The sequence below is a fragment of the Diadema setosum genome, chromosome 18, assembly GCF_964275005.1.
Source record: "Diadema setosum chromosome 18, eeDiaSeto1, whole genome shotgun sequence".
NCBI classification, from domain to species: domain Eukaryota; kingdom Metazoa; phylum Echinodermata; class Echinoidea; order Diadematoida; family Diadematidae; genus Diadema; species Diadema setosum.
Window position 1 is genome coordinate 20,183,395 of NC_092702.1, and position 67,905 is coordinate 20,251,299.

A 67,905-nucleotide genomic window follows, 5' to 3' on the forward strand; every position below is an offset into this window, starting at 1 on the left:
ACTTAAAATGGAAACAAAGTTCTGGTAAGGGCCTGAGAACCCGTCTGGCACCATTTCATATTTGCTTGCAATATATCGAAAGAGTCTACAAAGAAACTTTCCTGGCTGACGCGGTTTGCCGGAATGATGAGTCGTTTTGGAGTATTTTGAAAAAAATAATAAAAGTCGGTAGACCGACTTTTATTCCAGAAGGCTCCAGACTAACTCGGTCTCAGGGAAAACTCGACCCTATTTCAGACAATTTACACACAGTTCGTGATCGCCATATTCATCAGTACTCTATACTACGGGTACCAAACTAGGCCTTGATGAGCAGACAGGAAAGTGCGTGCTGATCCTGTACAAAACAAATGGACAGCACGCGGTCCTCAAGCCTACTAGTATACGCACATCACCTCAGTTTGAAGTTTTTGTTGTTGTTTATCAAGCGTCTTTGATTGTTTTTAGAGGTGCTTGAGAGGCGCACACTAATTTTGCATGCGCGCTAAAGAGGTTTTTGATGCGCGCGTTGTAACAACTCGGACCATTACTGCGAGTAGCCAGAACGCTACAATAGCCATGTCTACACCTATCCAAAAACTTGTAGTTATACTAACTACGAGCGCAAAAATGCGTTCCCCTAACCACGACAAAACTTCGATGCCGTTCACACCTACATGCAGTTAGCAAAACCTCGAGGTAAAGATAACTACGAGAGAAAATAAAGGGCGCCTAGTTTGCACATAGGGTTGCACACTATTGTGGAAAAAACTGAGCGTCGTGGTTAACAAAACTCCGTTCACATCTGTCATAAGTGAGGTTCACACCTAGGTCCCTTTACCTTAAGGTTTTCTAAACCTCGAGGTTTTGTAAACTACGAGGCACTAAACTCCAAGTTAGCGTAGGTGTAGACGCATGTAGTTTAGAAAACCACGACAAAACCTTAAGGCGAAGACACCACGACAACACCACAAGATTTCTTAGGGTGTTGTCGTGGTTTAAGCGCGTAGTTTAAGCGCGCTGTGGCAGCGCACTTAAACTATGACAGATGTGAACGGAGTTTTGTTAACCACGACGCTCAGTTTTTTCCACAATAGTGCGCAACCCTATGGGCAAACTAGGCGCCCTTTATTTTCTATCGTAGTTATGTTTACCTCGAGGTTTTGCTAACTGCATGTAGGTGTGAACGGCATCGAAGTTTTGTCGTGGTTAGGGGAACGCATTTTTGCGCTCGTAGTTAGTATAACTACAAGTTTTTGGATAGGTGTAGACATGGCTATAGTTTAAGCGCGCTGCCACAGCGCGCTTAAACTACGCGCTTAAACCACGACAACACCCTAAGATATCTTGTGGTGTTGTCGTGGTGTCTTCGCCTTAAGGTTTTGTCGTGGTTTTCTAAACTACATGCGTCTACATCTACACTAACTTGGAGTTTAGTGCCTCGTAGTTAACAAAACCTCGAGGTTTAGAAAACCTTAAGGTAAAGGGACCTAGGTGTGAACCTCACTAATGTCGTTTATACAGGCCGCTCCCATATGCATAGTACAACGCCGTACAATCCAGAGGGACAACCAATACAACTCATCCCGCCGTCAAGCAAAGCGAGGCCGAGTTATCCCCGAGTCCGAGTCTAGCCTGACCCCGTTCGGGTAAGTTCTGAGACTGAACGTTTTTGGTTAATATTTCGTCGCTGAATCCACGAACCGGCACACGCGCACCGCCGGTGCGCGAAGTACATTTCGAGTAAATCGCATTTAAAGATTTCTGTTTTTTCAAACTATTAGTAAGATATGTTAATGGAATTGATTTTCAATAAATTTCATTGTGACGTATTAGAAGAATCTGCTCTTTCTTGCTATACATAAAAATCCTCCCAGTGATGTAAAATATGCACACAGTAAGGCTATAAAGTTGTGTGTCGTTTTGTGAAAACTCCAGACTAGGTCCAAAAAAATCCACGAACCGGCACACAGCGCTTAGTGTCGCACATCGCGTTCAGGATTCTCCGCAAAATAAATCCACGAACCGGCACACAGCGCTTAGTGTCGCACATGGCGTTCAGGATTCTCCGCAAAATAAATCCACGAACCGGCACACTGCTCTTGTGTCGCACATAGCGTTCAGGATTCTCCGCAAAATAAATTAGTTACAGCTCGTTATTCCGAAGGTTCGTTATTCCGAAGGTTCATTAATTCGAAAATGAAATAAGGTTTGTTATTCCGAAGGTTCGTTATTCCGAAAATGAAACAAAACTCGTTATTCCGAAGGTTCGTTACCGACCCTATACCCTATCATTTCGGATTAAAACCTTCGGAATAACGAACCCTATTTCATTTTCCGATAAACGAGCCTTCGGAATATCGAACCCTATTTCATTTTCGGATTAACGAACCTTCGGAATAATGCCCCAAATGTTCGGATTATCGAACCCTATTTCATTTTCGGATTAACAAACGTCTAGGTATACTGTGTGTTTCGGGTTAACGAAATCGGTTAATTCGAAAATGAAATAAGGTTCGTTATTCCGAAGGTTCGTTATTCCGAAAATGAAACAAAACTCGTTATTCCGAAGGTTGATTACCGACCCTATACCCTATCATTTCGGATTAAAACCTTCGGAATGACGAACCCTATTTCATGTTCGGATAAACGAGCCTTCGGAATAGCGAACCATATTTCATTTTCGGATTAACGAACCTTCGGAATAATGCCCCAAATGTTCGGATTATCGAACCCTATTTCATTTTCGGATTAATAAACGTCTAGGTATACTGTGTGTTTCGGGTTAACGAACCTTCGGAATAACGAACCTTCGGAATAACGAACAGCACCCAATAAATTCACGAAACGGCACATGGCTTTCAAATTTATTTCTGCTTAAGGTTATTTCACTAAGAAGAGTTCAAATTACAGTTAGCTCTTCTAGTAATCGTATAGCACTGCGCTCTTGGCATTGTAAATCTAACATCCGTGGATAAAAGTATTGTAGATTAGTTGTTCTTATTTAGATCATGGAGCTTCATGTTTAGATCTTTACTTCTTTTTTTGTATTTTTCATTACGTATTCTCAATATTCATTTAAACAGGAAGGCAGCCTTTTATATTTTGTTTTTCATGCACTTCATTGTTTACGAAAATGAACAAATTCCCGACTCATTTTAAATAGGTATGCAGACGTACATTAATACCAAATAAGAATTCACACAAATTCCTCGTACTCCCCTCCTCTCTCCATCACTCCTTCTCTTTCAATCTTCATCATCTTCATCATCATCATCATCCTCTACACTTGTCTTCTTCGAGAAATAATGACATTTTCAAACACTCTCAAGTCCTGTATTATATACAATCATTCATTAAAGGAAGAAATACACATTCCTTTTTGACAAATGAAATTTATTTTTATTAGATTATATTCAACATTTAATTCGGGCAGAACTGAAAAAAAAAAGAAATCTAGGAAAAATAATTGTTTGAATATATATTCATTACTATAATTATATTGTATTGTTTCCAAGTATCATAAGTTGTACATTTCATTAAACGGATTTCCACATTTCATTTTCAGCCAAATTCAAAATGCATTACTATATATGGTATTTCGTAACAACAAATATAATAAGCAAAACTGCTGTTAAATAAGAAGCTGTTAAAATGAGATTTTATATTACCTCCAGGATAGACAGTAGTTCATTCAATCATAATTTAAAGTAACTATATTTCCCGTAATGAAAGAAATCTTAACGTTATTGACATATATGTTCTAATGAACAAGACAATTTCGAGGAACCCATATCACAATGAAATAGAAATACATTACATTGTACCTTTACACAATATTCCTTTACCTTCATAGAATAAAATATTGCTTAGTATTTCTTATATCCATTTCTGACCAAAAAATGAAGGAATCTTTTTTTCTTATCATCAAACTAAATACAAGTCATCTCTACTTCTTCGGAACCGATTATAAAATGTATTGTTCTCGCAGCTTTCAGCTCTCTGGCAGAAAGAAATTTCATGTTCATTCCAAATCGGCATAATATCAATCTCGTTTCTTACTCCAAAATCAGTTACTGGATATTCCCTATACACGAATTAATGATAAGTTTTACTTCTTAAACTTTACTGTTGTTTAAGTATGATTTATTTTAAGTGGAGAAATAAAGTCCAACCTCTTCAAAGCAAACATTTCTTCAAACAGTACAAAGATATTGTTAAACACTTTACAGAGTTATCTACACAAGTAATGTAAAGATTTCATAGAGATGAATTTCTACCTGATATTTTTACTATAGATTTACGTGGAAATTATCAGTTTTGATATCTCTTCGAGTATCACACTTTCCACATTCAGATTCGTTAACGCAATCAAATTTTTCATGTTTTTATATTTCTGTGGTTCTTTACGTCACAAATATTTCTGTATATAATTTTCTGCACATATTTCTGTAAATAATATTGACACCATGAAACATGGTGACTGTTTTTTTTTTTTTCTGGCACTGTACCTGTTTACAAGTAGACTGTTAACATATCAGACCTACATTTCTTCATTTTTTCTTTGAAAAATGAAATCTACAACAATATTCAATATAAAAAGACATAGATAATGATGGCCATGCTATAAGTCCTCATGTGGACACAGACTGCAAGAATATGGCTGTGTACTGCAGTACACGTATCATCCAATAAAACATTTTCTGTCAGAGTTTATTATTCATTCTCGAGTTGCAGAGAGAGAGAGAGCGAGCAGAGGAAATATAAGCATCCAATTGCTTATAACCCTCTTGCAGTCTCCTAATACCTTTCTAACTCGCACAACTTGACTTGAAGCTTGGTCCTGACTTTAGTTTATGTCTGCTGTGGGTGTCCCAGGTGCTGGGGAAGGCATGATTAAAAAATACTGGGAATCGTTAACGGGGTTGGCCTAATGGCGGCCTGGCTAAAGGAGACAAAATGAATAGTATGGTAGGTGAGCCGCTTCATAAACAAAGTAAAAGAAAATACATTTTATATGGATTTTGATACTTATATAGTTTTTGCTTTGAAAAGCACTGTTACGCCAAGGAGAATGGAAGCATATTACAGTGGAAATTAAGGATGGCATCATTGTGACAAAGGTGTATGGAGAGACCCATGGATTGATGGTTATCACGAGTAATGCCAGTGAATAAAGTGACAGTGTAAGATACAGTACATAGGATTAATGTCCCATAATGTCCCCTTGATTCTTTCACATACAATATTTGGAAAATTTGAGACTCCATTGATAAACACATAGCAGTACGTTCAGTTCGTGGTTTCTTCATTTGACATGATGATTTCATCACTAATTAGTTTGTGGATTGTCAGTCAAACAGATACAGAGATAACAAGCTATCCCAAACTCTGCTGCAAAAGTAGTGTTCAAATTTAAAACGAAATATATATATACATTAACACAAATTTCACTGGTTCTAAGAAGCTTGCACTGGCTTCATGTCAAAATTCATATTCAGTACAAAATGTTGATGTTAACTTTTGAATACACACTATTTGAGAGAACTACTTTGAATAGGAGACACACCAGAGAGAACCCTTTGTTCAAAAGGCAGGGACTTATTTGTTATGCTGAATAAAAAAGCAACAATATACATATTTGCTTGTCATGTCTCTACCATATGGAAGAATCTGCCCCAGAATTTAAAATAATTTACAAATGTTAATCTAAGTCTGCCTTGGGAATGCCTTCATTACAGTCTAAACATGAAACAAGGTATTATTGTTATTGCAATTGTATGTTTTTGTGTAGCCATTTTTATCCTTGAGCACATATGGACATAATACAGAATGTTCTTTGTGCTATATAAAAGTACTGTTGATTATTATTATTACTTTTATTATCATTTATATTATTATTATTCATGTCATCATTATTATCATCACTATTATTATCATCATTATTATTATTAGAAGTAGTAGTATAGTAGTATCATTATTACTATTATTATCATTATTATTAAAATGATGTCATATTTTATAATCTCACTACCCCCCCCCCCCATTTCTGCACACACACAACCCAAAGTCATTAAATAGGACATTAAGCAGAACATCGAGATAATGTTCTGCCAGAACCTGACTGCCCATTCATCACGCACACACATTTGTGAAAAGTTCGCTGAGTGCTGTCTGGAGCAACTCTGTGATTGTAGTGAAATATTGCTATGCTCTCCTCCATAACGATCCCTGGCTTGGACTTTGGTGCAGATGTTCAGCTCAGCCACCCTAGTCATTTGAAGCTGTTCCGGGTTTCTCTTTGCTTTCACCACTTCGACATATCCAGTAGACAGTTGTCATCAGCTTCTCTCCCTATATGCAAAGATGAACAATTGTTTTTCACGACAATGTTACTTCTATATTGCAGAGGGGAATGATGACATTTGAGACAACAGTCATAACATACTACTTAATCAATTTTCCACATCTGTAAAACTATATTGATTTGCCTGAGAAAATAATCATATAATGTTCCTTTCATATCAACACTTTGGTAATGTTTTGCTCAAAAGTGCTAATGCAATTCTGTTGAATTATAAGTTTTAATCAATGTGATAACGTTCATAACAAGACTATACTAGGATAACTCCTAATTGTCCATTGACACTTGATTTTCTGAGTAATATCTATGACAAAATAAAACCCAATACTACATGAATAGGTGTTGCACTGATTGCTGTTTATATCTTGCTCACCTTTAGCTCAGTGCACAATGTAACCTTTGAGTGCAGTAAGGAGAGGATGCTAAGCCAGACGAAGTGGTGAATGAACACATTGTTGACTAGAATCAGGAGCAGAACTGAAGTAAAGAATAAGACAAAGAATAAAGAAAGCAGAACATCACAAGTGAAAATCGGTGATATAGTTAACCCCATGTAAAAGTCTCATACTCTTACAACATTTGACTTCTGAGTGTACAAAGCAAAAAAAAAAACAACAACAACATTAATATTAGTGAAGCTTTAAATGTATATTGAGACCTTTCATTTTCATTGTCTTTGCCAAGTATTTGTCATACTGTATGTGCCATTGACTTTTGCAAAGCTGATGGTATCTCATATCAGTACAGAGAGCTGCTCATTCCCCATCTCCATTGTCCCTCCCCCCCCCCTCCCCCCCCCCCCCAAAAAAAAAAAAAACAAACAAACCACAGCAAACATAAAAAAAAACACACACACACAACTACAGTTATAACAGTAATGAAAGATACATGACACTGAGGAAATGCATACCGGTACCATATCAAGATCAGATTGAGAGACAGCATTGCCTTTATACCAAAATGCAGCATGACTGCAGGTAATCAGATGTCAAAATGTCGGATTCCATGTTATGTCAGTGCTTCACGTCCATCAAAACTACAAATACAGTTGTAATTTAAAAAAAAAAAGAGTAAGATACACAATCATTTCAGTACGGTATGTGGAAAGTCAAATTATTAGTCGTATGCCTGCACTGTGTACTAGTATTACACACTGGTCTGTCTAAATCCTTGTCAGATAGTAATGTAACTTACTGTTCTTGTTCAAGCTTGTGATGATGGTAGAAATCTACAGGAATGCGGTTTGGAGTACAATTGTGTAAAGTAGCCCATCATCGAAGAACATCACTCATTTCAGTCCAGTCTGCAAGTTGTTGCGTTGTCCACACAAATGCCTCAATATCTGTTTGGAATGGAAGATGAATGCAAGATGTCAGTTACATGAAAATCCATCACTACTTACAATTCTGTAAGATCATCAATATGAGCCACAAATTTCCAAAACATCACACTGCCCCCTTCCCCACCTCCTTTTCAGGTCTACATTATATGGCGTATTAGAATCTGAAGTTTGAGAACATCACTCTGGTCTAATTGTACAATTCATGCCTCCCCCCCCCCAAAAAAAAAAAAAAAAAAAAAACACACAAAAAAAACACTGTGTTTCAAAGAGCCATAGATTGTAGAAAATCATAACAAGCAAATATCACAAACTAAGGCAAAATTACTTGCCAGGTACCGGTACATGTTTATAATGTTAACATTTAGGCCTATAGCATGATATAACAATTTATGAATTCAGGTGCTGAGCATTAACGTTGCATAACAAATATGTTTTTGCTTGTTGTCTATCCAAATCAAAATTGCTGGTATGATATTCACGACAACATTATCAAACCTTATTGTTGTTCGTAACGCCTCGCCCTCAATTTAGACAACTGTTATGTGGGAGGAGGACCTTCCTCATTTAGATTTTAGCATAAGTACCTTTAAATCATTTTTTCCCATTGAGACTTCAAGGGTAGTCAGCGAAATAACATCACAGTAACCTGGACAGGTAAAGGTATTCAAGATCACTATCAATAATTTAACACTGTAACACAGTTAACTATCTACATGAGATCTAGAAGAACTGTAGATAATTCCTGGAAGATTCAGAGTGGATAAGAGAGCTAATTTACCTGGGAAGAAGTAGGCAGTAGCATTACATACTTTAGCTCGTATTACAGGCAACAATAAAATTGTACAATATATTACCGTTTAGTGCAATACAGATTCGATGCAAATGTGAGACGAGTTCATTTGACTCTAGTTCGAACCGCTTTCCCTATTCTTCACTTACACCGAATAATAGCTGTGGGACTGCAAACGTAACGCACGAAGCTAGGACAGAGCCAAACTAAGTCATTGTGACCTGTTAGAGTACATATTTACACTCTTTGGATATTCTAATTCCTTATTCACAAATCTACATTCAATAAGGTGAAAAATTCGAATAATTTAACTGTCAATACAGAGCGATATGTAACTTTACCGATTTCATCTGTCTGGTTTCCGCTGCTCTGGGCGCAGCCATTTTGGACGAGCGCGTACGAGGACGTTTGACAGATAAGTGATTTTTGATGACATCCGGCGTGTACGCACGCAATAGTGCCACTTCGTAAAAATCCAGACCGACCAGTCAGAGTTTTCACGAAGTGGCACAGTCGTTATTATTACGTAATTACTCGAGATTGAGGTTCAAAAATTTGTCAGGTTGTAGAACTCGGTATATACTATCATAATATGCAAAAATCTCAAAATCGAAAATTTACTCGATTTTGGCCGGTTGTGCCGGTTCGTGGATTCAGCGACGATTTCCCATTTTCGTCGTTACCCATCGAATATCTTGTTATTACAGCGTTATTCCGCACATTTCCTAGGCATACGTTCACATTTTGGAGCAAAATTTGAATACCGATTTGTGAATAACTCTGTGATTAAGTCCTTTCAGAAGTGTACGCGCATTGATACGCGCAAGCGCGTAAGACTTTCCCGCCAAAACGCTTGTTGTCATGGTAGTTAATAAACCCCCTATTTAACTAACCTCTCAGAATACCGATTCGCTGATCAAGTGCTAATCAGACACTTAATAAGCCCTCAGAATACGACCCAAGCTCATTTCCACCACTGATCTTGTTCTTCCATACATGTATCAGTGATTTCCACCCATACGTACTTCTAGCATTGTGTCCTGAAAGTCGCCCGATTTCCCAATATAGAAGCCTTTGTTACGTCATAAACCCTCAGCTGCACGGCGCGCCTCGCCCTAGCAGAAACTAGAGCACGCACTTTAGTGCGCGCATGCAAACCTCGATACGCGCAGCCTGAACTCTCAAGTTCATTGACCCTACCTGCCAAAATATCAAAAATCATTCATAAATTCGCTCAAAATTCTCAGATCACTACCAAAATTCAATCATCTGTTGTATCATTTTATACCTTTCCTGCAAGTTTCATCCAAATCCGTTAACTACTTTTTGAGTTATTTTGCACACGGAAAAACTAACAAACGAACACACCAAACCAACGGTAACGAAAACATAACCTCCTCCCTTGGCATGGCGGAGGTAACAAACTAGAAAAGCACTCTGAGAGCGCAGACCTTGATCCGCCAAGCATGCAGCTCATTTCCACCACTGATCTTGTTCTTCCATTAGAGATTTCAGTGATTTCCACCCGGCGCCCATACGTACTTGTAAAGTGGGGTAACTGGAACACTGGGGTAAGTGGAACACTTGAAGGATTATGGGTACGTACCACCGAACTAAAAGATAGTGGAATGCGCGTTCACCCAGGAAATACGCAGCCAGCAAAACTTGTTTAACTCACGTGACCACCACCATTTTGCTAGGGCAATGTGCACGCTCAAGCAGGTCAGTCGGTCCGTTTGCAAAATCATGTGAATCCAACCATATATGTACAAACGTGCATTGTTAGGTCATAATCACTAGCCACCGGACGGCGCACTCTTGCTTGCGCGCGCGCGTACCAATGACCCAGTCTGACCTGCTTGAGCGTGCACTCCATTATTTATAAGGAAAAAAAATTGCCCTAGCAAGATGGCGACGCAACACGGTAATTTGGCTGCACGGTCTCGTGTATGTTGGGAATAGGGACACGCATTCCACTATCTTTTAGGTCGGTGGTACCTTGTACGTACAGGGCCGGCGGAGCGTTTGTAAAAGCGTGGGGGCCCACTTCTGGATTTCATGAGCTAACAAGCAAAAAAAAAAAAAAAAAAAAAAAAAAAAAAAAAAAAAGATCCTCAGCTCCTCTCTCTCCCCTTCCATTTCCGGGTTTCTTCAGCTGACGAGCAAGAAAATAAAAGGTCCTCAGCTCGGATCTCCCCCTCCATTTCCGTGTTTTTTTCAGCTGACAAGCAAAAAAAAAAAAAAAGCCAAAAAAAAAAAAAGGTCTCCACTCGATAAAACATAACCTCTCACACTAATACGCCTATTTCTATTGAGTGCCGCTTACGTCCTTCCGGGTTAAAAAAAGTGTGGGGGCCCAAAGTGATGACACCATATGTATTTCTTTGTATGGTGCACAAAAAGTGTGGGGGCCCAAACCCCCACGGCTCCGCCGCCCATGCGTACACGTATGGTAGCCCTACTACATATCGACCACCCTTTTTTAAACCGACCGCGTATACATTGGCGCACAGAACGCTTGGTACGCACTGCACTGCGCGCAGACCACATAAAAATGGATTGGCTTTGGCCGTTGCTGAGGATGGTGTGGGAAAACGCGAAAGTTCGCTGTTCATTAATGGTTTTAATCAAGGACAAAATTTCGAATGAATATTTTCACCGAATCGTAATGTAATGTCTATGGAAGTTTCTAAAAAGCTTCGTACAACACGGTGTTCAATACAACTCGGTTTACGTGCATTGTCAATGCAAAAACAGCGGTCGATCTCAGTAAGGAGCTTTAGCGCGGGGAGCTGAAACGAGGCCACGCAAGTTCGACGGCAGTATTTTTGCACTGAAACTTCGAATCGAAAAGGGAACAACGGCATTTGATAGTGCTGGATTTTCTCAATTACGTAGGTCAAGTTTTTTACGTGAATTTCAGTGTTAAATATTCTTATTAAGCAAATAAATATTAGGCGGTCGATGAGTAGTAGGTCCAACCATACATTGTTAAGGAGAAGGCATTAGTGGAGTAAAAGTTTTTTTTTACGAACAAACAATTACGTAGAAACAAAATGGATGCCTTCATTGTGACAAAAATTAGAATTATCAGAGCTAAAATCATCAAAAATCGTGAACATCCCACAGCTTCACTCCAAGATGTTGTGTCGTAACTATTTTATAAACAATATGTTCAGCGGATAAGACGTGGTGGTTTTTGGTGTCCTAATAGTACGGTCTGCTATGTCGAAATATTGGATCCCGTGAGATTTTCGTGCCAAAATTGATTTTTTTTTTTGTTGCTAACTTGGTCAATTTGGGGGTGATGAATCCAAAAAACTTTGGTTCCATTTTTTTCGACCACGTCTTCAGCCGCCATTTTGAATTTCAAAATGGCCGCCAGAGCAAACTGTATTTTGACCCAGTTCTCATAATGTGGGCATCATAGAAGGTTCAAATTTGATGCATAAAAGCATATTTATGACGTCAGACATTCTGATACACCATTTCCTGATATTTTAGATTGTTTTAATACAATTTGAGGGCTGCCATCTTGAAATTCAAAATGGCTGCGATAGCTAAATGTATTTTTACCTGTATCTCAAGTTGTAAGCATTATGGAAAGTATAAATTTGGGGCAAAAAGCATGCTTATGATGTCAGACATGCTAATACATACATTTTTGTTTTAAATGATGGATCATTTTGGTTGGCGGCCATCTTGAAATTCAAAATGGCCACCATAGCAAATGTAATTGGGCCTGTATCTCATATCGTGTGCATTGTGTAAGGTTCTAACTTGGCCCGGGGCGAAGAGCATGCGTATGCTATCAGACTTTCTGAAACATCTTTCTCTGAAATGATGACCAGTCCATTTTGATATTATAGGTGGCCATCTTGAAATTCAAAATGGCCGCCATGCCAGAATGTATATTTTGACCCATATTTCATGTTGTAAACAATACAGAAAGTTCACATTTCGGACATAAACCGGGCTCATGGTGTTGAACATTCAGATGCACTTTGATCTCCTCCCTAAAATTGCAGATCATTTTTTAGGCTGCCATTTTATCATTCAAAATGGCTGCTTTTCAGCTAATATCTGTGGTTACAAGCAACTTTTAGGCATATCAATGTTTATGGTGGTGTACATTGTACATTCTTTTACAAACACACACACACACACACACACACACACACATAATTATATACATTCTGTAATTCTGTAATAATTCAAGATGGATTTCGACCCATATTTGGTGCTGTAAGATCTTTACCCTGCAAACTCAAGCATACTGGAGCACTTTCATGTCGGACCTATATGTGTAAGTCAATCACTTCAACAAATAGTATTATTATTGCATAGGCGGGACTGCTTCCTGTAGTTACACTGCCATGTTGAAATGCAAAATGGCTGCCATGGGAAACATTTCTTTAAGAGCATTGCATTTTGGTAAAACTTGAGAATGTGAAGTCATGTGATTCGTGTGTCAAAGCAAATGACTTTCAAAAGTGCCCAAATAACTGTGTCTGAGTGACTAAATGCCCCCATCTAGACGATTTTGTTGTAGAATTTAAATAAACGGTATTAGCCGTGTACTAAAAAATTCATGGGATATTTACTTAGTTAATGTCTTCTCGTTATTTGATTAAAAAAGCGTACTTTTGTGTCGTGATTGAAAGTTCTTGTACACCTACAACAGGTAACTAGACGTTCAACAAAACGTAAGTAGATTTTTTCTTTCTTTATCTTTTAGTTCAATATCGGTATTTTCTCCTCAGATTAAATATTGATCGACGGCGTGTTGAGAGCGACGTCATCATCGAGGTGATAGAGCTTCCTGTCAGTGCTTTGTTTTATTCAGACTCATTTTAGGCTTATTTTTTCTTCAAAATATTTCATTGACAAGTTTACAGGTCCGAAAACTCCTGAAGAGAATTGTTTTAGTCTTTAGAAGATTATTTCTTAAGTAAAAAATTATAATTTTGTGGACCAAATTACTCATGGAAATTGCATCTTGTGCCCTGTATAAGACCATGAAGTCAGGGCGGTAAATTTGAAAATCGAAATGATGCACACGCTACTGAAAATTGGTTTTAAAATTATTTATCGTGTTTATGGTGCTACTTTTTTTCACCAAAACTTCTTGCAGGGAACTATTCATTTAATTAACTGTCAAAATTAGGGGAGAAAAATGTTAAATTCCATCAATTGCAGCATTAAAGCATTTCCTGTTCCACTAACCCCATGGAGTTGGGGTAAGTGGAACGCATGTATTAATGAATGGACGGCTTGGTGACTTTGTCAGTTCTGCATGCTTACTTTCACCTTTCTCATTTTGTGTAGACATCCTATGCGTACACTGCTGTTCCATTTACCCAAGTACGTCGGGGTATATAAGTGGAACAATGGAGTGGTCGTGACTGAAGTGTAATCTTAAACTTAATTATGAATAATATTGACCCAAAACAATATCACATAATGTGTTAATGGTCAAACTGTGATGGTTGAATATTTCTTGGCGCGTTTTATTTTTTTTTTTTTTGTGATTTACGAATAAAGGCTAAGTGTTCCACTTACCCCACTTTACCCTAATGATAAAATGAAAAAAAAATATTAGTTGCGTCCCCCTTAGAGAATTCCTGGATCCACCCCTGCTTCTCGTTTCCTTTTGTTGTTGTTGTTGGTGTTTCTGTTTGAGGGAGAGAGGTTTGAGGTGACACCATTATGCATGTAGGGGAGAGCGGGGAGAAGTGCGACATTATTTCAAGTTCGCCGATTTTCTTCTTATATCTTTTTATAGAAGAGATGATTACATTTCCTTTCGGGCTTGCATGAAGGTTCATATGGTAGGTTACATAAAGAGCCATAAGCTGGGGGTGATGGCACTGTTCTCAATTTTCTGCAGTTAATGAAAAGAAAAAAACCTTATTTGGGGGGAGAAGTTGACCCACCCGTGGGTAAACGTGGGACAACGGCAAGGGAGAAATGGGACGGTTGGGGTAAAGTGGGACATCCTATAGAAATGTCAACGTAAAAGGCGTAATGAAACATTGCTAATGAAAACAGTCAAACATGCTTTGAAATGATCTTTATTTCAAGAAAACAAGTTTGAACAACATGTTTGAAAATCTGAACTGCTTTTGTATCCTGAACAAATTATGCCCAGTAGTTAATAAATATAAACTATAGGCCTGCTGTATCTCCATTATCTTTATTGGTCTTTGCATTTCTTTTCAGAGTATATCAACTGTGAATTTGGGTTATAAATATTGTTTGATTCAACTTTCTATGTCTGTTTGTTTTGTATGACTTCCAAATACATGTAATGGTATTATGAGGGACAAATGGGACACGTTGTCCCAACTTTCCCTCACATGACAAATGCATAAATATTTAGGACTACTCAGTAACCATGCAGGTATTTGTCAAATATTATATTAGTTGCATATTAATAAGGCTCACCACCAGCATTGTGCCCTTGAAATCATGAATACAAAGACAACAGGTTAATTAACCTGATTTCAAAAAAATATATATTCTAGGGAAAATGTTCAATAGCAATTTATACTTACTTAGAATTTGCCGAACTGCATGGCTTTCTTAGTGTGATGTGTGGTTGCTAGGGGCTGATTGTAGATATTAGCCAATCGAAGATTGGTTGAACAGTTTTTGATTCAGAAAACGTGTCCCGCTTGACCCGCGTCCCAACTCACCCCGCTCTCCCCTATAGTCCTTAAGTGAATAGTTCTGGTAAGGGCATGAGAACCCATCTTGCACCATTTCATATTTTGCTTGCAATATATCGAAGGAAGCTACCAAGAAACTTACCTGGATGACGCGATTTGCCGGGATGATGGGTTGTTTCGGAGTATTTTGAGATTAAAAATAAAAGTCGGTATGTATTGGTATGGTATTACCGGACAACATGGTAATTCCGGACACGCACATTTTGGCGTACTAATTACATTCAGTACGCGCGAGACTTCATAGATTAGCCTCACAAAACAATGTGTGGACCGAAATCGCAAAAAATGCGACATAAAAATGTAAAAACGCGCGAAGAAATTCACATTTTCCCTCAGATTTATAGAGTGACCCGAACCTCGTCATAATGTGCACAGTTTAAGTCACATTTCGTCACTGATATTCTATGAAATTCCACTCACTGAAATTCTATGAAAACCCCCTCACATACAGGAAAAAATGCTGAAGATTCCAATAGAAACACAAGTTCACTGATCGATACCGCAAATTAATTTTGCAGTTATCGTCCTAAACGCGCGAACGATGCGGAATAGTAATTGTGCGCCAAGGAAGGGGCCCGCAAGGCTCGCAACTTAATGTCACCCGCGCTCCCATAGACAAAACACGTAAAATTCGATTGTCGATTCTTCAACAAGATTTTATCGCGTGAACTGTTCGAAATGTTCAAGATAGACTTTTTACCGTAAAATACGAAATTTGAGCCTCATTTGCCGATTTTTTTTTCTTTGTCGTCCGCTCGGTAAGGATGTGTACGGTGATTCGTAGGATGAATTGTGATTCTGGTGCAAGGACAAGGTGCGAAAGACGTCGATTATTCGATTGCAAAAATCGTGTCCGGAATTATAATGCGATTTTACACCGCGCAAAAAGACAGCTTTTTGGAGAGGGATATTTTTAAGTCTATTTTCCAAAAATCGGAGTGAATAATTTTCATAATTTTGCCGCATTTGTAATTTTCAGGACTTTGGGAATAACTCGTGCTATTTTTGGCCGAAATGTCGTCCTCTGAGTACGGAATTCAGAGCCACGAAAAAATAAAAAGCGTCCGGTGATACGATCAACTCTCCTAACGACTTTTATCCAAGAAGGATCCGGGTTAACTCGGTCAAAGAGACAACGCGGCCCTATTTCAGGCAATTTATACGCAGTTCGTGATCGCCATATTCTATACCAAAAGCAAGGCTGGTACTTGCACGATTCTGTGGCACGCATTGGCACGACTCGAGTCGTGCCAGTGCGCAAACTAGTCGTAAACTGGCGTTTCATCTTAGTGTGCGTAAACCCGTTGTGACTGCGTGCCATGTCGGGACGAGAATTTTGAAATGTTCAAAATTTTGGTCACGACAAATTTTCGCAACCGGGTCGTGAACTATACGCAAACTGTTTGTGAACTCGTCGTGAACTCGTCGGGACGATGCGGAAGGATGCGTGCCAGTGCGTGGCAGTGCGCGCCATGCCACGACTGTCACGAACTGCCACGAATAGTTCACGAACCGCTCACGTCGAGTTCATGAGTAGTCACATGTTCACGAATTGGTGCGCGTCGCAGCGTGGCCGTGCCTTCCCACTGACACGGTCACGTGTACTTCACGCATTGATGGCACGAGCAGTTCACGACTAGTTTACGCACTTCACGAACAGTTTGCGCATGGCAGTTTACGAGTTCACGAGCAGTTCACGAACAGTTCACGAGCAGTTCACAACTACTGCGCGACAGTGGCGCTCGCATCGGTGCGGTGGTATATACAGGGCATAGGGCTTCCTGGACACTGCTCGCCATTCCAGAGATCGCCAGCGAAGAGACAACTTATATCACAGAGACAACATGCCTAAAACAAAGCGGACACGAGGAAGAGCAAAGCAGAGGAGGCCCCCTTTTTAAATCCTGGCGTGCCCAAGTCGACACGACACCGTCCGAATTGCGCAAACTCGTCGTGCCAATGCGGGAAGTGCGTAAATTATGCGCGAACTATGCGCAAACTATGCGTGAACTCGTCGTGCCAGTTCATGTCAATGTGGACACTGATGGGCACGCATTCGTGAACTATTCGTGAACTCGTCGTGAACTCGTCGTGAACTATGGAATGCGGAATCAATGGAGAAAGGATGAATAATCCCGTGGAGTAAAGGTAAGTCGAGTATAGATGATGGTATATTGAGAGAAAGGAGAGAGAGAGAGAGAGAGAGAGAGGGGGGGGGGGGGGGGAAGAAAACAAAGAGAAGAAAAAAATGCTACTTCTCTATCACTCCTATACTTCTTATCTCTTCCTCCTCAACCTCCTGTTTTTCTTGTTCGTGTGGTATTTTTTTAATTCTTGTTCTTCTTCTCCCCTAAAACATAAAAGGGGAATGAAACCAAAATATATATGTGGATCGAGTAAATGTAGCAATATTTATTTAGTATAGAACATATCGGTGGAAATTTGAGGAAAATCGAACAATGCCTTGATTTTTTTTTTTTGCTCTATTTTTGAATAAGTTTCGGGGCCATTATCACTGGATGAGAGGTCTACGTACAACACTGTGACGTCATGCACGCAGAATGCAATACATGTATAAAGGAAATTAAAAAAAAAAAAGTTCCACAAAATTTTATTCCAATGAAAAATACACATTCCGTCGACTTGTCAATGAATACCCCCTGCTTTCTGAAGGAGGCAAGGCAAATGCTCTCTTATCATGCTAGAAAAGTGAAAATACGCTGAATTTGCCATACACTGTATATCATTTTCCATACATGACGTCATCTCATCCAGCGATGGTGGCACCGAAATCTTAAGAATAAGCCAGTTCGGGGTTAGACAATCTTCTTCTATTGATATTGCCAAATACTGCTTTTGCTGCCAGGTGGATGTGATGGCAAGCACCACTGTAATACAAGGATTACTTGAATAATCATTGCATCACAGATGCTTATCTCAGTGAATTTAAAAACCAACATGCTCTGCAGGTACAAATGACCTTTTCTGCTCATGCTCAAAGTGGAACCCCGAACTGGCTTATTCAAAACTTTTCAACGGACTGTATTATTTTTCCTCAAACTTTCACTGTCGTGTTCCACTGACATTGTTACATTCACTATATCCACATGTAGACTTGGGTTTCATTTTCCTTTAATTCCCGATGGCACGTGTCTTGTAAACGTCACCTTATCTGCTGAGCACCAAACTGCTCACTCAATGTACTGATGTTGCGTGCCAGCGAAAAGGTCTCTGGTCACGAATTTCTAGTCTATAGTCCCATATGTTGTCTGTTGATTTTTGTACATGTACATTGTACCTTGAATGCTAATAGTATCATCATCATCATCGTCCTCATTACCATCATCATCATAACAGTTTTTATCCGGTCTGTCCGCGATAACAGGGGTGGCTGGAACTACCTCACAGCTCTCACAGCAACAGCTCTCACACCTTCTCACCACCTCTCCCGATATGGGGCATCTTCCTTTTTTTAATCCAACTCTCTCGAGCTCTTCCTCCATTTGTCTCTTCCACGTTTACTTTGGGCGCCCTCACTTTCTTTGCTCATTGACTTTAAACTTTAACACCGTTCAGGACACCATCCTCATCCTTACGCAACACATGCGCCCATACCACCACACTGAGCACTCCATTCGCCCTTGCTAGCTGTTCCATATTGATTCCTTTGGTGATCTATCACTTGGTCTACTCCCACTTTGTCTACTAGCCAGTTAGTCTCAACCCACATGGTCTAATCCCGTTTTGCCTGTACAACCAGTTCGTCTAATGACCATTTCTTTTAGTCCAATTTTCCACTTTGCCTCATGACTAGTTGTTCTACTTCCAGATGGGCCGTACCCATTTCGTCTAATACCCACAATTCATTGGACAACAATAGGAAACAATCCAAGGAGAAAATTGGAATTTGGTCATTAGACGAAAGGATGAATAGCCAAACTGGACATTTGACCGTGCAAGTGAGGATTAGACCAAACGGGCATCAGACGAAGTTGATAGTAGATCAAATGAGTTTAGCCGTAGTGGTGTTAGGCTGAATCGAGTTTTAACTTGAGAGAGAGAATCACGTTTCAAAACGCGTTTGGAACGGTGTTTGCAAACGTGGTTTGAAACGCGATTCTCAGGGTGCCGCGTTACCATCATACAATCGCGATTCGAGTGGTGTCACTGCGCAGCTGCTTTGCGCCGTTTGACCCGGGAAGTAGAGGTCAACTGCATACCACCAAACATGCCTCATCAGTCACACACGAATAATAGGGAGCTTTAGATTTTAGACGCGCGGACGTTCAAAGGAAAAACAAAAAACAAAACATGTTCTGAGCGTGCGCAGAAGTGCGCGTCAAGTCGATCTATTTTTAGCTTGTGTCAATCTCTTTGGCGTCGCCCGAGTTTTTCACTGCGCGTACCGGGCTATTTTTACGTCCGCACAGTTTGCGACGTAGAGAGCGACTTCATGCACTGTATTATGGGGGCGCGATTTTATTTTTTATACGTTGCGTCCCAGCGTAATCTAAAGCTACTTTTCTACACGACGCAGGGGAGAGGAGAACGTCCAGCGCACTCGTCGTCTCAAACGTCCGGGCGTCAAAATCTAAAGCTCCCTAGTAGGCCTCATGGCAGAGAACACAACAGGAAACAGCTGGGATTTGACCTTGAGATACAAACGCGTTTCAAAACGGCATTACTCACAGAACGGCGATCGTGGTCTCAAACGTGTTTCAAAACGCCCTTTGAAAGGCGTTTCAAAACGGCGTTTCTAAACGCGTTTGAAAACACGGTTGCGTTTAATATCTTACCCCTGAAAATGCCTCAAACGCGTTCAGGACCGTGATTCTGCCTCAGAAATTTTTTAGATAAACGCAGCCATTTATTAGATGAACCGGGAAGTAAACCATCTGATATTAGACCAAGTGGCAATAAACCATTCCTTCAATCCATGCATCTCCATCATATCCCCAGTCTTCTTTTCATCCATTGATTTCACACCACACATTGCTCCGACCATAGCTCTCTCTCTCTCTCTCTCTCTGTTTATCCTTCTCTAATTGCCATGTATAGCAATACACATTTGGGGAAATGAAATGAAAAGAAATGAAGAAACCTGTTGCACACATGTGTATTCTGAGGTATGTATTTTACATTTTCACACAACACTGATAAAAAATATGTCTTTCTGAAATGAGTTGTATGTACAAGCACTCGCGACAGACAAATCTGATCTATATATTAGAGAGAGAGAAAAAGTGCCAAGACATTATTGTAGGGGTGAAACTGATTCATAGTTAAAGTTCAGAGTAGAGGCAAGAGGCAACCCCCATGAGATATTCAGAGCCAGGAAAGCCTGCAAAATATGTGTTTTACAACTTTTCAAAGCGTCACAGTAGAATATGGAACCTTGAAGTATGATTGAATTTCTGAAGTACGCAGAATCCCTTGTAATTGTATGTCTTCATCCAGTCACCATATGTTGTCTCGCCAAACATAGAATTGTATCTATGTACACACACATGTATTACATCACAGAACTGTAGCAGTATTAAAAAAAAAAAAAAAGGAAAAAAAATTGAATACGAGGTACATTCTCATACATAAACGCCGTCATTTTTGCATGAATGAACGGCAATCTGCAACTGGATTTGCAAGCACAGAAAATGAAACTGAGAAACAATATATGCGTTTGCAATATCTGATCAGACAAATATGATCACATAAATCTGATTAATGTCAGAAAATAAAGCGACACTCATGGGAGATATTTTCTGCTGAACACATGCAGCGAGACTCATAAATTTGTGTTTGGGTTGAACACAAACAAATAACTGGGGAAGAAAATTATCACAATATACACTGATGTCCTTTCTGACACACATAAAAACTAAAATATTACTGCTCAGGAGTTGTAGTGCTTGCCCAGAATTTATAAAACAGAAAAAGATTAACCACCCTCTTCTGCAAAATTATGTCACCGTTGAACCAATTCACTCAAAATTTGCCATCGCAAAGCACAAGACAGACTTTGGAAAGGCAACTAAATTGGCATTTGAGACATTTAAGTGGCGGGCCAAACTTTGAATGCAATGAAACAAGCACGCAGCAATTTTTGGGAAAATTCATTCATATTCCACAAATATAACAAAAAGAGGACAGTACGAGAATTCATATTCCACCTGCTATGCACTCTGGTCTTCTTTGCTACTAGTACACTTGATACAAATGTATCTTGCTGTACAAAATTGTTGTTTGACGTATCATAGTTTATCTATTCATTATACTTTCAAAGAATATATGATACATAGTACACATTCTCTTATGTACAAAAATGAAAATATTGCAATTTAAACGATACCCACAAAATAAGGAGATAAAGAAAGGGAAAAAAAAACTTTGCTATAACACAAGTGCATATTATCACAATTCATAATTACAGTAATTACATGTCTGGCAAACATTATTATACTGAGGAATACAAAACATTAAAAGAAAAAAAAATCTCAAACAGCTTTATCAGAAAATACAAAAAGCACAGAAAAAATAAGAATATAAATAACTGTACGATACATACCATGATTTAAACTATGAAATTCAAAACTCACACTAATACGCACTGCAATTTTTTTTTTTTTTTCATGGGAAATTCTCAAAATTAAGTAAATGATAATTCATATGGGGACAGGCATTTGATAACTCTAACGCACTAATTCAAATTGAAGATTTTATTCTTTTTCAAGTTGTCAGCCATCCTGATTTTCTTACATCTAACTTCGTCTACAATGTATAAACTACTCAGACCATTTTTCATCTATGATTTTTCTTCTTACATTTCACATAGCTGCAAGATTCCAGAGTTTCTCTTTTATCATATGCATGAACCCAATCTGGTAGTTAGTGAATGAGTGCTTTATCAAAAGAAGTCCACTGATATCAAGATTAGTGAAGACTTAATTTGTATTGTCGGACTCAATCAACAAATTGACAAGTCCATATATGGCACTTAATAAAGACCCATTACATTGCTATCACAAAAAAAAAAAACCAAAACAAAACAAAACAAAAAAAACCCCCAACAACTCCACAACAAAAACAACACATGGCACTGGAGGCATGTCTTTGCAGTTAACTGATTGATGAATAGTACATGTATTTGATTGGCCGGTGCAAAACCTGGATTAAAGTCGCACACCATGTCGGGGATCTAAGATGGCTAATGTGCTTATCACGATACTTTCTTAGCCCCGACAGAAATCTACTAGATCTAAAACCAATTACAAGACATGGCTATGGGCAGTGTCCATTACTTACCATCGGTCAAACTTGTCCTCACTATCACAAGTCCACATGTGGGGTAGCACCAGTGGACATGTGAAGAAGACATTGCTAATCATATCACATCATTTGATCTTAAACATGCATGAGCATCCCATTCATGATTACATCAACATTTCATTACTGCCAAAATCACAGTTTCCTTTTTGGCTTTTTTTCATAAATTTTCTGCATCCACGGTTATATTTCATCATTACTATGAGCTATCTGTACAAGATCAACAAAATTTAAAAAAAAAGTCTTATCATATATTGCATAATGCATTGAATTTAGACATGCATACACATCTGCACAAACACACACAGATACATCCAGACACACAGAAAAACCTTTCATGTGGCTGGAGGATTGAGTGAAAAAGACGAATCCCGGTGAAGATTAACAGTTTCGACAACAGATGAAGTGAACTACACAAGTGAAATGATATCTTGAAATCCATGCTGCTTCGCAATTCATGAACCCTACAGATCCTAGTGGGATGCTTTCTTTAGATTTTTAATTTAGGACAATATCGACAACTAAAAAGATAAATTAAAACACACCACATCACACCCTACACACACACACATACGAAACATAACTCTGATACCATTCTCAGGGGGCGGAGCATTGGTAAAGACATCTTTTGTCAAAAACTGACCAATGATTTAAGATTCCACTGCTATATATTGCCAAATACATTATCCAACACTGTTTGATGCATAGCTGAATGGTCAAAACATGGGCGGACAGAAGAGTGTTTTTTTTTTTTTTTTTTTTTTTGAAGATGGACTCAAATTTGAACCAGCCCTACTTCAAATTCATGATAATCTGTAAAAGAAAAACGACAGTCATCTGTGAAATCTGGTGAGGGGATACTTCTTCCTTTCGTCCTCAAGAGTCTGAAGATTGCCCTCAAAGTCTCAATCACATTTGGGGTTCAATAGGACTTGTCCCTGAGGTTGCCTCGACAGCAAAAACCAAAAAAATTGGAGCGTTCTGGCCGTTTACCATCTCCTGCATGCGCTGGACATGGTCATGCATACATCACACCATCATATTATGTCTATAATACTTAAAACTCACACACTGGCAGCATTCGTTCTATACTGGCCTCACACAGAACGCAGAGGGATGAGAGTTTAGAAAGATGACTCTGGAGGTGATAAGACTGAGTCAAACTTTTTGGCATCGTCAAATTGCAGTCCCGGCGAATGCCCATCCAGGTGAATGCGCACACCTTAAACATGAACATTCCATGCATGCGAGGTGATGCACTATCAAAGTATGGACTGAGACCGCTTTAGTCGGCTCTTCTCTCCGCCCGACTTCGATTTCGCCCTGAAGGAGCGCAGCTCAGAAGTGTGCGCCTCATGGTCCATTGGTATGTAGCTCTTTGGTTCACAAAACTCCTGCAATGTATATCAATGGAGAGTTACAGTGCATAAAACATCAATGCTACATGTACGTCTAAGGCATAAGCTAAGGTTTGTGCTTTGAGAATTACGATCACAACTTTGATCATCAACAGTTTAACTGGCTGCTATATTATAAGATGCATTACTAATAACATGTCCCTTGATAATACACATTTTTTAATTGATTTTACAAATCTAATGGATAAAAAGTGAGTAGTACAGGCATTCCAACCTTACATGTGAAATTACCATTACTTTGCCAAATAAGGCCTTTCACAGTTTATTAGAAAAGAAGAAAATGCCATGTAGCCTTGATTCAATACAATGTTATGCAAGCAAAATACAAGCAAAAATTAAGAAAAACTACTTGAGCCAGAAAAACAAAATGGATTTAAATGAAACTATCAAAAACACTTTAAATACATTGTACTTGATACCAGTATTTTGTTTCTAAACTTCCACTTCCAATTTATATAGAAAAGAAGTAACTCTGTGAGCAAACACCCCATACACCAAAAAATATCTATCTAGTTGACCTGGATGCACATTTTCATGCCGACTGGAAATCAAGCCATGCAACTATTTGTGGGTTTTGTGATGCGCTGTCACTGGTTGCTATAATTAGTTGGTAGGTTCATTGCCATTTGGTGTAAAATCAGATGGTCTACTTCCCAGATCGTCTAACATCACTAGGGATACACTCATTTGGTCTACTATCAATATTATCCAATGCCTGTTTGGTCCAATCCTCACTCGTTCTAATGCCCAGTTTGGCTAATCATTTTCTTGCCTAATGACCAACGGGTCTAATTGCAATTTTGCCTATTTGGATTTTTTTCAGACTTCCTCTGACTACTGTACCATGGGTGTTAGTGTAGCCCATCTGGAAGTAGATAAACTAGTAATGAGGCTAAGTGGCAATTGGACTAAATGGTCATTAGACGAACTGGTTGTAGACAAAACAGGATCAGATCATGTGGGTTGAGACTGAACTGCTATTAGCAGAAGTGGAGTTGACTAAGTGATAGATCACCATTTGGCTTAAAAGTATTGTTTACATTTTGGGAGCAGTGATTTAAAAAATGTTCGAAATATCACATTTGATACATGATATGTGTAGGTCAGTTGTATCACAAATCATCCTACCATATAAAAATTTGTAGTAGAGTCTAAAATATAAGGAGATATTACCATTTTCCCCTCTAAACCATAACTGTAGACGGTTTTGTCTAGAAACATTTTTTATCATAACTATTGTTCACATTTTGTTTATCCAAAATACTTAAAGGGACTGTACAGTACTGGTTGAGGTGAGGATTCAAGTTTATAACAGTTTTGGTGAGATAATGAAAAATCTCTTATGAAATATGAAAGAGCATGTAATTTCAAGAAGGATTCAACGTTTATTGATGAAAATTGGCCTTGAAATGGTTGAGATATACAAAAAAGCGATCATAACAAAATTGACAGGCCAAGATCTCTTTGTTTTACCTAACTGTTTTTAGATACTGTATCTCAGTCATTTCAAAACTGATTTTCATCAAATAAACTTTTCATTCCCTTAGAATTGTATGCTCTTAACATTTCATAGAGTGGTTTCCCATCATCTCGCAAAACGGTCTTACAAACTAAATCCTCACCCTCAACCAGGACTGTACAGTCCCTTTAACATTGATTACACCGATTCAAATCTTCACATTTGGTTGTTTCTATCCCTAACTCACATTTTAGAACTATATTGAAGCACTAAAGCTGGGTTTTTGTTTCATCTGCAAATGGTAAATAAAGCCTTTAAAGACAAAGTCTCACCGTGCTGTGATGGTAAAAGGCCTTGTAGCCTTCGTTCAAGAGGTAGAGTTCTGGGTAGAAGAGGGCGGGGTAGTTCTCCAGGTTGGCCGATCTGTCGTGCTTTCGGAGGTACCGTAGGAGCCGGGGACCCCGGTGCGACGAGAATTCACAGTGGAAAACGAAGATGCGCCTCTTCTTGGTGGTGAGGGGCGGCAGGGGGTGATCCAGGAACATCTTCTTTATCTCCTCCTCCTGGTAGATATTGATTGCACCCTGAGACGAAAAATGGAAAACATAACATGTGAAGATGAGAAATACATCACTACTGAAAAAACAATAAATGATAATAATAATAATAATAACAAAGGACATTTGTGCTGCGCATCTAATACAATAATATACTCTACTACGCATTACAAAGTAATAATCACGACATACATGATTCAAACATAGAATGCATTGTTCAAAAGATGAGTTTTTAACCTGGTCTTAAACTGTAGCTGCCTGTCTTACAAACAAAGGGAGATTATTCCATAATTTCGGTATTTTATAAGTAAATATTGATCTTGGGACAAAGGACCGAAGAGGAGATGTGTATCTGAATGCCATCATAGCCACTACTAAACACGGCCCAAACTAGCAACTTTTGGAAGAGAGAAAAGCAGAGGGGGATAAAATATCAACAAAACACAGGAAGAAATTTATAGGCTGAAGCAATGGAGCGAGAGTGAGAAAGGGAGAGAGAAAGAAGGGGGGGGGGGGGTTGGAGGGGAGGAATACAGGAAGAGCAAGGTAAAGCTACAAAGATAACAAATGATACTTTCTTATTGACGACTGATTAAATATGTTTTTCCCACCCAAATTTCATCAGATTTACATCTGAATTTAGGAGAAGGCGTTCATATTCAAGCAATTTTCGTCAATGCTGTACTCTCATTGTTCATTTTACGTCTTTTAACACTCAAGTTTGTTTCATGTCAAACCTTTTAGATTCTATTTCATTCAATTTGGAGAGAAATTCATTCAATTTAATGATTTAATTGACGAATGTAACCGTTTTTTATCAAATAAACTTTGAATTCCTCTTAGAATTGTATATTCTGCAACATTTCATAAGTAGTTTCTTAGTATCTCGCAAAAAGTTAAAGTTCAGCCCTCGTCTCAATCAATACAATACCATCCCTTTAAATCGGCTCTGCAAGACTGTGCAATTGAGATAGAGTGCCAAGTCTACTGGCAGCCAGGGGACTCAAACCAGGACCATCTTGATTTATGGTCCACAGCCTCATCCACTGGGCCACTACAGGAACTCCCTTACAAGTGAGTCTCGCTAGTTTGTAGTCCCCTTACGTTACGCTTTGCCAGACTCATCACACTTTGTTGTTACTGCAGACATCAAATACCAGGCAACAAAAAGCGACAGTCGCCTTCTCGTCCTTCCACTCACTTGTATGTGACCGCCCGCGTACTCGTAGGGGTATCTGCAGTCGATGATGTAATACTCGCCGATCTCGTCGCTGAACTCCGACCTCAGCAGCTGGCACATGGTCTCAGGTGTGATGCTCTTTAGGTCCTTCTGTTTGCCGCACACGGTGGGCAGGCAGCAAGACTGGACGGATGGCCGTGGGCAGGGGGAAAAGAGATACAGGGTTTAACAAGCAAGGATCTACACATAGAACCTTTCACAATGGATTGAGACGTAAGTCCATCACTACGAGTTTTCACAACCTCACAGCTCCGGTAAAATGTCATCAGAAAGCTGTGAACTAATTCATAGGCATTCAAAATCCTTCCTTACATTTCTTACCAACTGTAGATGAGAAATAGACAGCCTCATATCAGAATGCATACTGAGAAAAGTGGCTTTGATATTATGGTTCTATTGAAGTGCACTTGCTCAATATTGTGCATGAAACCACAAAGGCTTTAAAAAGGCAAAGTAACTGTCATGACAAGACAAGTTTCATCATGATAAACTGGAATTTAGCATACTCACTAGGCATATGCAATTCTTGAGTTTCCTTTCAGTGTCATCACTACTTCTGCTTTGAAAAGTTTTTTCAGGGTTAATTGAAACATTTTTTTTTCTTTTTTTTTTGGGTCTTCATGACCAGAAGATGGAGAAACTGATGTATGCATGGCGGACGAAGTAAAAAAATGTTTTCACAAAACCTTCAAAAACTCCCTAGCAGATCCCCTGCTTCTGAAGCTGCAGATTCACACAGACAGATGACTTACTGACCTACCAGAAAATCAGCCTAAATTCCTCCCCCCCCCCCCCCCCCAAAAAAAATGCAAGACTACATTAGGTGAAAAGCATGTAAACATAGGTCACATTCTATGCAAATGTTCTGAAATATATGATTTAGCTGAAGATTGACAACAGATTTGGGAAGTTTTCCTCCTTTTCCAGAATAAAACCTTACTGATCTGACATCAGTAAGCCAATACCAGGGGTTAACAATGATGGGAAGAAACACTCGTTGTTTCATCAGTACAAGTATGGACAATATCATCCTGCACAAGCAGAATCTCTTGGCACTGTCAGAGGTAACAGTCCAGAATAGGACAGGGGCGCGTCTTACCTTCGTCCTGTCTCCAATCAGCTCCGTTTGACTCCCCTCCACCGACAGGGCGTGGTCGATGCTCTGGAAGTACGGGTCGTTGGGCGACATCATCGAAAGTGAGCGGAACAACTTCCTTGATGAGGGAGCATCCTGAGAATAACAACGAAAGAGGAAATTTACAAAGTCCATACATCAGTGTCAATGTAATGCACTCAAACAAGAACAATGGATGAAAACAACAGTACAGATGATAGACGAGATGAAGAGGGAAAATGATGTATCCCTATGCACAGTTTAGACAGAGGTAGAATGCTTTTTAACTGCTGTGACAGAAAATAGACATTATGCTACCCAAAGTGATGAGAAATATAACACTGCTGCAATAGTTATTGTCATTATTTTGACTCAATTTGATGAATTTCATTTTTTTTTTCTCAACAGAATAAGATAATAAATTTACATCTTGCATTAAAAGTAATTTGAATGATTATGCATTTGCTCACCATTTGTTGCCAAAATTATCACTCTCAACTATACATTGAATAGTTCATCCTTAAGAATTTACCGCGGGTAATCCAATTCTTCATGATATGAAGGGATGGTAAAGTATTGGTTGTGATGAGAATTCCGTTTAAATTAGCTTTTAGTGAAATACTTAGAAACTACTATATAAAATGCTAAAGAGCATACTGTTCCAAGAGGAATTTAGTTTATTTGATGAAAATTGATTTTCAAATGGCCGGGATATCCTAAAACAAAGTAAAACAAAGCAATCCTAATAAAAGATGGGTCCCGCCTTTTATTAGGATCGCTTTGTTTTGGATATCTCGGCCATTTCAAAACCTATTTTCATCGAATAAACTTTTAATTCCTCTTAGAATTATATGCTCTTTCATATTTCATACAAGAATTCTCCTATCTCAAAAAAATGTCATAAAAAAGGTTGGAAACTGGAAGCCCCACCTCAACCGAAACGATACCATCCCTTTAAGACAAAGAAACCATAAGATGTTGGTTTTTACAAGACAGCTAGAGCACATGTTGCAACCAGGGTACTTCATGTGCATGGTAGCCTCAATTAAATCATGTAGTGATACTGCACGCTTCATACCCAGTGGGCTTCCTTGTGTAATCACACACTTTAGTGGCAACAATCTCCCTGACAAGGTGACTATGTCAATTAAAGGCGTACATGCATGTGAGTTTGATAAGGAAATGAGACATGATTTTCATGGCCTGTTTTGCTCGATGTAATACTGCAAACAAGAAAAAAAAAATCATCATGCAGAAGGTATACCGGTAATGTGCTATGGCCCTCACATAATCTGTCTGGTCTGAAAATAGGGGCGGTGAGCACAGTAAACATTGGTAATCTACTGCTAGACTGCCTTATGCAAATAACAATAATGTATGCAAATAACAATAATGTATGCAAATAACAATAATGTATGCAAATAACAATAATGTATGCAAATAACAATAATGTATGCAATTCAAAATGTCTAAAAGCAATGAAAGTTGGTACACACTTTATGGAGATCTGTGTGCGGAGTCTGCGGACTGGCTAGGGTGGAGCTACGGGGTCGCTTGTTTTGGACCGGACTAGGTGTGTCCCGAGGCCGCTCTACTCTCTTCAGTAAGGACGAATTTCGGCGCACAATCGCAGGCTGGCTGGGAACTTTGAAGATTCCTTTCCGGCACTTTGGCATGGCTGATGGTGTGGTCGTTATTGCATTGCAGTCTAGACCGCTGTGGGGCACTGATCATAATCGGTGAATAAAAAAACCCAAACAAACAATGTACAAAAGGGGAACATTTGAATTGTAGCCAATATGAACAAAAAAACAGAAAGTCTAAACTGGAGAAAAAAAAAATCTGTTATATAGTACTGAATGATCTAACATGTTTATAGTGGTCGAATTCTGCACACATCAAAATATCAAAAATAACTGACTTAAATCCAAATGGACTAACCTCATTTCAATTACGTATGAACTGTGGAAAGAAAGAGATGAAACATGGCACCGGCTGTGAAGGTTGAAACTACACCTACAGATTGAACTTACTGCCTTCAAACGACATTCGCCTTGACGGACTTGCGGTGGTGTGTGGCTTGACCAGGTCTCCATGGATTAGACTAGCAAAACTGGCGGAAAACCCTGGTGCTGTTCCCTTGGTGACAGAGGTCAAAAGGTTAAAGGCAGAAAGGTGTGGTTTAGGACATTAACATGTGGTAACAGCAGCATCATATGACCATTGCAACTATAGCCACACAGAGCACTGTAAATATGGCAAATATCTGATCGGTTTGAAAATGTTTAGCAGTATGAATTTCCAGCAATGTGATAACACTGCATAAAGTACAAAAAGGCAAATACGTAAATTGTTGTGATTTGTCCATGTGAATTCTTTCAATAGTAATGGGTCGACATTCAGCTGAATAAAAACACATGCAAACATCATGGCACTCTCTTGTTAGTTCTGCATGCTTTTAATTCTGCGGAATCAAGACTTTAATTACTGGAACATATGGCAAGCAAAATATTTGCATGCAGTTATATTTGCGCTAGTTTCTGGTTGCGTGAAATGTGCAAAAAATTCCACACTACAAAAATTTCCATTTTTACAGTACTGTGCAGAAAAACTGGTCTAAGTGAACATTTCCCATTTTTGAGTTATCAAAATTCAGTTACCACAAAACTTAAGGAACGCAGTCAATTTTCTTCAAAAAAAGATTCTTTAAAGTATGTTTTTATCATTCATTTTTTGTTTTGTTTCAGCAAGATGGTAAGCTTCACATTGATAGGATAAATCAGCATTTTCTCCATATCAAGGGTTACCTACATACCTCTTGTGTATCTGCATCAAATATTTCTGAAAATCCATCGTTGTCTTTGACGTCATCCTCATCATCATTAGAACTAGTCAGACTGTCATGCCGGAGTTCGATATCCTCATCTTCCAGCTAATTAAACAGAGAAACAACAAATAAACACACAATGAATCAAGGGAGAGTGAAGATGCAAAAACAAAAACAAAAAACAAAACAGAAACATAACAAAACAGAAAGGAATGACCTGAAAGTTTTGTAATGACAACTGAAAATGCTGCTTCCCTCATGATATTTCTAAAAACAGACTCCTCAATACAAAGCAAATCATTCTGTGAGGACATCAAGCTTATTTCATTAGATTTAGATCCTACCTTTAAATCTCAATGAACTCTGAACAAATCATGGCTACTTGTGAACAATATAATCCATAACAAGGCAGGAAAAACACCCTTCTTGATTTGAGTCTCTTTGTTTCTTCTTTCTCTAACTATTTGTTTTAAAAACCAATGCAACTGGTGATTGTGTTCTTTCGACTTCTGGATAGTGGTAAAGGCATCCAAATAGGGAAGGTTCCACGTATGAGAGTTATCATACTCATCGATCAGGGCGTATTGTGGGGTGGTATTGAAGAACCCCAGGACTGCTGTCAGTCACCCATCAAAACCAGAAAGATTCCATGGAGCCATCAGGGCACCGTTTCATGAAAGTTGTCGGTCCTGACAATAGGGAGCTTTCAATTGAGGACGCAGTGAAATCTGCGACGCACAATGCAACCAACCTGGAACGTCCGCGTTCATCAGTCAGAGAGACTTTTATGTTACGTGCATCCCAATGCGCAAACATCATTTTTGAATCAAGGAGATTTTTATACATATTGTATAATCCAGGCATGAAGTGATATTGACGCTTGCACAAAGCCTCATGCCTCGATAGAGTCGGGGGGACTTGGCAGCTCTGTTGTACACTCACCAGTGTGGCAGGTGCCGAAGTGGGTCTGTTGGAGTTTATTGCGCCGAATGAAAAGGCCTGGGTGTCCGAGGGCACTACTCTGGCTGAGAGTGGCTTACCCGTGGGTATGCGGAAAGTAAACGCCCCACTTGGAGACGACTTGGTGGACCCTGCGTATTCCTCCGCCTCGCTCGGAGACGGGAGGTCAAGCTGCGATAAGGATAGAGGGCGGCAGATAGCAAAAAATCGTTTGCAAGGCCCGCAGAGAGCAGCCATTTTTTAAAAACAATGCCATATTTCTGGGCACCACTATGCAAATTATTGTCAATCTATTACTACCTTGTTCACAAAGTTACATCAATGCTGGATGCTGCTATTAGAGTAATGACTAGAAATAACTTCCTTTCTTTTTTTTCCGGAAAAAAGAAGCAACTTCTGACCGCTCAACGTTCTCATTTCACGGAAACAATCTACTTATTTCCACCCTTCATGTCAAATTATCTAAACACTGGACATAAGTTACAACTGGAAAATGTTGTTGTTGTTGTTGTTGTTGTTTTTTTGTGCCGAATTTAAGTAAACTCTGACATGAGGAGATGTTCCCAAACATGTAATTGGGGTGTCTACACCTCAAGTAATATATCTGGGCCCTGTTTCATAAAGCTGTTTGTAAAGTATGTTACACATGACTTTACGAATGACTAGTATATGAATTGCCAATATGTGTGCCTATTTTTTTTTCCTTACATTTTTAACAAAGTATGACTGTATGTCAATATTTCATCTACATTGGGGCAAAAAGGCACTTTCAACTAAAAAAGTGTGCTTAATTGTAAGAATAATCATTATCATCTACAAATTTCAACTTTAGCTCGCTGAAATTAACAATGATTAGGAAACCCACTTGGCTTGCCATATTCAAGTCGTTCGTACAGTCGTGTGTAACTTTATGAACAGCTTTATGAAACAGGGCCCTGGGCCAATTACTGATAAAATCCATTGTCCAGTTTGCCTTGAATTGCAATAACAGGATAGATGGACGAAGACATAAAAATACTTATTTAGCATGAAAAGTGGATGTCAATTAATGAGAAGTAGAGGGACACTGACTGACCAATTTTTCTTCTTCTTCTTTTGCTGAATAGTTTGAGGTTGAAAATTGGAAGACCTTGTTGAGGGCTTATAATTACTGCCATGCACAATGAATTCCAGAGATGCAAATTCATAAAGCCATAAACTTGAACTACTTTTACTTTGTAAACTACAGTGGTACAAATTTTGTGACTTACCGTACTCTAGACTACCCTGTAATTCTGGCACATTGTACTCTAGGGTACTACAGGGTCACCAGTAAGCTAGGTCTACTTCATTTTGGAACAAAACACAAACCAACGGCATAATGAATGAATTAATCAATGCAAACCCAGACAGACCGGAAAATAAACATACCAGGGAGATCCTGGATGTTGCTGTTCTCTCACGCCTTTCCTCTTCCCTGCTCTTCCCCACCGGATGCATCCAAATCCCTCCGCTCTCTCCCTCCTCCCCTTCGTGCTCCGAATTCTCGCTTCCTCCCTGCGGCCCCTGCGCCCCTTGCCCCAACTCGATTGGCCCGAAGGGAGGGAAGGGGGAGGAGGAGGGGGTGTCGTGATGATGCAGTCTCACTGGCATTGAATTGAACCGTTTGAATTGTAAAGAGTGCCTAGGAGAGAAGCAAAAAACACCAGGATTGGCAGAGGTGGAACCCACCGGTAGGGATTGACATCAATGCGAATTAATGAGATACATTATCTTAAGATATGAATCGTGATCCAAATCTCACAATTTGTGCCTGTTTGGACATAACTATCCAAAGTAAAAAGCGTAATCCGCACAATGATCCATATCCCAAAAAACCATGCAATTATTTCGGAATTATCGGGACAATTTGTTACATAGGGAGTGTGTGAGTGCTTGGACAAAAAATTTCAAAACTCTCAATCTCGTAATGCAAAATAGGCATGTTTGATTGAACACATGGGAAAGGTAATAATTCAGGTAGATTTGGGGCATACGAGCAAATTTGGTCGACAAATTATTGCGATTGGCAATTAGTGGTACATTTCCCTCTGTCTGAACAGGCGCAAAAAATCTCAGAATTTGGATTGCGATTGTTATCCAGCTACTTTGTCTGTGTAAATGCGACTGCTGTTCCTCTTACAACCCCGCATCCTTTTCTCATGAGGAGATGTGGGAATCACAACCTGTCACCACTTTATCGGCACCTCTAATTTTCACTGCGTACTTCATATCTGGGACAGACTATGCTGTAAAAGCTGTAAGTTTTGTGAGCTAGATTTTAACTTTTGCGAATTTCACCATTAACTGTTGGGGTTGTCGAATTCTAACAACGCACGAAAATATTGCAACGTGATAGGGTATGAATGCACTAAAGGTCTAGCCTCGGTGTCACACCGTGAAAACAACATCTCACGAAGATGTCTGTGACCTCTGCATGCGAAAATAACAGTTTTTACAGTAGATGGACCTAGCTAAACTAGTTTAATCTGCACTATATCAGAAACAAATAGAGTAAACGTTGCCAATTTAAAAGAAAAACAGATGCTTCAATCTCCTAAAATGTGCCAGCAATTTTAAAGTTAGTAATGAGGAGGCTATTGAAAATAACTGCAACCAAAAGAAAAATGTAATTCTTAGTAACTTTCCTTCTTTTAGTATTCATTCAATTTCATTTCATTGCTAGATACAGGAAGAAAAGATCACCAGATATTACCGAGAAGAGGCTGGCCGATCCTGCTGCAGTTGGATGGGATGGAATCTGAAAAGAAACAAGAAAGGAGTCTCAGATTGTCAAATTCAGCTTCTGATAATTAATTCAAGGAAACATTCGATTCTCTCCCTCTCTCTGATCTATTCTTGTATGCACATCTCCTAAAAGTTAACTTCAAAGTTATACCGTGAACCCATAGAGCTAACTATTCATGTCACTTTGCTTCAAAACAGGAAATACATATTTTGGGTCTGTTTATAGTTTAGGACACACCGGCCTGATTTAAAATTAGCACCTGGTAGTGTCATCTAATCAACAGTGCATAGGGATTCCTTTTTTTAGAATCATATTTTGAGCATTCTCTTGAGGTCAAGATCTGACATTTGGATGCAAACATGTTTCCCATGATCTTGAAGTTCTTCACTGACAAAATATGAAGTACATATTTTGGGTCTGCTTATATATTAGGACATACTGGCTTGATTTAAAATTAGCAGTTGGTATCATCATCTAAACCAACTGTATATAGGGATTCCTCTATCAGAATCATATTTTTGAGCATTCTCTCGTGGTCATGATCCGACATTTGGATGAGAACGTGTTTCCCATGATCTTTACAGCTCTTCACCAACTGACCCGTTTCAATCGTGTGAAAGTCATGCCCATGTTCTGCTTAATTCCCTGTGTTTTCCCCAGAGTGAAAGGGAGCATTATATGGGTAATGAATGTCCGGGGCTCGGAGGAAAAGGGACGAGGACAAAAAATGAATGAATGAATAAATCATTTTGTTATCGAACCTGAATCTGAAACCAATTATGTGTAAAAGGTGTCGAAGAACCGAATGTTATGCAAGGCCAGAAAGGTCGTTTAAATATAGAGAGACAGTCATGGACAGGTGAGGATGTGAAGAGCCTCTGGAACCTGACATCTTTCATGTTCTCAGAATATGAGGGAAAGCAGTTCAACACATATATCTGCAACAAATCTCTCCGAAAAAAACAAAAATGTGCGACAGGACTGTACATTGCCATGACCTTATGACAGGGTCTGTGTACTTCTTCGCTGCAAATATCTGAATTGCAGGAATGACATTGTATAATCATATGAAGTGTGTAAGTTTTTCATGGTATGATTGCCTTACCCTAGCAGTAATTGGCAAATTCATTCTCTCAGGGTTTACTTACTGCTCAGCAGGGAATGGTGATTCACTTGGGCTATGAGTATGAACACTGCCACCTAAGATTCAAAGGAAAACAAACACATGGGTATACATTGTATATCACAAAGGAGAGGGCTTACAGCAGTACACCATGTAAATTGTACATATATTCCAGTGTTCACATCTATTTGATGTACATGTATATTGAAGTCATGCAACAGCTCTCAAATCATACAGGAATAAGAAGAGAGAATTGGTGATTGTATGCAGGCTCATTCTGAATGCAAAGTTACATATTACACATGATGTGTTATGCAGAAATAGATTCAGTCTATATTACTATTTGCCAAACATTTCATGCTCAGTTTTAGGTAAGGACTCAAGCCCTAGCCTAGGCTATTTAAACAGGTTTTCCCAGGTACCGTACTAGAATTAAAAGTAGGTTGGTGCATGTCATAAATCAGCACTGGAGAAGTGGAAAGCAGCAAAAGGCAAAAAACACTCTTCCAAAGTAAAAACAAAAAACACATGCACAAACGCGCACACACACACACACACACACACACACATACTGTACATCTCTTTTATTTTTTTCTCTAATGAATAAATGGGCTGTCATTTATGAAGTGAAATGTTTTCATTTCAAAAACATGCAAATATGCCCATAATAAGCAAACTTTTTTCCAAACAATAAACCAGATTCAATAAACATGCCATGCACGGTTGATGAGGATTTCAACCAAAAAAAATTAATGATATCTGTTGATCCACACCGACGCATGTATGACATCATAATTTTGGAGATAAACGTGACAAGATAATCCCCAGCTAAGATAGCAGCAATCCGAAGCTCAAGAATGAGGCATGGCTTCCATCTTCTTTATTCCCCCCCCCCCCTCCCTGTGCCCTTGAAGAGAACGTACAGTGAACTAATTGAAGCCTACCGGTACTTTTTCTGCTCAATGACAACCTACACAGTATAGGTCCATGTGCCCAAGGAAGAGTTCATACTTTACGGAATGAAGCATGCGTGTGAACGAACGCTCCTCTTATCAATAATGGCTTTTAATGAGTAGAATAGAATCAGACCAATGTGTAGACACTGCCATTCAAGTCTTAAAAAAAGACAGAGTATAAAAGTGACAAAAAACAATGATACAGTTTATTTTTGTTAAGTTAAGCTGATGATTTTAAATTCTATTACTTATTCAGTGTGTTGCTTGATCAATTTTATTGTTGTTATGGTTGCAATTAAAAAAAAACAACTCTTACATAGGATGAGAAAGTTGTGAAGTTCAAGTATAAATGAGCAGCAACACCACAGTAGCAAGGTAATGATGCTCTCACTCTTAGCAGCTACTACACTCCTACTGGAGAGAGTACATTAAATTGGAAAATCACTCCCTCTTGTAAAGATGCAAAAAATATAAATCCCAACCGCTTTTTTTTTTTTGCGAAGTCATTCATTGCATTACAACTCAAAAGCAACTTGGTGCACCTCACGATATAATTTTGTAACTTCTCGATGTATTGATAATTCAGAAGGAAAATCTAGAGAAGATTTGTGTGCCAGGAAATGAGAGACTTCTGGGGCCGCCTGAAACCTCATCACACTTGCATGTCTATGGAGTAACGTAAAGATGACTGATACATGTATCATTCTGCTGGAAACAATATGGACATAAGTCTATAACTATCTGATATTTTTTAATTGTCATCCAGTTCTCACAGAAACTTTCACTTGTTGAATTGTCTTTGTTTGAATTCACTCTCTTTGCAACTTAGGTCAGCCCGATCAGAGAGTGGATTCTCACGCAAAGCACCCAAGTTGAAACGGCCTACACTGACATGATGTAGGTCACAGGTATATAACATGGCGCTTTCAGACCCAACATGATTCGGGCGTGAAAAGACTGAGAAAATTTGCAGGTCAATCTTTGCATTGTGCGACCCTTCCATTCTGTGATACTCCAGGCGATGCACACCCCATGATGCACAACGCACAACATACAAGGACACAAGTCATCACAATAGCTCACTTGAGTACTTTGTCTCACGTGAGCAAACAAACAATCAACCAAAAAACAAATACGCCCTTTATAAAATGTGTGAACTATCCAGACAGGTCTGAATAGAGACTAAACTGTAATTCAGCACAGTTGAAATTGATGGCTCATAACATGGCTTTATGGATTATGACATCTCCACATTCTCCCTGCTCTTTTATTAAATCAGTGTTATGAAACATGTTTCCATCTTTACTTTAAAGGCACACTACAGTTGCTAGATTTGTCACATGAGCTGCTCATGTGACAAATCTAGCAACTGTAGTTTCAGCTCAATGGGAATGCATGTAAAGGCTTCATTCCATGGAAATACACATGTTCTGTAACCAGTGCATTTACCATGAATAATTGAACACGGGAGCTTGCAGCTAAAACTTTAACAATAACGCTTGCAGCTAAAAGTTTAACAATAAACAGACACAAGGGATTTTGGGGACAACAGGAGACAGATTCAAGTTCCTACTGGTGGTATGAGTTTAGGAAGGATGCAAATTTAGTAAAACTTTGGACAATGCAGTGGACAAGAAAAAAAACCACCTCTGACAATTAAAAAACAAACGTACACACACAAAAAAGCAAACTAAACTACAACTACTTGTAATCAAAACAATTTTGACAGTCAAAATTGGTAATTGTAATCATAGCATGAACTCTACATTCACCCCTCTCCCATTATAAAAGAAAATGACAGGAAAAACAAAAACTAAAAGGAAAGAAAGGGACTTGTCATTTAAATTACAAAAAGTCGCATGATGTGGCTTAGTCGCACACTGTTTACAGCTGTGTTGTTCACAAGGTACAACAAACACACCGTATGTCTGGCAGTATACCCACATTGGCAGGGCTTAACTTCTGAGAAAACACAATTTATGTCGTCTGGCCGAAGTAAGCCCTTGATGCAGAGAGACAAATGTCGTCATTAGCTCTGGAAGGCAGTGGCTCTTTAATGCCAGGCATTACTCATCTGCACTTGCTCGTAAACATCTGTAAATCCCGTTTACAAAGAGGAATATTTCCGAGCTTTTAATCCATTCGGATATCGCACAGTTCTGCGGCATCACATGGGATTGTGAACTAAATCCCCAGTGCCCGTATATTGCGTGAGTGACGGAGAAATAGAGCGAGAGCAAAACTGATGAAATAACCATTTTATCATCCTGCGACAACAACACGGGCAGAGGCTTGTCTCAGTGCAGACATTTATGGATCTCAGTTCCTTCGTACTTTTCCTTCATTCTTCTTCTTTCAATGTTCGTTATTTAAGGAGCTAATGAAAATGCTGTTAACACTTTTATATCAATATCAAATCATCTACAACTTCAAATGAAGAAAGAATGAGCTGTAATACGCTAACCATGCTTAGCGACTTTGCGACTAGCAAAAGAATTTGGACACTAAAATTCAAAAATTGACTAGTGCTGTGATCAATATATCGTAATTCATAAGCCTAGCCAAGTACTGGAATTAATTTTGAATTTTGTATTATTTGTTAATGATACTACTAACAATAATTACAATGATAAGATCTACCACACTTCAAGAACTTCTGATCTGATCTTACAAATATATTCTTGAAAAAAACTAATTTGCTTTGTATTTTGATTTGAAACTTTTATTTGATGTTGAATTTCTAATTTTGTGCAGGTAATGGATTCCACAATTTTGGCACTACATAAAGCAGGGCTCGACACTAACGGTGGCCCGGGGCCACCAAAAATGAAAGTCAGGCCACCAAATTTCAAAAAAGGGCAAATTTGGTGGCCCGCCTGGGGCCACCAAAATTTTGGGAAAAGTATGTTAAAAAATTCGTAACTTTTTGCACCAAAATTAGCAGATGAATTTGTTCAAAGGATGGATGAAAAGGATTGAATGAGTGCCTGAGAGTGAGTGTTGCAAATTTGTTGAGGTTTATTTATGAGAAGATATGTCCAACTTTCAATTCTTACTATGATAAAGCCTTAAATATTTGACACATCAAAAAAAAAAACAGGACTTTTAATGAGTTTTTTTTTTTTTTTGCTTTTTTTTTTTTTGGGGGGGGGGGGGGGCCACCAAATTTTTCTCTCAGGCCACCAGAAATGTGAAATTATGAATCTTGGTGGCCCCATCGGGCCACCAAAAAGAAAAGTTAGTGTGGAGCCCTGCATAAAGTAATATGCAATGTTCTCCTGATCTTTATTTATCCATTTTTTTTTTTTTTTTGTATCGTGTACTGGAGTTTGCAGGAGTGATGTATACCGTATTTTGGATGCTATGATACAGGTAGTAGGTATGGGTACAATGTAATGTTCACAAGATCTAAGTTAGTCAGTTGGTATAATGCACCTCTGTGCTGGACCTCTATGTGCTTTGTGGTAGCAGTTCCAACAAAATTGGACCTCAAATAAAAAAATATATATAATGGAGTTTTGAAGTTTTGCTTATTGTCAGGAAATAGTAATATCAGTAGCAGCTACACACTGAGTTAATCTGGATTCTCGACTCTTTTATACATTTAAACCTGTCGAAGCGACCACCCATCTATGGCAGATCACCTGCCGTATAGAACCGACTGTACAGTATGTCAAAAAAAAAAAAAAAATTACAATCAAATTTTTGCATTGATAACACCCAAAATGATTAAACTGTCTAAATGCTACTTCAGGCCCCAGGGTCTTAAAAACATAACATCTTAGCTCTATTTTGCAAAAACCCCATTCAATTTGGTTAAGCGGTCACAGAGAAATGTGGATTGTTGTACAGCATGTCATGAGTCTGATTCTTCCAAGTTTAGCACTTCGATGCTCTTGCGTGTTAATACAATAGACAGGACTTGGAGGGAAGAGACTCCTGACATCCTCTACAAAATTCCTCATTTCTCTTTGACCAATGAAGCAAATTGAATGGGGTTTTCTGTAAGATGTGGGCAATGAGTTAAAGTTTCATATCCTGAATTTGTATTTTGATTGATTCACCGTGGATTGCGTGATCGCCACGAAAATTTGCACAATGGTAGTGTGCGATGTAATCTACAAGATCGTATATTTAAATTTTACAAAATAGTCTTCTTTTATTTCATTTTGATTAATTATTCTAATTTATGCGAGAAATCAGACTCTTTGATCTAAATCAGTATATAAAGCTCCAAAAGTGCTCATTTTTGGTCAAATTATTCTTTGTGGCATTCTTAGCAAATGTACTTAAAAAAAAATTCGGTATCAAAATTAATTTCTTATTTATTTTATTGTTTTATGAATTTCTTATGTATTTCTTTGTTTTTTTTTCGACCTTTTGTTTTTGTTGTTTTTTTAACAAAATTTGTGGCAGACACTTTTTGAAGCATAATACTCCTAAAACAAATTAATTTTAGCCATTGAGAGTAAAAATAAGCATATTTGTATGAACCATGTGAAAACACTCAATTTGCATTGACTTTGTACACAAAATCACATTTTTGAGCCATTTTTGGCCTCACATGCATGTATAAAAAGTTATGTAACTTCAGAACCGTACCCCCGGGCGTCACAAATTTGGTGTCAAAATGTGCGGGAAACTCGAAAGAAAAAAGTCATAGAGCATCGCGGCGAGAGCATTGCGTGTTGCAGAGTAATCGCGCGAAATGTCGAGGGGGAGGGGCCTTTTAGGCCCCCCCAGTCTTTTCAGGGTTAAGAACCTCTCTATAGCAGCCACCTGTCTAAAACAGCCTCTTTTTTCGTCTCCCTTGGGTGGTCGCTACAGACAGGTTTGACAGTATTTTGATTTGTGTAGTCCAAACCAGTTGCTCTCCGCTGACTACCAAGGTAAAAAGTTCACGCACTTGTTATCCACACATCATTAACGTGCTCCCTCAAAATTCTGCGGGGAAAGACATTTAACAGCTGAGAGTAGTCAGTCTGGACTATCCTTTTCCACGGCGACATGTTCTCGGGATCACGCACCACTCCACCTGATGCAAACTGTTAATAGCAGCACAAATGAATATACAGTATCATAAAAAAGAGTTCAGAATCTAGACTAGCCAAGTACACAAACTGGAGGGGGGGGGGGGGGATGGAGTCATCAACTCATGAGCCCTCATTGACCTGTACATGAACCTTCATCAATTTTTTTTTCCCCAGACATGAGATCAATTAGAGTTACATCTCTCAAATCAGATTATGGTAGCCTTGTTCACAACTAGACATGATGACTTTTAGCAGGAAAGGGATTACAGTCGCATAAAACATAATTCTATATATTTTTACATTCTGTGTTCTGTAAACAAATTGGTAACACAACATATATTGTGAAGCTGTAGCTAGCTCTGGCTTTGTTTAATGTGGGCTTCCTTACACTGCAGATATGATTATGATGGAAAGTAGTACATGCACATATTACAAGTTGAAGGTATCATTACTTTTAAAGGACACTGACTAGCTATTCAATTCAACAGATGACTATGGTCATGATATAAAAAAAATGTTCCAACCTCAGGTTTTAACCCATTGGAGACGAGTCACGAGTATACTCTGGCAGGGGTTTATGGGAAATGTACTGTGTGATGTAGCAAAATCAGTCCGCCCTCAATGGGTTAACATGCTAGTTTGCGGAAGTTACAACCTGCCCTCCATAGCATTTCAAATCCTTTGGACAGATCATTCTCCCTCCAGTGTAAGAGGGGCATTAATGCCTATGGTACTTCATCTCAATATACGGTATAAAATGTAATTTGCTCATTCAAAAAAGTAAAACGCCAGAAAGCTTTCATGGCTGAATTGTTTTTGTTGGTTGATTTGCTCAATGAAATTCATCATGTATCAAAAGCACATTAAGAAACCAGGTGGGCGTGCTGGCAGGAGGTGTACAAGTACGTGGGCACATGGAAATTTGACCTTTTAGCTTTTAGCAATAGACAAGTTTCAAAGATGAACATTTTCCTTTGTCATATGATAAACACACATGCTAATACATTATGGTGATCTGAAAATCTTTCTATTTTTTTTTTTTTCAAATTTAAAGGAACTTCAGTCCATGATGAGGGAAAAAAGAGAGAGAGCAAAGCATAGGTTGACTGATCACATTTAAAGGCAGCAAAAGGATTAAAATCACAGATTCTATGATCAAAAGTACATCAATGTACCCCATCCGACCCCAGGTAGGTAAATGTAGCATGCATACCTAGAACCTATCCCTTATTCAGGGCTGCACACTAACCCCCCCCCCCTTTTTTTTTTTCTACTGGTCACACCTGTCTGTTGGACCAGTAGGTACCCAGTTTTTCCATTCTTTTCTGGTCCATTCCTGAAAAGCTTACTGGTCTGACAGTGATTATTACTGGTGCAGACCGTCTGACCAGTGCCAGCGTGCAACGTTGTCATATTATACAATATTTGGGCCACAATAAATTGAAAGTCAATGATTTTACACACAAACACATGTACACCCTACTGTGAACATCAATGTAGCTTTCACTTTTTACAGTGTATTTGTGTCTGCCAAGCTGTTTAAAAATAAATAAATAAATACATAAAAAATGAGCTGCTCTCATTTAAATGAAACACCATGTGATGCTATTATCTGAAACCCCCCCCCCCCAAAAAAAAGAAGACAATTTGGCTTCTTTAAATGTTGCTACAGTGGACTCCCGTTATAACGAAGTCCTCGGGACCGGCAGTTTTCTTTCGTTATAACGAAATTTCGTTATAACCGAATGAATAAACAATAAAAATACATAGAGTTGATAATGTTGCGGCCCTAAATTTTATTTCGTTGTAACCGGAATTTCGTTATAACCGTGTTCGTTATAACGGGAGTGCACTGTATTCTTAACCTATAAAGAAAAAAATCATGGTGAGTATCCTGCAATAATTCATAGTTTGAATGAAATTTATTTCTAATAAATCCCTATTTGTGAACTTGGTCAATCACTTGGCAAGATGAATGGAGAATCATGTTCAATCCTGAACCAAATCATCAGGAAGAACTTGGACACGACAGAAACATTTCAAACATAGGATATAAAATGAGAAGAAAAAGATTTCCCTGGTCTCCATTAGTTAGGACAGAAATGAGGAAAGAAATCAGTACACAGTTTTCTTAGATGACTCTAAAGATCAAGGGCAGGAAGAGGGAGAGCTGCAATCAACAACAGAACAGAGCAGTCAAATTCTGAGGAGCAATATGATCCCTGGGAAATTGGGCGAGCGTGGAAAAAAACCTCAGAAACAATGATCTTTACAAACATCTTGCATGAAAGGTTACGAACAATGTGAAAGTAATGAGGTCACTACTCCGGAAATATGTAGGCTTGGGAAATGTCATTCTCCAATGTACATTGTTTACATGCATGGCTGTTGCAATGAAATGCTACCTATACGTTGAAGTTGAATGCAACAAAAAGAGTGATGCATATGTCCAAAAACAAAACATACTTTGTAAGAAATTTCATGAAAATGGTAAACATAATATTCTTTGATTGCATCATGTATCTAATAAACATAATGACAATCAGTTATACTGGTAAAAACAAAGAAACAAAAAAAAAACAACAAATTTTCAAAATAGAGGAGATACGTCAGTGCTTGGTAAGTCTCCTGTTCGAAAACATGTTTATATTTTCTGACTTGTCTTCCAGAAATGAAATACCGACAAAACATTCTTAGCTATGCATTGAAGCATTGTATCGACTCAGCAGTGACTTTGTAGGGAAAGAGGGCCTAATTTCTGAATTTTTCGACAAAACTTAAGATTTTTATACCATTCAATGACTGACATTACTGTTTCATTAAAACATGTGAAACTATCTATATCGGTAACATTTCACATTTCATGTCAAATTTGAAAGAAACCTTTCCTATATTCTGTATTTTTGATCCTGTTCTGTTCACTGAAGTCAACATGAACACAAGTTGGTGCAGTTAACTCAAATTACAAGTAAGCTCATCCTGATGGAACTGAAGAAAAGCGCACCAACCTACGCAATATTCGACTTCTGCATTTACGGAGGTATAACACAGGTAAGGTTATGAATGTAAATTGGGACTTTTTTTATTTTCATAGCTGATTATTCAACATATGTACTGTTGACTTAAGTGGAGCTGACTATATTTCAATATAGAGAGATGAATTGAGACATTTTTGAAGGCAGAAGAATAGCAAGAGATATCTCACACAAAGTTCAGGATTTAATTAGGAAATAAAAGACAAGACAATCACTTTGTTGGGAAACAAAGGAGAGTTATGGAACGTTCATAGATAAAGGGAAGTCCAAATGAATGTCATAATATCGCAATTTGACTCTCCAGGGACAATTGCTCTCATGAAATATCTGCTATCGTGAACATCATTCATCTTTAATATCTTTAGATCTACTGGGTCGGCTTACCTGAGCTGTGTGGAGAGGTTCCATGGAACAGAGGCCTAGCTGGAGGGGTATCCCCTATACTCGACATTGATAACCTCCTCTTTGGGGTGGAACCGAAACTGGTGAACGAGACGGAATAATGAGTGATGATGATGAAAAATGATGATAAAGATAATAATAATCATCATCATCATGGAATAATCGTGAAGTAATCATAGTCATTACGATGACTATGACAACAATAATGGTAATCATAGTAGAAGTAGTAGTTATTAGTAGTAGTAATAATAATTATGTCAGCAATAACAGTAATAAAAAACAAATAATTATCATTGCAACTGATTGACAAATTGCCCTACATCGACGTAAATAAGCACTGAATTGATCAGTGTTTTAGTAGTAGCCATGATAAAAAATCATGGGCGTACATACTCGAGCAGGATTCGAACCTACGACCTCCTGATCACCGGACAGGCGTCATCTCCACTAGACCACCGAGCTTTCGCCCGACAGCAAGTGTTGGTTCTAGTCCTTATAGCATGCAGCGGGTACTGCTTTGTTATTCAAATTGATGAAATTCTTCCGTCGAGATGTTTTCATTGCAACTGATTGACAAATTGCCCTACATCGACGTAAATAAGCACTGAATTGATCAGTGTTTTAGTAGTAGCCATGATAAAAAATCATGGGCGTACATACTCGAGCAGGATTCGAACCTACGACCTCCTGATCACCGGACAGGCGTCATCTCCACTAGACCACCGAGCTTTCGCCCGACAGCAAGTGTTGGTTCTAGTCCTTATAGCATGCAGCGGGTACTGCTTTGTTATTCAAATTCATGAAATTCTTCCGTCGAGATGTTTTCATTGCAACTGATTGACAAATTGCCCTACATCGACGTAAATAAGCACTGAATTGATCAGTGTTTTAGTAGTAGCCATGATAAAAAATCATGGGCGTACATACTCGAGCAGGATTCGAACCTACGACCTCCTGATCACCGGACAGGCGTCATCTCCACTAGACCACCGAGCTTTCGCCCGACAGCAAGTGTTGGTTCTAGTCCTTATAGCATGCAGCGGGTACTGCTTTGTTATTCAAATTCATGAAATTCTTCCGTCGAGATGTTTTCATTGCAACTGATTGACAAATTGCCCTACATCGACGTAAATAAGCACTGAATTGATCAGTGTTTTAGTAGTAGCCATGATAAAAAATCATGGGCGTACATACTCGAGCAGGATTCGAACCTACGACCTCCTGATCACCGGACAGGCGTCATCTCCACTAGGCCACCGAGCTTTCGCCCGACAGCAAGTGTTGGTTCTAGTCCTTATAGCATGCAGCGGGTACTGCTTTGTTATTCAAATTCATGTACCCGCTGCATGCTATAAGGACTAGAACCAACACTTGCTGTCGGGCGAAAGCTCGGTGGTCTAGTGGAGATGACGCCTGTCCGGTGATCAGGAGGTCGTAGGTTCGAATCCTGCTCGAGTATGTACGCCCATGATTTTTTATCATGGCTACTACTAAAACACTGATCAATTCAGTGCTTATTTACGTCGATGTAGGGCAATTTGTCAATCAGTTGCAATGAAAACATCTCGACGGAAGAATTTCATCAATTTGAATAACAAAGCAGTACCCGCTGCATGCTATAAGGACTAGAACCAACACTTGCTGTCGGGCGAAAGCTCGGTGGTCTAGTGGAGATGACGCCTGTCCGGTGATCAGGAGGTCGTAGGTTCGAATCCTGCTCGAGTATGTACGCCCATGATTTTTTATCATGGCTACTACTAAAACACTGATCAATTCAGTGCTTATTTACGTCGATGTAGGGCAATTTGTCAATCAGTTGCAATGAAAACATCTCGACGGAAGAATTTCATGAATTTGAAAAATAATTATCAGTATTAACATTAACATCAGTGCTATTCTTTTTTCTTTTTTTAAGGGGAGGAGGAGAGTTATATGAAACAATACATACTTGATACATCATTTACTTTAAACAAATCAGGATATACAAGGATAAGCAGCTAAGGTACAACGTTGTAAGTATATGACCAACTTACCGACTTTGCAAATTTATATTTTTATGTAGAAAATATATTACAAAGAAATACTCCTCCCCTGTCTGTTTAAATCCCTATTTCCTTGTAAATGAGAATTTTGTTACAAGTGTTAGATGTGGCTTACCATGACAGCTCTCCCATGCAAGCAGAGAGGGCCGTCATGGGACTGGACTGGGTCTGGGAGAATGAAGGCGAGAAGACACCCTCGCTAGTCAGCGGCAGTTTTAACTTCTTCCTGTTCCGATCCATGGTCTTGAACTCAGTCCGCAAGCGTGTTGGGAATAAAGACGGAGACGATGAATTCTCAGAACGTTGAGCTTGGGAGTTGAGGAAAGTGTTCAGTCACCAGGTATGGGATGCGTTGCTGGGCTTGATACTGAATGATACGTCTGTGAATAAAAAGGGCCGCTAGGTGTAGGCTGTTTTCATCTGGCTCAAGTACGTTCTTGAAGGCTGATGGATCTGATTTGATGGAAAATTACACGAACAACCAGAAAAAAAGAAAAAGAAATAATAATTAAGAAATGCATCAAATGGTAGGCTATTGTGGATGAAACAAGAAGAGCACAATATCAATTTGGTGTCAAACAGTCTGACTAACTTTGGTTACTCAGAATGTAATGCAACTTGACACTGATAAGAACAAAAGCATCTACATGTAGGTAACCGAACAACTCTGAAGCTTGGGGCATTACAAAGCATATTGCATGCCCAAGAATATGTGCATTGCACCCCTCTTTGCTCAAGCTGATGAGTTCATCATTGTTGGTACTTTAGGGCTGGTTATCTTGTTCATAACTTTTACTGCGGTCCAATCAATCGCAATCAGTTTATGATCACATCATTCTATACCTGGTACTTGAGGTCAAGAGCAGTACAACATGTACAATGTAGTACCGGTACTGTAAATAAGGGTTCTAGTGTAGTCCATTATTAATGTGCAATCATGGTCATGACTGTGCTGAAATTATTATCCTACAGCATCCTAAGCCTTAATAGATAAGGACAGCTGTTGTTTAGTAAGTTAGTGCATAGGACACAGATGCTATGAATGCTGCCATGAACCTTGTACCTTAAACACATAAAGTGTATCAAGAATGCAGCAGCTGCAGGAGTTGGATGGACATCACTCCACGAGTCCAACATCAACAAGAACATCCTCTGCTCTAGCTTGTGTGATGTTCTATAACTTCCAAGGTCCACAACCAGCTTCTCACAATCACTAAATTTACTAACAGATCACCAAATTACACCGTGTCCAGGTAGACTGCTACACACACAAGCAAGGATGCTTACACTGTGTATCACAATCAAGGACTCAGCAACACCCAAACTCCTTCTTCCCTAAACTTATAAATCTGCCTCTTGTTCAGTGGCCTCTTGTTGACTGTACGGTCGTAGTTAAAAAAAAAAAACTAATATGGTCGGCCCCTCACAACAGACAGATCTTCCACTCACTCTGCTACGCACATACAAGTTCAGTGGTTTGAATGCGACTGCTGCATCTAGTAGGTGAGCAGTGCTATGTAAAGCCCATTTCACCTGATAAAGCATGCACGCAAAATAGCATTTAATTAACTATGGGTGAGGCAAGTATCAAAGTATGCCAAGTTTTGCGATCTCTTGTATTAGTTGCAACAGAAAAAGGGGAATTCTACCCTGTTTCCTACTTGCCGTCATTGGGCAAATTAAGTTTGTAAAGCAGAGTAAATGGAAGATAATCTGTCTGTTGTGAGGGGTTGCCCGTATGACTGACTGTACAGTACCTTAAACAAGAGGCCACCAAACAAGAAGCAGATTTATAAGTATACAAACTTCCCTAGAAGTTTCAGGGCATAGAATACTCTTGATCCCTCTAAATTAGTTTTGTCTTCATTTGGCAAACTAAAAGGTTGATGCAGCTGGGCAATTCCGCAGTTAGGTGGACATGACATGGATGAAAGAAATGTGCCTCTTTATCTTACCCTTTGATCTAGGTATCAACTGATGCCATGGATGTTCACCAATCATTAGGGTCTTTCAAATTCAGTAGATTTTATTTTTCGTATTTATTGATTTTGCGAGATCTAAAACCATCATTTAAAATGTACATGTGGGACTGGGGACGCTGAAATTCACTTAAATGCAAATTACAGTGGGTTCCTTTGAAATTTTTTCCTCAAAGTTTTGCTAAAGGGTAAAAGATGAATACACTTAAATACTCCAGAAGTCATGTGACATTTTGTCAATTACAAAAGGGTGAAATGACCTGCGGAATTACTCCGGACAAATGTAACGTTACTAACCGTAACGTTACTAACCATGCTTTTGGGGGTCTAGCTAAAAAATTATCGGTCGAACTGCTAAAAAAATTTGCATGAACATTTGTCATGATGCAATAATTGAAATTAATGCAACACTTTGTTTGAAGTAACTTGAATTTTTGCACACTTTTTGTTACAAGACATTGATTTTTTTGTCATGTCCTTTTTTCGTAACGTTACTAACCAGCCCTTTAAGTTGCTATAGCAATTCTAATATTTCTTGGATTGTGTTCATTCTTTTCTGTATCATAAACCTGGGAAGGATGAGTATGTTTTTGACATAATTTGACTTGAAATGAATAAATGGTAATTTAGTGGTAAAAACAAATATCTAAATTTGTTCAAATGTAACGTTACTAACCGCGGAATTGCCCAGCTACATGTACTGTAAACATGTTAGATCCAGACAGTTTTTACTCGACCAAAATATCGGTCTGTATTTGGCCGTCGAGGATATGTTCCGTGGTCGTGGAGACTGCGTCTGGCTTCACGGATACTGATAAAGTCGAAAATGATAAGAGACTCCTTGAGCTCCGAACATACAGATTTTTCTGTCTAGTTGCTCCCACACTAGTGACAGTATATTAAACTGTGTATAATGGAGGGTACCACCTATTGTCACCCCAAGGATCTGCAGCTTGTTTATTCCAAAAGTATAAATTTGCCTACGTCTTGCCTCAAATATGCCGTAAATACTGCAGTTTTTCATCCTTTGACCATCCTGTTGATTCTGAATCTCTGTTTTAAAATAATGCATTTTAGTGCGTGCAATGCATTTCTTCTCGCGGCTTTAATAAACGGGTAGGCCTACCTCAACGTACATGTACTCGGGCACTCCCTCACTCCATAAAGTAAAACGTGTGAATTTCACAGTCATGCATCATTACTGAGCAGATGTGCAAATGATCCGTGTTTACCAGAGGTTCTAGTTTAGTTTGGCTTGTTAGTTTATGAGTTTGTTTTTCGTTTCTTCGTTTTTATTATTTTCATAGATTAGATAGATCTAGAGTTTCTAGGCCCTATAGCTAATGCATGGTACTTAATCCCATGCGTACCTTTTCATTCTATAACTAACAGTTAAGCAAACAATCATGTTCATGATACGCAGGGACAGCCAGGGTGCCGATGTCAAGGTACCCTGCCGATACGTGATACGCCTCGCTGTACTATTAAGTTTACAAGGACTCAGGAGCGCCCCGGGGTTTAATACTTTAACAATGTATCAACATTAAAAGAATCAACATGATCAAGTCTTGTCTTGCTCTACTGTAAAAACTTACAATACATTTTGTAGACCTCTAGGCTCCTACTTGTAAGTTGTACAAGGTCAAGACAAGAGTCAATTAAGTCTTGAAGGTAGCAGAGCCAATTTACCATATCATGCATATGGCATGACATAGACAGAAAGATCCGTCTGCCTGGAGGAGTCTTTTATTTATTTATTTTTTATTTTTTGACGTTATCGCTCGCCACAAGGAGGGGATCCGTGAAGCCAGACGCAGTCTCCGCGGAACATTTCCCTGACGATTAGCCCCGAAGACCGCGCCGCCAGGCGCGGTCCTGGCGGCTTCCCCACTGTTTCGCTTATGTTATAGTTCAAGTATTCTGTGCGCTTGTGCATGTGATTGTGAATTCTGTGAACATCGGTGAGCTGCTTATAAGACATAATTTTGTGCATCACAAGCAATGAAATGCATCAAACAGTCGCCGATGATAGTCATTTAGGTTTCATCGACCCATGTAAGTATTCCTAGTAGTTTCTGTTGAAAAATTAAGGAAATATAGCGCCGCAAAGGCACCCGTTTGTTCAACATGAAGATCTTTTATGGGAGCACGGCGCAGCCGCCACACTACGTGTGGCGGCTGTCGCAGTTACCTGACGATCAGATACAGACCGATCTTTCGGTCAAGGCATGACATTGTTGTACGTGTTACTCGTGTTAGAACCAACCTGAGTTTGGGGAATGATAGTTGTGTCGACCGAGACTGAATGATCCTGATTCTGCAATTCTGTCGACGTGAACCATTCATGACCTGCTTTTCGATGGAACTGAAGGTGAAGTTGATAGCAGACTTGCACTTGCAGGGCCTCAAACCTTACCTAGCTCTATAACTACCTCAAAAATGGCAGAAAAATTAGCAGGAAAGACCTCTACGTGCAGCTGTCGAATCCATGGACTGGAATGAAATCGATTTTCGCCTGCACCTACGTCCTGTGCACCGACACACGAAAGACCGTACCTCCCTACTGTTTAGCCATGGCCATCAATACATCAATGAAGGTCTATTGCATTCAATCCTTTCTACACACACGCGTGTGAATGCACGCTAATGCGGAAGTGAAATGCCGCCTTACGTTTGAATGAAAACACACGCGAGTGGCAGAGAGCGTGCTTCGCTTGGTCACATGACACAACACAGACAAAAGACGAGGGCCACGCACAGGTCAGTTTTGATGGGCGCGGGGAATTTGAAGCACAGATGGGTCCTACTTGAAACTGAACAAAGGGCAAGGCAGAGCAAACAAAGGTTCGAGTTTCACAGTTCACCTTTTGTTTCAAGGAAAAATCTTGATATCAGATATCGAACGCTTAGAGTGACAAATGAAGGGGGTTCAAGTAAATATTAAACACGCAGCTAGCCTTCATATTACACAAACATGGTAATGATTAATAATATTGACACAGTCATAGGACCTATTGCACAAAAAGAACCTTTTATGTTCTTCTTCTTCTTCTGATTAAGTCTGCCTCCTTCAGTAGACTGAAGATTCTTGCAGACTGGTGCTATTTACATTATAATACAATTTATTTACAGATATTTACAAGCACATAGAAAATTTGACGAAAAAAACTAGCCACTGTGATCAACCGTTAGACGGTTTCGAAATGATCCCACCGAGATGGCGCTGAAACAATTTCTGACGATGCTAGGGAATTCCAGTTCCTTACAGTTCTTGGGAAGAACGAATGGCGATGCGATTCAGTTCTCGAATACGGTACCTGACAGGAGTGTGGTTGCGAGGCTCTCGTTAACTGAGTAGCCTGTTTGATAATATAGTCCTGTGCTGAAAGAGGAGTGAGATTAATTTTTGTGTATTTTGTACGTCATTTTCTCTGCGCTGTTCCAGAGTGGTCCAATTAAGTTCTTGTAGCATTTTGGTGACATTCGAGGTGTTATGGTATCGCGCAGCTCTTGTCTGGACCATTTCCACTTGGTGGATTAGGTTCTTGGTAGATGGGTCCCAAACTGTGGAAGCATACTCAACAATTGGTCGAACCAACGTTTTGTAAGCTGTGGCTTTAACATCAGAAGATTTTATGCGAAGATTGCGTTTTAGAAATGCAAGCACGTTATTGGCTTTATTGACAGTATTGTTGATGTGTTGGGTCCACTTCAAATCAGAAGTGATGGTTACACCCAAGTACTTCACGGATTCAAACAGATTCAAGAGGGGCGTTATTTAGATGATACACGTCTTGCACCCTACTTCTTTTCCTGGATATTGTCAAAACCTTACACTTATCTGTGTTCAAATCCATCATCCATTTTTTCGCCCAGTCACCAATTTTGTTTAGGTCCTCTTGAAGATTTTGCGTATGATGTTGATTGTCGATGGTCATGTAAGAAATTGCATCATCGGCAAAAAGGCGAACCTTTGACGCGAGACCATCAGGCAAGTCATTGATGTAAAGTAGAAAGAGGCAAGGCCCAAGAACCGACCCCTGAGGCAGTCCAGATCCTACCGCTACTGATCAGAAGATTTAATACCATCCAAAACGACCCTCTGACTTCTTCCATTGAGAAAACTTTGAATCCATTTCAGATTTTCCCCCCTGATACCGTAGTAGTCCAGTTTACGTAAAAGCTGCTCATGTCCAACCTTGTCAAAAGCTTTTGAAAAATCCATGACTATAACATCCGTTTGACGCCCTGCATCCAAGTTCCTATGTAAATCGCTTGTGAAACCAAGTATTGTTGTTCACATGACATGTTCTTAAGGAAGCCATATTGCAGGGGAAAAATGATGTTATTTTCGTCCCCGTGCTTCATAATTTTGCTGGATAAAACGTGCTCCATTTGTTTACAGCAAATACATGTCAGCGAAATGGGGCGGTAGTTTACAGGAGTAGATCGATTACCTTTCTTGTAGACTGTATTCATCACGATCACTGTAAAATCTCTGTAAGATAAAGCAAGGAGGTACTATGCTCGCCTTTAGTACCTCCTTGAATAATCACAGGAAGGCCTACACGTATGCTGCTAGTAGGTGTCCTACATGTATTGTTAATCTAACATGACACGTAGGATCACACATGACTCGCAGCATGATGTCGATAGTAGCTCATCTCCGTGAACAGATCCCCAACCAATGAGGGGGGGGGGGGGGTAGCGGGATTAAGAAAATATAGAAACGTGCTGGGGACATATCCACATATGCCCACAGATAAATTGATCTTTGCAGAAGTGAGCTAGAGTACTTGGAATAACAATCGGGAAAGCAAGTAAAACAAACAGGGAATTATTCAAATTCATGAAAGCTAGCTCGGCCTGGTGTAGGTTTAGTGGAGATGACGCGGCCTGTCCGGTGATCAGGAGGTCGTAGGTTCGAATCCTGCTCGAGTATGATATTGTACGCCCATGATTTTTATCGGGTGCTGTTCGTTATTTCGAAGGTCCGATATTCCGAAGGTTCGTTATTCCGAAGGTTCGTTAATCCGAAACACACAAATTCCCTATACGTACCCAGAGGTTCGTTGATCCGAAAATAAAAAAGGGTTCGTTAATCCGAATATTTGTGGCGCTATTCCGAAGGTTCGTTATTCCGAAGATTTGTTAATCCGAAAATGAAATTCGGAAACTTTCGGAGTAACGAATCTTCGGACTGAGGAGCCTTCGGAATAACGAACCTTCGGAATAACGAGCTGTAACCTTTTTATCATGGCTACTATACTAAATCACTGATCAATTCAGTACTTATTAACGTCCAGGGCAATTTGGCAATGCAGTTGCAATGAAAACAGAGAATCATTTGTAGCAGCCATGGTGAACCACAAAACCCATGCATAAGCAACTGTCTATATAATTTTATTATGGACAGTGCAGTTTTTAGTTCTGCGGACTGCGGAGTAGAGTTTTTTTAATTGTCCTGTTGAGGGCGGCTTGATCCTGAAACGGATCTTGGATTCTTTGTCCTCGACGCTCCATACACAATAGGCCTATAGAACTATAACAATAGGCCTATTGTTTTATGCAGGCCAGCCTATCATCTCATGAAATTTATTTGCTGAATAAAAGTATCGATGCTAAAGATTGAAATATGTTAAAAAGAAAATTATAAGCTATACATAATATGCAAATCCATGCACTGATGACATCAGCCCCTGACAGGCTCCTGAATGTACATAGGAATTATCAAAATAACACCAGTAAACATACTCTATATACGTACTTTAAAATCTTTCGCTTCGAAGAATGATGATCTAGGTACCTATGGGCCTACTTTTTGAATTTCACGGAAAACGTTTCTTTTTTAAAGACTTTTTCGAGCCAGTGATGGGAGACTTAAACCACTTCATTATAAAGGCGATGGCATTATCTCCACATCTGATATCGTAATTATATGCACATGAATTATGCGATTGCTTCGACCATCACTGTTTAATGACACAACGCATGTCAAAAAAGTCTGTCGGGCCTCTTACCTTCTTATTTATTTATCTATTTATTTATTCATTTATTTTCTATTTATTTTTTATTTTTTATTTTTTTTTATTTCATTTATTTATTCATTTATTTTCTATTTATTTTTCATTTTTCATTTTTACTTTTTTTTATTATTTCATTTATCTTTTTTTGTTGGGGGGGGGGGGGGGCTTTGTCATGCTCAGGTTATCATATCAGATCAGGCATGCGAGGTGACTTTTCGGAGGCTCAAAGCACGGGCCTCCGTTTGCATGCTATTAGGGAGTTTTCGCTACACGACGGGAAGACCGAGAATACGCGGAAGCAATCAGCTGTGACAGTCCCCGTACTCGGACTCCCGTCCCCATATCGAAGCAGTTTCACTTTCCTGTACAGGACGGAGGCGTGGGGACAAGATCGCTGTTTGGCTGGCTGGCTGGTTGGCTCACTCCTGCCCCAGCATCGGGACCGAACACTATTTTGGCCGAGTACCGTACTCGTTTTCCCCAGGACGGGACGTATCTCGGATTTGATCGTGCGCAGAAACAAATTTTGCACACGGCACGCTCAACTCCCGGCCGCGTCGTGCTTGCGAAAACTCCCTATTATCTGCAGGCAACTCTTGTACAAAATCGCTCACCCTCAAAATCGATTCAGAGTGATGTTATAGAACGTTAATGCTGAATGTAAGGTAAATGCCCTCATAGTATACCACCAAGATATAAGCGAGAGTGGTCAAATGGCCTAAATATAAGGCATTGTTTACCATTTGCAGATGAATCAAAAACCCAGCTTTATTGTTTGAAAATAAAATGTAAGTTAGTGATAGAAACAATCAATGTAAAAATGTTAATCAGTATTACAATCTATGTTAAGTATTGTCGAATATAAAATATGCGAACAATAGTTATAATAAGATTGTTTCCAGACTGTAAACCATCTGCAGTTATGGTTTATTGAGAAAAATAGTCATATCTACTCATATTTTAGGCTTTATTGCAAAATTGCAATATGGTGGGATGTTTTGTGATACAACTGACCTGACCTATACACATTTACATAAAATGTGATATCTCGAACATTTTTGAAATAACTACTCCATGAGCTCCACGTCCTACAAGCTTAGCTTTTTTGTGGATCGCTATTTTCCAAAATTGAAGTTATTTTCTGAAAGCTCGCGAAGTATACATGTATACGCATCGTTCCTTCTGATTATTGTACATTTTATGTTGATGTATATAATTTATTTCGTATATTACATGAACCTTTTGTAAAAGTGTAGACAATATCATTTTATGATATGTATACTTTGTATTACGTTTTGATTTTCGTTGATTGGAAATAAACTATGATTGAAACTAAACTAAAAAAAAAAAAAAAAAAGCTCTGCTTGATGATGATTTTTTTTTCTTGTGGAGACAATGAGAAACTTATTATGAAATATGGGAGAGCATAATTTTAAGAGAAGTTCACTCTTTTTTGAGGAAAATTAATTTTGAAATGGCTGAAATATGAAACGAAGCGATCCCAGCATTAAAGATCATGGGACCCATAGGACCGTTTTGTTTTACTTAATTTGTTTTTGGATATCTCAGCCATTTCAAAACCGATTTTCATCAAATAAACTTTGAATTCTTCTTTGACACTATTGCATGCTCTTGAAAATTTGATAGTGATTTCCAATTATCTCGCAAAAAGTTAAAAGCTGAATATCCTCACCTTATCCCACACTATATGACATCCCTTTAATTTACCCAAAGTATCATTATGATTATGACCTCTTCTATGTTGGCACTCCTTTTCAGAGGGTCATTATGCCATTATTCTTGCCCCATTTTGGCTAGGTAGCCTATACCCATTTCATAGGTCGACGGGAACATTCATGGGTAATAACAGCACAATCTAAGGACGTGAGCACTTATACAGGACTTGAATTCGGGACTTCCGTTTGAATGTCAGAGTCCAACGCATTGCATAACACAGTGCCCCTTTATAAGGATAGACAAGATAGCTATGCAATTGACGGGTTTCATCAGCATCTATACAGAGATAATGAAGCTATAAGAAGCCAAGACTGCCTATAAAAAAACACAAAACAATCTCAAAACAGAACAAAACCAAGCAACAAACAAACCTTGCACCACTGTGCGCATGCCACCAATTCATATATAGGAAGCCATCAAACAGCACAATAACGACAGAGATTTAGATCTGCTAGTCGAGATCTTACTCCTCATAAATTAGTAAGTTTGAGTTGACTTCAGTGTGGAGAGTAATACCCCTTTCATAATGTGAACAGCGAGAGTTTCATTAGTATCGGACCACCACCCCCCCCCCCCAAAAAAAAAAAAAATGATGAGAAAGGTAGGCCTGTGAAATACAGAAGTCTAATATTCGAACCATTCATATTAGTCATTTTTGATAATGTGCAATAATAAATATGATGTCATGACCACACAACTCCACTTGATAAAAATGATGATAATATTTCTCATTTATGAAACGCATAATAATCATCACTAATTCTTTGTATGCGCATGGCCTAATATACAATGGAGTATACGGTTTTCAAAGCCTTCTTGAAAAAATCAAAGAAAGATGAGCTGATGATTTAAAAGATCGTTTATCATTTATGTTTGTGTGTATAACTGCATAGACTGACATATGTTGTGATGATGATTGCACATGCACATAATGAAGAGTCATTCTGTTTGTCAACAAATCAGCAGATTTTATAACCCCTTGATTCACCTATTTTATCATTAGATTATATACAATCATGATGCATGTGACAAATAATAATATAATAATAATGATGATAATAATAATAATAATATTAATAATAATAATAATGATAACAATTGTAATGATGATGATGATGATAATAATAATAATATTACGATAGTAATAATAATAATGATAATAATAATAATGATAATAATGATAATAATAATAATAATAAGAAGAAGAAGAAGAAGAAGAAGAAGAATAACAACAACAAAATCATGATAATGTCTTATCCAGGTAGCCTCTTCAATGCTACCACCGCTCTGCCAGAGGGCCCTGCCATTGTTATTACCCGAGCGTTGCCATGTACCCATGTATACACCTGGGTCGAGAGGGATGTGGTGGGTAAAAACATCTTGTCAAAAGACAAAAGTAGGCACTGGGCGGGGTTCGAACTCGGGTCCTCCGACTGGGAGTCGGGAGTCTTATCGACTGTGACACTGTGCCCTACCACAGCGCCCCCAAGAATCTAATTCAATTCAATTCATTTCAAAGTTTGGTTTCATTTTCGAAAAAAAAAAACCCGTAAGCCTATGCATTTCACTCTCTGTGATAACAAAGAATTAAGTAAACAAAACTTTGTAGAATGAAAGAGACTATACAGTAATTGTAGAATCATAGAGTAATTTTACATTGTCATGAAAGTTGAAGTAGTTGAAGTGAGTATAACAATACGAAAAGCGTGAAAAAATGGAGGGACCCATTAAACAGACAGTATAGGCCTATAATTTCTTTTTTACCACATTAACAATGCAAATGAGGATGTTGTAATATTGTTATGCAGACTCAAGCGGAAGCAAATCATTGCTTTGTGAGACTTATATCACTTTCTGTCATTTGCATATATTATGTAATATTACGTGATTGTAAACAATATTGCTAAAGTTCATGGACCCTATCATGACTTCGTAATTGTGAACCATGGACATTTCGTTACAGCAAACACTGTTTTTTTTCTTTGTCTGATTTTAATGACATTTTCCCTGACATATCTTTTTTTCTTGTGTAGTCTTTTTATCAAAGCCAACCAAAACATTTATTATAGAACAGTACACTTCAATCTCAAGGTGTGAAATTGAGCTCCATGAGGCATCCGAGTCATGACCTCTTAGACAAAGGAAAAAAAAGTTACGTCTCGTGCAAAAGGACCTTGAACCTCGATATCATCATAATCCTATTTGCTGATCTGATTTGTGGCCGAGTACGGTGTTGTTCTGACGTCAACAGAGGCAGAGCGGAATGATTACTGCGAGCGCGGGGCTGAAATTCATGTCCGCCAGAAAAAGGTGCGAAATTATGATGTTAGTACTATATATGAATGGAATAAGATGAGATAACGCATGACAATTTAACGAACATTCTATCACTCAGGTGAGAGTTATTATACAATAATGATGCACAGGAAAGAGTGCGTTAGTGGAGGCGTAGTGCACTCGAGGGTACAATAATTGTGAAACATGCACGAGGCGAAGCCGAGTGCATGTTGCACTACATTATAAATACCCGAGAGTGAGCTACGCCTCCACTAACGCCACGAAATAATCCTGTGCATCATTTGTTTTATAAAATGGAAATTGGAAAACTAACAGCATTTTTCAGCGTTTTTCACGTATCTTTGTGGGTCAAGACGTCCGAAGATGTTCGTCCCAAACATTACGCACGTCGCACTCGGAAATCCCGCACATACAGTACAGGATAAGCATGATATGGGGGGTTGGGTTTCCGGACACTTAAGTTCCCGCATGAAAACTTACTTATTTTACATAGAATATGCACCCTTTACCTTAAAGACTTGATATAGACTCCTCATAAAGGCCTACTAGACAACATACTCTGAAAACGGCGTGAGAATTAACCTGCTAAATCGTTGGATTTGCCCTTCAAAGTGACTCCGTGTACGCGTCCGGTCCCACAACGCTTAGTCTACTGTACTGTACAAAGTGTACGTAAGAGTATACGTACGTCACACATGTTATGCACAAGGGAAGAAAGGCCGGCCGGCCGGCAGCCCGAACTAGAAGTTGTTTACAGGGGGATGTTTCATAAAGCTGTTCATAAAGTTACGAATGACTTACGAGCGACTGGTGATCAGTTCTTGTGCTGAATTATTGAAATTCTGATAAGTATAGCACATCAGAACTGATCACCAGTCACTCGTAAGTTGTTCGTAACTTTACGAACAGCTTTACGAAACAGGGCCCAGGATTGACAGCGCGTAGGGCCTACTGTATGCATGCAATTCAAAGGAGCCGCCCTCCGCGCGCACAGTAGCCTTTACACAAGGCGACTCGCTCTGCGTGCCCCCGTATAGCGCGTTTACCCCACAAACCTGTTGGCCGGCGAGTGGAGCAAGCTGCCTTTATCCACTCGTTCAGGGATGTGTACTTTTGTCGTTGTTGTTGCTTTATATTCTTTGACAAATTTGCGTACAAATTTGACGCAGAAAATACACACGGCACCAAGGCAAGCCGCGCGGGCTTGCTAACAAATTTATATTCTTTGACAAATTTGCGTACAAATTTGTTAGCAAGCGCGCGCGGCTTGCCTTGGTGCCGTGTGTATTTTCTACGTCAAATTTGTACGCAAATTTGTCAAAGAATATAAAGCAACAACAACGACAAAAGTACACATCCCTGAACGAGTGGATAAAGGCGGCTCGCTCCACTCGCCGGCCAACAGGTTTGTGGGGTAAACGCGCTATACGGGGGCACGCAGAGCGAGTCGCCTTGTTTAAAGGCTACGCGCACAGACGATCGAAGCTGTACTTTACGTGTATTACTATAGGCACTTCCGGGTTCGGGCTTCTGGTAGTCGACCTCTTTCGTGCGCGCGCGCCACTTTTCATTTGTACGCACTGAATGGTGAGCGCTTACTCTATTACATATATAGAACCTCTTTGGATTTACAGGTTCTATTTAACCAAAGAGGCACAGACGATCGGCGTAAATATTCCTCGAGGAATGATAAACGCCAAATAAATTCAAATAACAACAACAAGAACGGCAACAGGATTCAACCAAAGAGGTTCTATATATTATGTAATAGAGCGCGCGCTCGCATACAGAAGCGGGGCCAATTGAACGACCCGCCGCCATTTTCAAAGAGGTCGACTACCAGAAGACTGAACCCGGAAGTGCCTATAGTAATACACGTAAAGTACAGTTTCGAAGATGGGGTTGGGTTGGAAAAATCATTCTAATTTTAAGGAAAATCAATATTTGTCCATATGCCTCCGGATTTTATAAGAGAGATATATTCTCAACACAGTATACGTGTTTTGATGAAAAAAGGACTTGCTCTAATGTGTCAAATATGTGCCTTAACATGAAGCCAAAATTGCCAAACAGGCATTTATGCATTCATACTACATAATATTATAAAGATTGCAGAAAGGTACAGTGTATGCTCTTTGGTATGGGAGTACTGATTTCACATAATATATATGTCACTTAGAAACATCAGACACACATACAACACACATTCCCACACCCACCCACACACACACGCACACACATGTACACACCAAACCACATTTTTTTTTTCAAATTCCTACACACACACACACACACACACACAAAACACACTGTGTGTTGTGTGTGTGTGTGTGTGTGTATGTGTGTTGGAATTTGAAAAAAAAAGTGGTTTGGTGTGTACGTGTGTGTGCGTATGTGTGTGTTTGTTGTGAGTGTGTGTGTGTCTGTTGTGGGTGTGTGTGTGTGTGTGGGAGTGTGTGCTGTATATGTGTGGGAGTGTGTGTTGTATGTGTGCCTGATGTTTCTAAGTGACGTATATTATGTGAAATCAGTACAATGTACTCTCATACCAAAGGGTATACCGGTACACTGTACCTTTCTGCAGTCTTTATGTAGTATGAATGCATGAATGCCTGTTTGGCAATTTTGGCTTCATGTTAAGGTACATATTTGACACATTAGAGCAAGTCCTTTTTTCATCAAAACACGTATAATGTGTTGAGAATGTATCTCACTTATAAAATCCGGAGGCATATGGACAATTGAGTATTGATTTTCCTTAAAATTAGAATGATTTTCCAACCCAATCCCATCTTCGAAGCTGTACTTTACGTGTACACAATGTATTACAATAGGCACTTCCGGGTTCGGGCTTCTGGTAGTCGACCTCTTTCGTGCGCGCGCGCCACTTTTCATTTGTACGCACTGAATGGTGAGCGCTTACTCTACATATATAGAACCTCTTTGGATTTAACCAAAGAGGTTCTTTATGACCTCTTTGGATTTAACACGCAGTGCGATGGGACTAGAATAACCAAAGCACACGTGACTCATTTCAGCGCTTCCTATTGGCTACATTCTTGAACCCATTTTATAAACCAATTTACTATTGACCGATTCTGTGACGCGCTATGTGTATTTTTGGCATGGGCAGCGCCATTACGCGGTGTCTCAGCCGACCCCCCTTTCCCACTCCCCCACCCCTCTCCCTACATTAGCACGCGCGCAGAATGAAAAACTGATGCATGGTTGCTTTAGCCAATGGGCGTCTCGTACTGAGTGCGCAAATGCTTGCTTAGTGCGCGAACCTTTGTTACAAGTGCGCGATAAACATGTTGCCCTGGGGGTGGGGGAGAGCAGGGGGGGGGGGGGGTCGGCTGAGACACCGCAATTTGAGCTCATGGCTGCGCCCAGTGCCATAAAATGTCTGCTGCCCTCAACGAACCCGAATCGGTCAATAACCCGTTTTGCCCTTCTGCATTATATTACATCCAGTGAAACAAGTACAATTCCCCATAATATGGTATACACCAATCTTGATAAGATAGCCACACATGAATTATCTATCAAATTTGGTGAGGTGCCGCATATCCTGTTTGTGTAATAAACGCCTAAAGGGATGAAATTAAGCAGATCGGGATAATACTTGCCCAACTGCATGTGCATGGACAAATCAAATGATAAGGACACGTTTAACCTTTGAAGTGACCGTGTATTTTGTCCACATTCATGCATTCTAAGTTGCTGTCTTCATCATGCATAAAATAGGAGCTTTAGATTTGTGACGCGGACGTTTGAGCCGACAATTGCGTTGGACGTTCTCTCTCCCTGGGTCGTGTAAGTTGAAACTTGCTTAGTACGCGAGGACATGACACTGAGAGTTCAGTGGGACATTAAATATTAAAGGGCGTGTACAGTTCTGGTCGGGGTGAGGATTTAGCTTTTAACGTTTAGCCAGATATTCGGAAGTCACTCTATGAGATGTCAAAGAGCATGCGATCCCTTTAATAGTAACCTGTAAAAAATAAAATGGCACCGCCATTGTTATGATCAGTGCTAATAGCAGCCCCGCGTCTTGAATTGAGCGGACGTACAAAGAGTCTATAGCCCAGAACCACTGAATAGGGCCCAGAAGCCAGAACGCAGTGAAAACTCAGACGACGCGAGCCAAATAGATCGATGTTAATGAGCTACTGTGTGCATGCTAAGAACAGGATTTTTTTTTCTCTCTCTTTCTAAATATCCGCGTCGCGAAAAATCAAAAGCTCCCTTTAATGTGACACAGAGATAAAGTCAGGAATATTCTTTGCGAATCTCTCTTTCTGTATCAATTTTTAATCACGCAAAGTAGAGAGCTCTGATCACAGCACAGCGTCTTGGATCACTTGCTGCTTTAATAGTCTGGCTGAAAAACATGTTTGATCAGTGTCATCTGAGGATTTTTTTTTTTCTGATTTGCTCTTTTTTTTTTTATTCCATTCAATGCAATAGGCATGCAGTCCCTATCAAGTTATATTCGAGAAACTAGAAACAAAGTTTCGATAAATAGGACAACGAAGGTGTTGTGAAAATATAATACATTCGTTCAAAAGTCGTGCTTGAAATTAAAGACATTTAGAATAATTCATGGTCCTACCGCTCACTCATTGGTCTGCACGTTAAAATATAATGAACGATGCTCTGTGATTAAGCAGATATGATTCTCCTTAACTCTACCAATGAAAATAGAGCTGAATGGTTGATATTATAAACTGTTTGTTGTCACAGATGATTTTAGTCTATGTAAAAGATTTTGATATTTTTGTGTACAGACATATATTTTGTATTATGTGACGAGGGAAATTTGGTGAAGATTTATGTACGAAAGAATGGGAACCTACAAAGCCACGGCTTCATTCTCTCTAGGGATTGCCATAATGCGACTGTTACGGATCTTACTATTAAAAAAAAAAACACGACAGAAAAACAAGAACAAAACAAAAGATAAACACTGACCTCGGAAAACTTTATATTTCGAAGGAAATTTTTCTCTTCTCTCCCGGTTTTGAAGATACTTCAAAAATACAATAGGAAAGCTAAGTCCATGTGACCATGTCAGCCGTGTATCGCAGCTAAAATTTTGTTATAAATGGCAAAATAGCAACAAAAAAAAAAGAAGAAGGAAAAGATACAGAATTGTAAATCAACAAATCTCTTTCACTTTCTGATCACTGATAGGGAAGGCCTGGTATATCAGCTAGACGTCCTTTCAACAGTAAACAAATTGATTTTAGATGTCATAAATTATTATCATGATTATTGCTGTGATTTTATTGTCAATATTTCACTTTAAAGTTTAATAGATGTTATGTTTTAATGTATATTTGCAAAATGAGCTTGTCCGAATAGTTTGAATGTAATATATCTCTAAGGTAATACCTATTTATAAAAAAGGGAGATAAGGAAAATATCTATAGTTACAGACCGATTTCATTACAAATATCTGTTTCTGTATAAATTGCTTGAAAAAGAATAGTTTATTCTAGACTTTTATATTTTTTTTTGCATATTCACGATGTCATTTCCAATACACAATTTGGTTTTCGAAAAAGACCTTGAAAACTGAAAACATTTTGTTTCGATTAATGGCCGCTGCTCTTCCCAACAAGATGTAGTTTCTCTGAAATTATTTCATTCATACTGTTTGCGGACGACTCGAACGTTTTCCTTTCACACTCAGACCATACCCTGAAGTTTTTACTTTCTTGGATTTGAGCAAGTAAATTGTCATTGAATCTTTCCAAAAAAACAAAACAAAACAACAACAACACCAAAAGCTAACCCAATATGCATGATGTTCAGCAACTCTGTGTTTAGACGGCATGATCCTGGAAATTATTCCCACTACGACATTTTAAGGACTAGTTATTGATACACTTACTTGGAAAAACTTCATATCGATAGTGTTTGTTGTACCATATCCCGAAACTTAGGAGTTATTAACAAAGTAAAGTGTTATTTTCCATCTTCCACCCTTCTTATTATGTTTCCACTTTCATCTTGCCGTATTTGAATTATACTATTTAAGCATAGGGTCACGCTCATTCAACATATCTTGATAAAATATTTATCCTCCAGAATAAAAAGCTTTGCGAATAATTTGTCATACTTCTTTCAGATCTCACACAAACTGACAGAATGATGTTTGTTTTCTGAAATCAAGATTTGAAAACTTTCCGACTTTTTCCGTAATTACCTGGGTCAATAATTTATGTATACAGTCTTGAAAATCAAACCTTGCCTCCTATTTTTTTATGACTTATTCCATAAAAATTAATAAATTCTTAAGAACTTAATCCGTCATTCGAACGAATTTCACCTGCAACAAGAGCAAGAGTTATCGCACCCATTTTATTTTTACATCAGATCTGCTGGTCCTAAATTGCGGATTTTGTGGGGGGGGGGGGTTATGACAGCGTTAAGTTTGCACCAAGTATCACGACTAAAATAGTTTCTGTTAAGTTCCTACACATGGTCTTCAGAGAATCATCAGTCTTAAATTGTCAGTCATCAAAATCTTTTCTTGTTATCAATTGGTTTATACATTGTATTCGTCCGATGCAATTCTGACGCCATGAAGTGCGCTATTTCTTCTATTCTCTCTCCGAATATTGAGGGTTTTTATTTGTAAGAATTCGTTACTTTTCATCTGCAATTTCTTTTTCGAGTCCACAATGTTTTGAAGTCACCTCATGACTCCATCCCACCCCCATACTTAGATGCAACTAGGCGACCTTGTGAAGGGCTTTAAAATGTAGGATATTAGTTCTGTCGTTAGTGCAATTTAATGTGTTTTGATAACTTTATATTTACGTCATTCTTCCCGCACATTGTTATATCTTTCGTACTTTATCAATAATGGTTTTAAGGGGAAAGCATGTCTATACAATCTCTGCTTTTATAGCTTCCTCTCCATTTTCGACATTTTCAACATTGTGCAATAAATAGCGTGTATTTTATATTATGCAAACTATGTACACTTTTGTACACTGACACGTTCTTTTGAAAATGAAATAAATGAATTGAAATAAAATGAAATACACATAACTATAAGAATGTGATCTCCTTGTACTAAAATCAATATTCTTGCTTCGTATATGTGACCATACTTACTGTAAAGGAAACATGTTTGGTAATAGCATGGTGCTCTCAATATTTCTACTGAGGAGTGGTAGAGTAGGTATCTTGAAAATGAGAGGGAAAGCTGAGATTAAATAAATAATATCCCTGGGAAAAGCAAACGGGCAGTTCGTTGTCAGTAAAACCAGCATAACGTAAGGTTACGTTGATGTCTTGACTGCCAATAGGTCACTATATGCAACTTTACCTATTAGATGATTAATGACTTTGAAATGATAAAGTCATTGTGTCTGATTTCACGCAAATTCAAAGGGAAATTTACTCAAAAAATATTTGTGAGGATAGAGTGAATGCAGATACTAAGTACACGTCAGTAGAGGGGGAACTAAAGGTTTGAGAATCCGTTCAAAAGTGATAATTTTCTGATTTTTGATCAATTTAAGTCAATTTTAGTTAATTTCATAGTTGTCATAGCAGGTTACATCGAAAAAAAAATAGCACATGTTCTTGTGGGGTCATCCCACAAGACCGACACCCACGAGTCATATAGCCCACGAGTTCGACACTGAGAACAGGTCCATCAGTGATACAGCTCACGAGTCATACAGCCCATGAGTTCGACACTGGGCAAATAAAGCCCATGAGTTCGACACTAGGTAAAAACAGCCCACGAGTTCGACAGATACATCACGGGGCTTAATGTGTAGGTCTCGTGGGCCTTATTAGCTTAGTGTCGAACTCATGGGCTGTATGACTCGTGAGCTGTACAACTCATGGGCTGTATGACTCGTGAGCTCTATGACTCGTGGGTGTCGGTATCGTGACGTGCACCCGTTCTTGTATGTTGTCAATTGTTTAAACAAACAAATTGATAATCATTATACACATATATGCACTGTAATTATGATGATTGGTGCAAGGTTGATATCGAGTTTTCGGGTTGTACGAGAAGAAGTATGGAGGAACCTTGTATAAAATTAAGCTTGTTTGGCGTGTAAGGCCCAAATAATCAGAATATTCAAATCTTTGTGTTGTCATCATTGAAGAAAGAGCAACAGCGATTCTGGTGTCACAGAAGTAGAACGATTAAAACGAAGCATAGATTTCCAAAAATGTCTTCTTCTTTTTTTTTTTTTTTGGGGGGGGGGGTACACAATAATATCAATGGGGTAGATGGTCTTTTCCTCAATGAACTGACATAAAGGTAACGTATATCTTATTCCTCCGCCTTTTGAAGGACTTAAAAGAAAGTCAAGTTCTCTGCTAGAATAAAGAAACAGAAAATTATGTGGAATTCTCTTTCCATCT

At 38.9% G+C, this 67,905-nt stretch overlaps 1 protein-coding gene and 1 long non-coding RNA gene across 2 annotated transcripts; both read right to left on the reverse strand.

Annotated features, from left to right (window-relative positions):
- Positions 1 to 6,210: 6,210 nt before the first annotated feature.
- On the reverse strand, positions 6,211 to 7,874 carry LOC140242129 (uncharacterized). Its single transcript, XR_011902123.1, has 3 exons — positions 7,538 to 7,874; positions 6,717 to 6,820; positions 6,211 to 6,333 (listed from the first exon to the last, which is right to left on the reverse strand). It is a non-coding gene; the product is annotated as an uncharacterized lncRNA (long non-coding RNA).
- A 14,407-nt stretch (positions 7,875 to 22,281) lies between these two features.
- On the reverse strand, positions 22,282 to 47,774 carry LOC140241617 (M-phase inducer phosphatase-like). Its single transcript, XM_072321354.1, has 13 exons — positions 47,575 to 47,774; positions 45,400 to 45,497; positions 36,017 to 36,068; positions 34,836 to 34,880; positions 33,512 to 33,764; positions 32,084 to 32,272; positions 31,130 to 31,246; positions 30,348 to 30,453; positions 29,811 to 30,040; positions 28,300 to 28,431; positions 27,162 to 27,323; positions 25,736 to 25,987; positions 22,282 to 23,920 (listed from the first exon to the last, which is right to left on the reverse strand). Exons 1-13 carry the CDS (start codon positions 47,697 to 47,699, stop codon positions 23,789 to 23,791), a joined length of 1,893 nt encoding a protein of 630 aa, XP_072177455.1. The 5' UTR covers positions 47,700 to 47,774; the 3' UTR covers positions 22,282 to 23,788.
- Between the last annotated feature and the right edge of the window lie 20,131 nt (positions 47,775 to 67,905).

Coding starts and splice junctions, on each gene's coding strand:
- LOC140241617 (XM_072321354.1), bottom strand. CDS start 47,699: ATGGATCGGAACAGGAAGAAGTTAAAACTGCCGCTGACTAGCGAGGGT. Junction 45,498..47,574: donor TGCATGGGAGAGCTGTCATG/GTAAGCCACATC, acceptor CTCGTTCACCAG/TTTCGGTTCCACCCCAAAGA. Junction 23,921..25,735: donor CCTTTTACCATCACAGCACG/GTGAGACTTTGT, acceptor TATACATTGCAG/GAGTTTTGTGAACCAAAGAG.